Source organism: Myotis daubentonii, chromosome 8 (genome assembly GCF_963259705.1).
Source record: "Myotis daubentonii chromosome 8, mMyoDau2.1, whole genome shotgun sequence".
NCBI classification, from domain to species: domain Eukaryota; kingdom Metazoa; phylum Chordata; class Mammalia; order Chiroptera; family Vespertilionidae; genus Myotis; species Myotis daubentonii.
Window position 1 is genome coordinate 51,237,039 of NC_081847.1, and position 72,089 is coordinate 51,309,127.

General features: G+C 38.5%; 1 pseudogene; it reads right to left on the reverse strand.

The window, feature by feature from the left end:
• Positions 1–15,171: 15,171 nt before the first annotated feature.
• On the reverse strand, positions 15,172–15,916 carry LOC132240301 (peptidyl-prolyl cis-trans isomerase A-like; annotated as a pseudogene).
• Positions 15,917–72,089: the final 56,173 nt, after the last annotated feature.

The window sequence follows — 72,089 nt, forward strand, 5'->3', positions numbered from 1 at the left end:
TAGCAAAAAGTAGGCAAACATTTATGTCTTAGAAGTCCACAGAGTTTGCTCACATATGAGTAGCCACAGAACTCAAGGGAGAAGGCTAATGGGTGACACATTCGAATAAAGGGCACATAAGTCATGTTGCCTAAATAAAGTGTTTTAGAAGAGAAAGAGGCGCTCAAAAAATCAGCAACTGCTATGAGATTCACGTTCTTCCTCTCAAATTTGAGTATATGTTAATTCACTGGAGAAATTTATAATTTGATGTGGATGTTTTATTGTTTGATATTATCTTCCTGTGATTTCAAAAGAGGAGTAAGCTATTTATTACTTTAGCTTATATCTATTGTATAAGAAGTGAATGGTGTGAATTTAGATTAATGTAATTGGGGGCCAAGTAAAAGAGAAAAATCTAAAAATAAAAAAATGCTGAAAAATAAAATGATTCAATTCATTTGCCACTGCTAAGAGAAAGGTAAGCATTTTAGAACAAAGCTCATTTTCTTTCCTCCCCTTCTCCTACATTGCATCTATGTATGTTTTAGTGTAACCATCTGTTTTAGGACCCATTTGAGTCCACATGACACCTATTACTTAGATTTATAAGACAGGTAATATTTAGCCAAATTAGCAATCAGAATGCCTGAATGTTTTAACATCATTTATAATTAACTGCTGGGTGTAATAACAAATAGGAACAGCAGCTGCAACAAAACTCCAATTAGGCTGTCAAAGTGGGAATAATTCTGATTTATGGAAGGCCCCAAACTCATCTCCAAGCCATGGAATCGCAGCTCAGGAACACCTCGCCAGGCCACTGTGCACAAACGTCCCAGAAATTTAGCACAGGTAGAGAAAACTTCCCCAAATGATCCTCTTTCCAGATCCGCCTCCATAATTCTTGGAGCTTCAGGAGGTCATCTCCACCTGGAGTTGAATTCATCCCTAGATTCAGCCAGAATTAATAACACTTACTGTATTCAGTCACTGTGATTTGGAAACTCTCCCAGTTCTCTGGGTTCCCAAACCCCAGTATTTCTAGATCATTAAATAATCATTGATAAAAATCCTGTCCTTTAAAAAAAGCAAAATAGAAAGTTACATGTACTATTGACAGTACCATACAGCTAAAGATTTCCTTCCACCGAGAAGAAAAATGAAACCTGAACATGAAGGTATTTCCCTGTGACATTTTTGGAACTAGTAGCCAAGCTAGGATGCTTTTTACTATACATTGGCTTTTCAGACATAGCTTCCTGCTTTTTAAAACAATAAATCTATGAATATAAAAGTCAAACTGTATGTATAAAAATGGCAAGGTCTTTCAATATTGCAAATAATAAAATCTCAGAGAGGTGGGAAGAGATTAACCAAAGAACTTACGCATAACCCATGGACACAGACAATAGTGCCATGAAGGTGGTGTGGGAGGGTATTGACTGAGGGGTGGCAGGGGTCAGTGGCGGGGAAAAGGGGACATGTGTAATACTTTCAACAATAAAGATAAATTTAGAAAATCAGCCCGCTGGCTTAGCTCAGTGGTTGAGCATTGACCTATGAACCAGGAGGTCATGGTTTGATTCCCAGGCAGGGCACATGCTGGGTTTGTAGGCTTGAACATCAGTTTTTTGTGTGTGTGTGGTTTTTTTTTGGGGGGGAGGGCATGCAAGCATGCAGGAGACAGCAGATCAATGATTCTCTCTCATCACTGCTGTTTCTGTCTCTCCCTATTGCTTCCTCTCTGAAATCAATAAAATATATTTAAAAAAATTTAAATCTCTAGTACTATCAGTAGTAGTAATTAAAATTTATTTTGCATTTAGTTTTCACAAGACATTTTAATAATCATTTAATGCATCATTTAATTCTGATGACAATCTTTTAGGGTGGTATTCTTATGCCACTTTCCTGCATGAGTAACAGATAATTGCAGTCATTAAAAACTGGTCTATAGTCTGGGTCTGAAATTGGAAAGACAAATTGAGGTCCTTTGAAGCAATACCAGCCATGTATTAAAACATACTTTCTTTTCAAATTGCCTTGGAATGGGCTGTTTTTGAGGTCCTGTGAGGACCAATACATTGGCTAAAAGGTGGTAGTTACAGTGTGAGTTTTTATTGACCAGTCTATTTTCCTGTCACCTTCATTAAGTCAGTGGTATACTACTCATACTAATTGGTTCTGATAAAGCTGTCAATCATAGCAACAGATGCTAGTATGACTGTTGAATAAAAGTAACAAAGATCCACTTAAGCCACTAAATAGAAGTATAATTTAGTAATTTACCTTAAAAGAAAACTCCAAGGGTAATGAGGCTTTTAGGTATAGATGTATTGGAATTCAAAAAATACAATGAAGAAAAGTTACTCTATTTTTCCATTGTCTTCACTTACATTTTATTCTAAATGTTATTTCATTATTAATCTGTGGCAAAATGATTGTAAGAGATAAACTTAGTAACAACCAGATTCATGACTAGTGGATAGAAAACACTCTTCTGCTCTCAGAAGTTGCATTAGGTCTCTGTGACTCATGGTTTTGCCTGAACTGTGCTGGACTATTTAGAGTGGTCAAGAATATGGGATCCAGAGGATAATTAGGTCAATCAGGATTGACCCCTGGAATGTCCATTGTGTGCATCACATCCAGTCCACACTACCTGAAAGTGAGTGGACTGATATCTCAAAGTAAATGGGGAGAGACATTATTTTACTACAAGAATTTCATGTGCCCTGGAGGGATCATTATTAACACCTATTGGATGCATTTTAGGAGTAGGCATTGATATAAGAACTTCACATAAAATTATTTACCTATTACAACATTATCAGATGTTTTATTATTTCTCCCCTTTTACAAGTGAGGATGTTCAGACACAGGAAACGTAAGAGTATATTCAAGATGAAATGTCTCATATAAGCTAGAGCTGGGCTTAAAAAGCAAATGTGTGTTTCAAGACTTCATGGTTAAGCACGGCGGTCCACTGCCTTTCTACAATGGACACACATTCTCAGTAAATAAAAGATGCAACAAACTAATTAACTCACTAAATAAAAAATAACTAAGTAAATAATAAACACAGGAAACCAGTGAATACATAAGATATTTTCACAGTCTCAGTAATATTATATAAATAATCTTCATCATATCTGTAAAGAAAATTATGCTTAACATATAAGTTTCAGGAAAAAAGCCAATAATATCAATATAGATCCTACAGTCTTCAAAAAGATACATAAATGCAGCAACTTTAAGTCAACAGGAAAGAAGGAAAGTTTCTGCTGATTTCCGCTTCTAGTCACACTATAGAAGATATCCTAACAGAGTGAGATAAAAGCTATAAATACACATTTAAAGATTTTTAAAAGCACATAGAATTGCCATTTTTAGATGACATAATTTTGTGAATAAAGAGTAATATTAGATAAATAATTATAATTACTAGGTTTATTTACCCATCCTTTCAAATATAAATACACATTAAAATATGTCTACATAAAAAGTGGAAATTTAAATCATGAATCCCCTAGTTAAAACTATAAATAGCATAGCAATACATTTTAAAAATATAAAACATTAAAATAAATATTAAATGATTTCCAACATTAGAGAGGTAAAATAATGTGTGTGTGTGTGTGCGCGCGCGCGTGCGCACATGTGTTCTTAATCAAAAACCCATCCTGTTTTTTCAGGAGGAACATAACAAACTGGCTGTAAAATATATGTAAACATGAAAAAGAACTAAAAGTTATGGAACCAGAAAGTCTTGAAAAAGAAAGCATCATAGAGTCCTCAATGAGATAGTAATTTATTGTAAAGCTATAGAATTTATATAATGTGATATTGACACAGTTTAGCCCAATGAAACAGAACAGTGAGTACAGAAATGTGTCTTAGGACAAGGCCTGACAGCACAGTGGGTAATATGTAGTCACTTTTACAAAGGTGTAGTTCAACTGGTTATACATGTGGATAAATAAATAAATTGTGACTCCTACCTCAGACCTTACAAACTAATTGCAGGTGGATTATAAGTTTAATGAGAAGGTAAAAGAATAAATATTTTAGAAGATCATTAGGAAAATGTCTTCTTGCCTTATATCCCATTTAGTTTATTTTAATAACTAGAGGCCCAGTGCATGAATTTGTGCACAGGTGGGGTCTAGCCGGCCCAGCCCCGACTGGGGCAGATTGGGGCCAGGCCTGTTGGGAGGAGGAGACAGCGGGAGGTTGGCTGGCCAACCCGCCCCCTATTGGCGGGGGCAGGGGGTGGTCAGGGGCAGGGCTGGGGGGAAGGGCCATGGGGGTTTGGCAGGCTTCCCTGCCCTCAATTGGGCTGGTGGTAGGGGCCACAGGAGGTTGGCTGCCAGCCCCACCCTCCTATCAGGCTGGTTCACTGGCTGCAGTGGGTGTCATAGCGACCGGTTGTTACGGCATTCCAGTCACTGGCTTTATGTATGTATAGATATTTTGTAATTTGCTTACTCTGCTACTCAGTGGAAAACTTTGAAGGCACTATCTTTAATTTCACTGTCTTTTTTATACTATATGTTCAAATTTTTTATACTATATGTTAAAATTTATCTAATGGAATTTTATTTTATTTATTTACTTTTGTAGCCTCAGAATTTCTATCTGGTTATTTTAGTAATTTATGTAGCACCAGCCATGTATTGAGAAGGATTCTCTGGAAAACCTAGTGATGGTCAAACATAGTGAATGGTGGAACGAACAAAAAAATTGACTGAGAACATGAGTGAACAAATGTCCCACTAATAACTCATTTAAAGAATCAGGACTGCAGTACACAGCTCAACTATTCAGTCTCTGGCCAGCACTTCACAGTGTTTAGAGACAGGAGTAGAGGACAGTGGTTTTTCATTTTATATTTTAAACCCAAAGTGATCTTATCATACAAAAGGCATATATAATTATATTCCAGAGAGAGAATAGCAGCAGACACAGAAAATATACAGGAATCAAACAGGGATCATTCTCAAGGATAGAGAAATGATATTGCAGCATATCTTATCAATTTCCATTAACTAGTAGAGCTGACCCATCTCATGGGACACACTCTCTAGGGTGTCCTTCAGCTTGGGATGAAAGGACTCTGAGGGTAAAGCCAACCCACATGAGAGCAGCAGTATAGTAACTGCAGAGGTTGTATAAAAAACAGTATGAAAGTATTTGTGTTTGTAACATTATGTTCTGTTGTCTGTTTATTAATAAGTATAAAACTGCATTAATAGACTTCTAGCATATAAGCATGTACTACATGTAATTATAACAATACAGAGGAGGGTGATAGGACATATACTTGAGTAAGCTTCTGTAGAGTATTAAAATTAAGATAATAATAATTCAATATAGGTTGTTTTAACTTGAGATGCATTTTTATTTTTGTAACAATTGGTAAAGGAATGAATTGTCATGTATTAGCTATATATATAAAAGCCTAAGCAACCAAATGACCATTTGACTGGTCGTTATGATGTACACTGACCACCAGGGGGCAGATGCTCAATGCAGGAGCTGACCCCTGGTGGTCAGTGTGCTCCTACAGCAGGAGTGCCACTCAGCTGACTGAGGGGCACTAGACGCCAGGCTCACAGCTGTTGAGTGCAGCTGCGGCGGTGCGAGTCTCTCCCACCTCTGCAGCAGCATGCTACCAAGAGCAGTGGGGCCAGGATGAACAGGAGTGGCGTGTTGCCCGGCCTGGGCTCCTCTCTGGCTGCCTGCTGCTTCGGATTGCAAGAGGGCACAGGCCAGGCTGAGGGACCCCACTGTAGCACAAATTTGTACACTGGGCCTCTAGTATGTTACATATGTATATATTATATATCTATATATAATAGCATATATTATATACTAGAGACCCAGTGCATGAATTCATGCATGGGTAGGGTCTGGCTGGCCCCACCCCTGATGGGTCCCTATCGGGGGTGGGGCCATCTGGAGGGGCAGGGCAATAGGAAGGCACCAGGGCATGTCCAGCCCATCTTGCTCAGTCCCGATCGGCCAGACCCCAGCAGCAAGGGAGGAAGACCCTGGCTGGGGGAAGGAAGGGAGGCCTTGGCTGGCAGCCGGCAGCTGCTAGGGCCCCTACCAGTGCATGAATTTCATGCTGCCACCTCTCCCGCACCGCTGCCTCTCCTGCACCTCTGGGCCTCAGCCCTCACAGCCTCTGCAGCTTTGTCCAGAAGGACATCCGGAAAATGTCTGGTCTATCTGGAAGGAGTGGCCTAAGCTGTCAGTAGACCATCCCCTGAGGGCTCCCGGACTCTGAAAGGGGGCAGGCCGGGCTGAGGGACACCCCCTCCCAGTGCACGAATTTTCATGCACCTGGCCTCTAATTATAATGTGGCAAATACCATGATAGACGTATAAACACAATGCTCTGTGAGTTCTGGGGTGAACCTGGATCATTGTGGAGGAGGTAATGACTAACCAGAATTCTAGACAGATGTGGGCAGAGTATTCCAGGATTATGGGAAAGAATAAGCAATGACAGAGAGGACAGAACTAACAAAAATGACACGCAGTGCAAAGCAGCTGGAAGCTCATTACAAAGTAAGGTGGGGGTATATATGAGTCTGGAGAAGAAAAAGCACTGCAAAATTATTTTAAGAAAAATTAATACTGTCATACTTTGATTGAAATGAATAATTATTTTAATTATCCATTGCTTTGTAAGGAACCACCCTAGAACTCAGTGGCTTACCAATTCACAGTTACCTTTCACAGCTGGAGGGTTGAATGGGCTGTGGTGGACAGTTCTGATTTGATATCTCCCAATAAACTGCCATCACATGGCATCTGGGACAGAGTCAACTGATGGTCTAGACATGAGTCACATAGTATAACATCTGTCACATCTTCCTGTTAAAAAAAGCCAAACCAGAATCAATTCAATGCTGGAAGGGACTGCATTCAAGTGTGGCTTCCATTGTGGTGTCATCACTGAGGAAAAACCTAAAGGATTTCAGTTGTGGTTTTTAGTATAGTCTTATGTTAACCCTCTCAAAGCAGTGTTCAGTTGATGCTATGGGTTGGATGAACTCTACTTTCTATCAGTGTTAAAATTCTCTTTTTTCAAAGGACACAGATGAATAGAAAAATGACTTTAATTCTTTGTTTTAAATGCACTCATGCTGAGAGTATTCAATGTGTAATTAATTTGGAGAAATAACTTAGGAAGAACTCTCAAATAAATGCTTGGTATCTAACTGTTGGATCATTTTATTTTGAATTAAATTAAAAACTATTAGTGCTAAAGTCTCTTTAAAGGTCTAATTCCCTATTATATTTGAAATATACATATTCTTCTATTTTCAGAAAGACAATACAAATAGGAATAAGGTGGTCTAATCAGAAAATCACATTTCATGACTAAAATAGTTTAGCTCAAAAATAGAAACAAATGGTTCTACTACTGAAATTAAACTCACATAAATGCTGCTACATTTTCCAGAGGTAGGTTCCCCTGCTCATCCTATGCTTCATTTAAAAAATTGCAGATAGCCCTGGCTGGGGTGGTTCAATAGGTTGGGCTTTGTCCCATGCACCAAAAGGTTGCTGGTATGACTCCCAGTCAGGGCACATGCCTGGGTTTCAGGCTTGATCCTCTGTAGGGGTTGCACCAGAGGCATCAGATCTATGTTTCACTCTCACATTGATGTTTCTCTCTCTGTGACCCTCTCCCCTCCTTTCTCTCTAAAAAATCAATAACAATTTAAAATTACACAGGCTCAATATGCTTTTATATATGCATATAAATATAATGTATATACATATATATTACATATATATGTGTGTATACTTATGTACATAATAGGGGTCCGGTGCACGAATTTATGCACAGATGGGGTCCTTCGGCCTGGCGAGCGATAAGGGCCGATCGGAGCCATCTTGCCCAGGGCTAGCCAACTGGCAAGGGATCATGGGCGGGCTCCAGGGCATGTTCAGCCCTCTTGCCTAGTCCAGATCAGCTGGACCCTAGCAACAAGCTAACCTACCGGTTGGAGCGTCTACCCCCTGGTGGTCAGTGCACATCATAGTGACTGGTTGAGCAATGGACCGAATGGTCAACCAATCAGACACTTAGCATATTACGCTTTTATTATATAGGAATATATATATATATATATATATATATATATATATATATATATATATATATTTGTACATATATATTTCTAATGAAGCATTGGATGAGCAGGGAAACACTGGGGAATGTAGTGGCATATATGTGAGTAAAGTAGTATTTATTCTAGGCTGGGATATGATGGGGAAATTAACAGCTAGAATAAAGGACACCAGAAGAAGAAAATTTGGAAAGGAAGCGAAGGTAAAAGCCTGAGCTGTAACACTGCAGCCTGACTGAGGAGATGAGAGAGGTGAGTGTGGCTGGAGCACAAGGGAAGGAGGAAAGGTGTTGTACAGACCGCTCACTCGGCTACCATGGAGTTCGCTGTGCGCTGCTCTTACAATGGATTCCTCAGACATTGTATGATGCTCCTGTTTTTTCTGATTAGGATGTGAGCTTCCACATGTTTCTTCTCAATATTTAGACAGATTCAAGATCGGACATAAAGCTGGGATGGAAAAGCAACCATCAGCAATTTTTTAGGGAGTAAATTTTCTTTTTTCTTTTTTTTTTCTTTTTTTGCATCAGATTATTAGTTGTTCTGTTCAAGAAATGGAGATGCCCAGTTGGGCCAGGAATGACTGAGTGTGTGTGTGTGTGTGTGTACGTGCGTGTGTGTGTGTGTGTGTGTAGACTAAATCACTGTGCGTAGCAATTAAGAAAACCTTTGGTGTTTCTAAGGGCAGTTTGTGCTAGAGAGATGAGGAGGTGAGGAGGTGAGGAGAAGGGGAACGGGAAATGACAGCAACTTAAAAGTTTAAGGGCAAAATGGTGCAAGGGTTTTAGAAAGAGACACCTCACTCTCCAGGGTTAAATAACTCAGCTTCAGTGCTTCCTGCTCTTTTCTTCTTTTAAGTCAGAAACAATGAGCCTCATGCATCTAACTGTTTAGGTAGTTTTTGGAGCTATGAATGCATCTGACGTATTTTTCAGTATTATTTGAAAGCATAACAGATAACAGATATAAAATTCAGCAGAAACAGGAAAGCTGAGACAGAAGTGATGAGGAGACAGATAAGATTCACACCAGCCCCATGTCTTCCTCCCAGTTGTCCCTAGAGATATTGTGACAGATAAAAATGGGTTTGCCAGGGAAAGATAAATGGTGTTCCAGCCAATCTTGTTTTAGTTTTATCAGGCAAGGTGATGCCAGCAAAGCAAAAATGCTTGAATAAAGCTGGGTGGTTGAGTTCTGGATACAAAAAAATTATGTCTGTACACCAATTGAATTTTGTCAATTTTTGTAGAAACCAAATTGAGCTTGTCAGTTACTTATGAATTAAAGTCATTCAGTAAATTTGTCTTTAGGAATCCAAATGACTTTTTTGATGTACTAATGCTCTATTACCTATATGGATAACAGTTATATAATAAATGCAATACATTCATTATACATACATGCGTATATATCTATATATATAAAAAGGAGTAATGTGCAAATTAGGTCAGGATGGCGTAAAGGTCACGACCAGCTCAGGAGGAGGGGCCGGGCGGGCGAGCCTGACAGAACAACACGCAGGCGCGGCCCAGAGCTGGAGAGAACAACCATGCAGGGGGATCGGGACCCCAAACCCAGCCCCCCCCCCCCCGTTGCTGGGCTGCTGGGACCCGAGCCAGCAGAGACACAAGCCTCCGGGGTCCGGACCCCAGCCCCAGCCCCAGCCCCAGCCCCATGGCTCTGGGCTGCTGGGACCCGAGCCAGCAGAGACACAAGCCTCCGAGGTCCGGACCCCAGCCCCAGCCCCAGCCCCATGGCGCTGGGCTGCTGGGGCTGGAGCCAGTGGAGACACAAACCTGCGGGGGGTCTGGACCCCTGCCCCAGCCCCATGGCCACGTTGCTGGGCTGCTGGGGCCCGAGCCATTGGAGACACAAACCTGTGGGGAGTCTGGACCCCAGCCCCAGCCCCATGGCCATGGATGGCACTGGGCTCCTGGGGCCCCAGCCAGTGGAGACACAAACCCACAGAAGATGGCCCTGATTGGGCCGGTATCTATGACACCCACTGTAGCCAGCAAATCAGCTGATCAGGGATTGAGGCCTGCGGCCAACCTCGCAGCCCCTCCCCCCTGCTGGCCTGCCCCTGATTGGACTCTCCCATCCTGATCAAGAGCAGGGCGCACAGAGCCTGGACCCTTCCTGGCAGTCCCGAGTCCCTGGGGTTGAGAATTCTGATGGCCCCGCCCAGAGAGCAGAGGCACCTGACGGGCAGGGACAGGAACCACAGGCCTCCAGGGAGCACTGCAGAGATGGCGAGGAGAGGAGAGGGCCTGCGAAGGGGGAGGAGGCGAATCCAGCCTTCCCCTCCAGAGGCAGCAAGACCTACACCCAGAACCCCAGCCCGAATCAGAAGAGCCCGAGGGAGGCTTCAGGAAGCTCTATGCAAAGCTGCACCTTGAAAACTAGAGACTTCGTGAGGCCCTGATCCAGACCACGCTGCAGATCCCACAACTCAAGGTGGAGCTGGAGCGCACCACACAGAGGCAGGAGCGCTTTGCAGAGAGGCCAGCCCTCCTGGAGCTGGGGAGATTTGAGCGCTGGGCCCTGGAGGGCAAGACTGCTAAGCTGAAAGAGGAGCTGAAGGGCCTGTCCAACCTCCGGGCTGACAGCCAGAGCCTCAAAGAGGAGAACACGGCCCTGATCCACGTTATCAGCAAACTGTTCAAGTGACCCCGGAGAACTTGCCCTGCACCCGCATTTATACAGCTGCTTCTGCCACACGCACCCCTTCCTCTATGTGAACACGAGTGACATGGCTGCTGGGGAGTCTCTGAGAAACCATACCCTCCCCTTGGGACCTCCAGGCTAGGAGGGAAGGACAGAGCCCCCAGGAGCCAAGGGGACCATCTGAGGCCAGGAGGGAGACAGGAGGCTGAGCCAGGAAGGGGGACCGGGGCTGCAGGCAGGCCCAGGAAGGAACCAAGAACCAGGAAGTGCCAGGACCAGTAGCCAGGACCAGAGTGGCCACCCAGAGGTCCCCTTTCACGTGTGCTGCCACCAGTCACCCCTCTAGCCCCTGAGCAGGGATCTGAAACTGTGCCAAGCATCTCACCGGCTTGGGCCAGGTGGGTCTGTATATAGGGTCTGTGTACAGTAGGGAGGGACATCTTCTATTTTTTGTTGCTCCCTCCCAACACTGTCCAGGGCAGGGGGAGAAGGTATTTTTGAGACATAGCACAGGCACTGCAAATAAAAGTCGTGAAGTTGCCAAAGAAAAAAAAAGAGCAGGCCAGCCGGTCAAACACCCCCTTCCTTCCCCCCCCATCCCCGCCCCCAAGCCAGCCCCGCCCTTGATCAGCCTGCCCCACCACAATAGGCCTCTCCCTGCAGCTGCCTGCCTCTGATCGCACCCTCCCTCCCTAATACCTCCCTAATAAGGGGTGGGGCTGGGTGGCCAACCACCCATGGCTCCTCCCCCAAGCTGCTGGCCCCTGATTGGCACCCCCACCCCATTTGGGGGCATGGCCAGCCAGCCCACTGACCACAGCCTGTTCCCATGGCCGTCCCCACCCCCAATCGCCCTCCAACCCCAATCAAGCCAGCAGGGGGGGGAGCAATTGGGGGTGATCAGGCCAGCAGTTGGGGGCAATCAGGCTGGCAAGCAGAGTGGTTAGGGGTGATCAGGCAGGCAGGCAGGTGAGTGGTTAGGAGCCAGTGGTCCTGAATTGCGAGAGGAATGTCCGACTGCCAGTGTGGAATCGGGCCTAAACCAGCAGTCTGACATTCCCCGAGGGGTCCCGGATTGAAGAGGGTGCAGGCCGGGCTGAGAGAAATGCCTCCCCATGCACAAATTTCATGCACGGGGCCTCTAGTCCTAGCTAATAAAAGAGTAGTATGCGAATTAACTGCCACTCCCTCACTCCGTCACTCCCTCACTCCGTTACAAAGATGGCAGCAGTCACGGAGCTGGAGCGAGCAGGAGGCTTGGGTTGCCCCCAGCAATGGAGGAAGCCAAGCTTCCCTCCTGCCCTGGCCAGTCCTGGACTCCGCTCAAAGCTACAAAGTTTCAATTATAGAAGTTAAATAAAGCCCAGATACCTGCTTCCAGCCCGCAGGCATGGACAGCCTGTAAAGGGCCCTCAGCCCCTCACCCAGGCTGGCCAGTCACCCCAGTAGGACCCCCACCCCGATCCGGGACATCCTTCAGTGCAAACCAACTGGCCTCCTCCCGTGCACCAGGCCTCTATCCTATATAATAAAAGGGTAATACACAAATTGACCCTAACAGCAGAACGACTGGGAATGACTGGTCACTATGACACTCACTGACCACCGGGGGGCAGACACTCAATGCAGGAGCTGCCCCCTGGTGGTCAGTGCGCTCCCACAGGGGGAGCTCTGCTTAGCCACAAGCCAGGCTGACAGCTGCCAGCACAGCAGTGGTGGCAGGAGCCTCTCCCACCTCCTCAGTAGTGCTAAGGATGTCCGACTGTAGGTTAGGCCTGCTCCCTGCTGGCAAGTGGACATCCCCAGAGGGCTCCCAGGCTGCCAGATGGATGTCTGACTGCCAGCTTAGGCCTGACCCCACGAGGGAGTGGGCCTAATCCAGCAGGTGGACATCCCCAGAGGGATCCCAAGACTGCGAGCCGTCACAGGCCAGGCTGAGGGATCCCCCCGAGTGCACAAATTTTTGTGCACTGGGCCTCGAGTCTATACTAATAAAAGAGTAATATGCTAATTAGACCTGACATCCTTCCAGACAAAGCCACAGTGGTGGGGGCTGAGGCAGAGGCAGTTAAGGGCAATCAGGCCTGCCGGGGAGAGCAGTTAGGGGTGATCAGGTTGGTAGGGGAGGGCAGTTAGGGGAAATCAGGCCAGCAGGAAGAGTGGTTAAGGGCAATCAGGCAGGCCGGCAGGAAAGCGGTTAGGAGCCAGCGGTCCTGGATCGTGAGAGGGATGTCCAACTGCCAGTGTAGGCCTGATCCCAGCAGTCAGACATCTCCTGAGGGATCCCAGATTGGAGAGGGTGCAGGCCAGGCTCAGGGACCTCTTCCCCATCCCGTGCATGAATTTTATGCACTGGGCCTCTAGTATATATACAGTTTGAAGCTTAAGTTGTCTATGCATTAAAATAAATCTGCTTATAATTTTCTCTTGGCATCCTACTGAGAGTGTTGGACAGAGTTTGTCATTCTTGCCATGTACTTGGGAAATGGCGTTTCATGGAGAATTTCAGGAGGCTTATTTGGGACAGTCAAGCTTGTCCTTTGGTGATGAGTATAGGCTCTGCTCCCTAAAGGCAGAGAGGAACACCTCTTTGCCTTTTTCTTACCCTGAAGCATTTCAAGTTCAATAGCCATGAGAATATATCCACATTTAGCAGGTGGGTACACTCAGTTCCTATCTCAAAAATCCTGTAGCTACAACCCTCAGCCTAAGCAAATGGTGGTATTATGTCATGTCGGAGCTCTACAAAGGGCGGCGCAGCTGGGACTCCTCGCAGAGCCAGGCACCTGCATCCCCTACTTTTGTTCTTCTCATAATTTGCTCGCATGTGTTCAGTGAGTATAATGCACTATGTCACAGGAGGCAGGGTTGGCCTAAAAAAATCTCATTAACCAGCACTTGAATTCATAACTAGTGTGCCTGTGGCATAGCACATTTTAAATTGTGTGATTACATTTTCGATTCCACTTAAATTAAATGGAGAACATATTCTCTTTTTGCCCCCAAAAGAGAATAGAAGAAGATGGATTTATTTTGTTGTAATAATGTCAAGGAAACTGTGTGGTGGATTAAATATTTTGATTTTCTAGACTATCCTTTAAATGTTCATGTCCCTTTTCGTTGAATAGACTCACCTTCCTAGTGAAAGGGCAAGGAGCCTGAGTTTGAATGTGTAATTGCCTCAGTGCTTTCTACTATGGAAATCATCCATCAGAAAATTTGGGAGTTGCTTCAGGAAGGGTGAATGGAGAGGTGGAGGGTACAATCCCAAATATATGAAGGTAGTTTTTAATTGTAATCAATTACAATGCAGAATGTCACATCTTTATCATCCTTAGAATAGTAATGTTGACAATGCTTCACTATGAAAATGGCTATAAAAATGTGGATGTGGTCTGGCCAGTGTGGCTCTGTGGTTGAGCATTGACCTGTGAACCAGAAGGTTATAGTTCAATTCCTGGTCAGGGCACATGCCCAGATTGCAGGCTCTATCCCCAGTGTGTGTGCAAGAGGCAGCCAATCAATGATTCTCTCTGATCATTGATGTTTCTGTCTCTCTTTCCCTCTCCCTTTCTTTCTGAAATCAATAAAAATATATTTTTAAAATTTGGATGTGAAAAATCACCTGCAATTTTTTTCACATCTTGCCTACAAAAAATGCATTACCTGACATGAAGGTGAAAGTATGTTTACTTCTTGTGTAGAGAGGTGCTTAACATATTTTCTCACTAACACACAATTATTTTATTGTTTTTAATAACACATTTCAACAAGTATTTTTAATTTGTAGAAAGGAATATCAGAAAGTATTCGACGGGCATGACCTACAGTATAATTACTGTAAAGAATAGGGTATTTACAGTTGATGCTAGGATTATGCCTTTTACTTTCTTATTTTAGATTCATTTACTCAGCTCTAAGGTTGCTATTGATAGGCTCACTGACATTTACTAAGACTTATAAACAGCATTTTTGTAAAAGCACCTCATCTTATCATAATGTTATTTTAATATCAGTGGCGTAATATCTTCCAGAAAATTAAAATGACCATGAACTCTTTTGTGTTATAGTATTTATTAAATAGGAATATTTTAGAATATATTTATTACAAAAATGAAAGAAACTGCCCCATAATCATCGACTGAATATGTTGTTTTCCTAATTTTTAACATTCCACATATTTTTTGACAGACAACTGTTTAATTTTTCGTTCATAATCATAAACTTAACTCTGCAATCCAGCTAGACTGGGAGGGGTAAGGAAATTATGGAACCGAATAAACTGGCAAGAGCACAGAGATTATAAAACATTCCAAGCAAATCAGGGTGAAGGGGTGCTCTCTGGAGCTACAGAAGGAATGGTCTGGTGGTGAAGATAAAACACAAGTCAAATTTATTAGAGTTGTCCACAGTCAGCAATGGTGATCTTCTTGCTGGTCTTGCCATTCCTGGACCCAAAGCGCTCCATGGCTGTCACAATATCCATGCCTTCCTTCAACTGGCGGAAGACCACATGCTTGCCAGCCAACCACTCAGTCTTGCCAGTGCAGATGAGAAACTGGGAATGATTGTGTTGGGTCCAGCATTTGCCATGGACAAGATGCCAGGATCTGTATGTTTCAGAATGAAGTTCTTATCCTCAAATTTCTCCCCATAGATCAGTGGCTCTAAACCTTGGCTGCACATTAGAATCACCTGGGAATCTTTTTAAAACCCTGATTTCTGGGCCACATCCTCCGGAAATTGTTTCTTTGTTATGGGGTGGGACCACAACATTAGTAACAAAGAAACAGAATTTCCGGAGGATGAGGCCCAGAAATCAGGATTTTAAAAAGATTCCCAGGTGATTCTAATGTGCAGCCAAGGTTGAGAACCACTGCCATAGATGGACTTGCCGCCTGTGTCATTATGGCGTGTGAAGTTACCACCCTGGCACATAAATCCCAGAATAATCTGTGAAAGCAGGAGCCTTTATAACCAAATCCTTTCTCCCCAGTGCTCAGAGCGCGGGAGTTTTCTGCTGTCTTTGGAACTTTGTCTACAAACAGCTCAAAGGAGACGCGGTCCAGGGGCTCACCGTCGATGGAGATGTCGAAGAACACAGTGGGGTTCACCATGGTTGGTCATGGGAGGCTTCGAGGTGGCGGCGTCTGCAAAGCCTCAACAAATTTTTTGAAATAATATGAAATTAGTGAAATGTTGAGCAGTCGTCTTAAAATATAAGTTGTCAATTCCCTATGTCTGCTATATTTCATGGAATTGGCTTTATCCTTTCCTTGAACATCAAAGTAGAAATCGAAATTTGATAACATCATTGTCCTCTTGAAGATCAGAAATACTTTAAAATATTCCATAAGAACTGATACCATTTGGAATTATAAAATTGTAGTTTATGCTTAGATAAAAATCTTAAGAATTCACCCAGTGTATGTATGTGTGTATGCATATATGTGTGTATGTATGTATGTGTATATGAATGCATGCATGTATACATGTATGTATATAGGTATGTGTGTATGTACATATGTATATAGTCCTTAAAGTAGCATGAGAAACAGAGAGATGAGAAAAAAAGCAGGTGAATTTAAGCATCCTCTAATCACACCCTCTTGTCAAATTACAAGGCTTCTATTGCAAGCTGACATGTCTATACATCTGCTACAGACCTATGGTTGCTCTTTTTACAAATTAAGAAGCTATGTCCTCAATTCTGTGCATCTATATAAGCAACTGATCTTTCAAAAAACAATAGAATTCTATATAGCAGTCAGATTCACAAAGCCTCCACTGGTTTTCGAATACCAATTTTATTTTCTGCACTAATACATCATGAGGATAAGATAAAAATATCAAATGGCCATCAGTGATAAACATTATAGAGCTTTTGGAAATGCAGTGAATTGCTGTGCCATTCGAGCACACAAAGTTAGGCAATGATAGAACATTCACATAGATGCCATATGGTCACTGGAAGTGGGACAAGGACTGATGCAGTGGCATCAGCAAGAGCATGCATTTTGAAAGAACAAACTGAAATAGTGTGGGATGTGCAGGAATTATTTGAATTAGTCCTATTATTTAAGTTAACCCTTAAATATGCTGGCCTAGCAAATTTTAAGTTCTATATAGGACAATTATAATATACTTGTTACAATAAAAACATCAACAGCACCAATGTTACTTGTACATTTGCAAAAATACAAACATCATTCACAATTTTGAATTGTGATCTAAAAATACAATACCTATTTAAGGCAACAATTGTAATAACTTAGGCTATATACAGTTTTTAAAACCTATGAAACAAGTTTTTGTTCTGCCAACAGTAAACAAAAGTCAACTAGAAATTTTGTCACCAAAAGTGATTTATTTGGCAGAAAGATAATTGCAAACTGGTACATGCAGCAACAGAGAGCCACAGGCACACCCTGACACAAGAAACAGGAAGCCCCTTTTCACTGAGGAAAGACAAGGGGCTGCTCCAACCAGACACCTCTGTTATAAACCTAATTTGTCCTGTAGGGCTTTTCCAGAGACACAGGGTGTGTGAGTCCCTCCCACCAGCCCTCCCCATTCCTAAGTTGAGGTCTCTGTTATAAATTCTGACAGCTCTTAACTATACATGTATGTCCATTGGATTCTGTTGGTTGACTGTGTCATTCAAGTGTTCTATATTTCTGGTGTAGAGAAAGGTTGTAGAAGTTCCAACATTTGTAATTGTGATGTCCTGTTTCTCCTTTTAGCTCTTTCAGTGTTCACAGCACCTACTATGAAGCTCTATTGTTTGATATATACACATTTAGGGTCATTATTTTGTCATTAGTCAATGCCCCTCTTTATTTCTAGTAATATTCCTTGCTCTGAATCTACATTAATGATTTTTAATATAGTCACTCCAGTTTTATTATTGTTGTTTTGATAGCTGTGTGCATGATATTTCTTTTTTCCCGTTTTTCTGTCAATCTCCATGTTGTTGTATTTGAAGTGAGCTCCTTCCAGACAGCATGTAATTGAATCATAGACTGTTTAATCTACTCTGCTAATTTCTGACATAGAATAGACTGATGTCCAAGATGACGAAGTGTGCCAGACATATTTTCATTTTAAGCATCAATCATATGACTTTGTAAGTTTTCATCTTACTAAATCCCAGCCCTCAGTCTATAAGGCAATGCTGAGTAGAACAGAAAGGAGATGCTTTGCCAACTCACCTTCACAAAACTATGAGAAACTAGAAGTGAGTAAAGTTGATTTAAGTCACTAAGTATGGAAGCAGGAGAGGGGGGTTTAATATGTTTATTCAGCAGCAGATAATTTGTTTTGCTACATGAAAAAAGCCTGGAAGAATTTCACTAGCAAATGTTTGAAGTTAAGAAACCAGACACTGAGTTATACATTCAATGTGATTTCATATAGATCAATTTTAGAAAAGATAAAGCTCACCAGTAAAGATAAGTGTTAGAATAGTGGTTAATTTAATTGCTATAATAAAGAAAGGCATGATCAAGGTTATTAAGTAATCCTATATAATAAAAGCCTAATATGCTAAGTGTCTGATTGACTGGTTGGCCATTCAACCAATCAAAGTGTAATATGCTAATGATATGCTAAGGCCACTCAACTGCTCGCTATGACATGCACTGACCACCAGGGGGCAGACACTTCAACCAGTAGGTTAGCTTCTTGCTGGGGTCCGGCAGATTGGGACTGAGCGAGATGGGCCGGACATGCCCTGGAGCCCTTCTGCAGTCCCTCCCCGGCTGGCCAACTTCCTGCATCCCTCCCAGCCCCAATTGTGCACCGGTGGGGTCCCTCGGCCTGGCCTGTGCCATCTCGCAATTTGTGCCTAGGGATACTCCCAACCCAAGCAAAAATTTTGTGCACCGGGCCTCTAGTTTTTCAATATTTGACTTACATTATAGTTAAACTAGAGGCTCAGTGCATGAATTTGGGCACCAGTGGAGTCCCTCAGTCTGGCCTGCGGGATTGGGCCAAAACTGGCTCTCTGACATCCCCCATAGGGTCCAGGATTGTGAGAAGGCACAGGCCAGGCTGAGTGAACCCACTGGTGCACAATGAGGTCCAGGGAGGGAGACAGGAGGTTGGCCAGCCAGGGAGGAACACGGGAGGGCTCCAGAGTTTGTCTGGCCCATCTCGCTCAGTCCTGATCAGCTGGATCCCAGCAGCAAGCTAAGCTAACCTACCGGTTGGAGCGTCTGCCCCTGGTGGTCATTACATCTCATAGCAAGCAGTTGAGTGGCTTTAACATATCATTAGCATATTACGCTTTGATTGGTTGAGCGGCCAACTGGATGACCAGAAATTTAGCATATTAGGCTTTTCTTATATAGGATAGATGTGCTCATATTGTTAAAAAATAATTGCAAACTACATACATTTGGGATTCTCTATGTATTTGTAATAATAAAATAATAAAATTTGCCAAAAATAAACAGATACATGTAAAAAAAATAGATTACCACTTGGTCCCTAAGAAAAATTTTTGTTAATATTCTGCCATTTATGTATTTTAATTTCTATCTAAAAAGGGTTACTAGAACATTTACTGCAGGGGTAGTTTTCTAGCTAGTCAACCTAGGTCTAGAATTCAGTTGCTGTGTCCCTCCTTTTAAAGTTGAGATCACAGGTAAACTCTCAACCTGACATCCTATGTGAAGACTGTCACTAATCTGGAGAGACTCAAAGCACACCAGGCCAAATGTTGAATGGAGGCAAAACATTTTATTTTTGCTTATCTGATTGGCACTTTGCATCTTAGTTGTAATTTTAAAATATCAACCTTCCTCCCAGTAACTGACTACGCATTATCATCAGTTATTAGAAAGTGACCCTGTGTCTTTCTGAATGCTGTGTGCCCTGGCTTGAGTCCCCATTTGGATAATTCCCTAACAGAAATGACAACTAAACATGCAAAACATAATGCTGCTCAAGTAACTAGGCTTCTGGGGACTAAATTGTTTTACACATAATTTATGGCTGCAGAGTGTGCACCAGGCAGCAAGTAAAATAATATCGCAATGAAAGGGAAATATCAGATTATTTTGGCTTTGTTTCTCATTAGTGGGGTTCTGGGATAATCTCACCCCATCCCTTCTTTCCCCAAAGAATTCCTCCAGTGAATTCAATGAAATCCCATTTATTACCTCATATATATGCCAGAAGTATCCCACCATCTCAATCTCCTTCAAATCTATGTATCTGAACATAATGCTCCCAGTTACATAGCATGTCCCTGCCCCTCTCTCTCATTTAGCCTCACTATGAAATTCTGATATATACTGTTTCACATTTATTTTTCCTGCTTGCTATGGAGACACATTTGGATAATTATTTGAGTCAGATGGCCTCAGTTCCTGCAAGGCTGTTTACTGAATGCACTATTACACTGCAGTCCATATTCCAACATATTTCAAGAGAATCCACCAGTGGACAAAGTATCTTTCATCTGCTCCTGTTACACCCTCTGTGGCTTAGGCACTAAATCAGTATTGCTTTGTGCTCTCAATATATATGAAAATGGAACAGCTTGATTTTTTTTTCTCCACTTCCTCTTGTCAGAACTGACAGATCCCCCTTGCAGAACAGTGGGTGAGAATGTATGCGAACATCACATACTCTTCTTTTCTGATCAAAACCACTGGTTCCCTTTGAAACGACCCACTGATTTAAGAGGAAGTGAATACAGCTCTCTTGCCATAGGAGATCCCTTCCTGCCTCTTCATGCCAACATACGCGAGGATGTCTGCTGTAAAATCTGGCAGATCTGCTGACAGAGTGAGTCTTCGGTGAGTAGTGTTCTTGCTGGATCTTGAGAGGCCAAGGGCAAGGTAGAATATAGAGTCCGCAGGTGACAGGAGAAGCATTTCCTCCCAGAGCATTTCAAAGAGGCTCTGATCAGGCACTGGGGCTACCAACTGTTGTTCTGTGGACCTTTCCAAAGTTGTCTGCACTTGTTCCAGTTGACTGTCAATTTCACCTGCCACCTCCCTGTGTCCTTTCTTTGTCATCAAAATGCACCTCCTTCTAATATCTTTAACCATATGTGACTTGTCACGCTGGTGGCAGGGTTCTGGATTCTCCTGCCTCATGGAGCTTTGCTTCAGACCTCTATATATAGAGAGGTCTTCCATGCGCCACTTTTAATAATTAATCAGGGGACGCAATGGTAATTCCAATTATACAACTGAACGCTTGTAGGAATAAATATGTACAATGTGTACAGCCAGGAATATATATGTATACAAACTCTTGGAACCATATGAAAGAAAATTACTGAAAGGAAGTAATAAACATTTAAACATTGTCACCCATATTAGGACTTAGGCTAGCTTATGAAATACCGTGAGATACTAGAAACCCTGTGTAGTCATGGGTTATAAAAGCTGCTTTTATAGAAGACAAATATAAAGGGATGCCCTTGTATAACTTTTCTTTTTTTCTTTCTTCTGCACATTTTAATTATAGCCATTTCCTTTGAAAACGTATTTTTGGATCATGTTACTCTAATCATGTTTTAAAAATGTTTCAGTAAAATTCTTACTGAATGAATTCTGGCTCCACAATAGGAATTTTTTCTGGCCCTGTTCATATCTCAGATGTATTGAATTCCTGCTCCCCTTAATTGACTCCCTTCCTTGCATCACCTCAGGGTGATGCACATGCACGATGCCACATCTGGGGAACTCCAATGACTGATGTCATTTCTCCTCAATTAGCTGCCCTGGGTTTCTCCTCTCTGAAAGGAAAATGCAAAGGAAGCCTGATCAATCACTGTTCCTGAGATGCAAAGGGAAGGCTGTGTCCTCCTTGTCACGGGGGAACTGACAGTGGAATCACATGCTTACACAGCCAGGCCCTAGGCTTCCTGCGTCATAACTGAACTCTGTGCCAATGTCAATGGACTACATTAGAGGTTTAATGAACACCCAGAATGTTCAGGTCTCTTATTCCTCAGAATGTGAAAGGCCTGACTCAAAGTTAGAGTGGCTCTTCCCTAGTTCTAACCATTAACACTGTGATCACTGTCGCCCTTTGTGGTACAATGCCTTTGGAGCTAGATGGGTTTGCCACAGTAACTGTATTTCTATGGTGCTTTCTCCATCAGCACATTTCACAGATGAGCCAAGCAAGGTCTAAAGATGCCATTTGAATGACAACCTGTAAATCCATTGGCCGGCACATTATAAAATGGACTTTTTTATATTGCCTAATATTTCCCTAAAAATTGTAATTTTAAGGATGAGAAGAATCACCACTACTTTAGAATTTCTTTGTATGTGTTAATATTGAGTCTACACCTTTTACTAGTATATGCATCAGAGATAAATTTCCAGTTTATATCAAACAGCAAGCTTTTGTCTACCAATGGGATTTGTGCTGCATTATAGGCTCAGAAAGCACTTTCTTTCACTCCAGCGGTGGCAGTTACATTTAATGATCTCATGAATTCATTTCCAAATTCTTTTCAAAATAAATACATTCAAGGATAATAGAGACAAGGGAAGCACACTAAGTAAGCATAAAGTATTTATAAAATTGTATGTCAATTCAAGTTCTCATATGTCATATAAGAAGTTTTCAATGTGATTAAGATATTTCAAGGAAAGCCAACATTCTTAAGAGATCAAACTCTGTCCCTTAATGATACAGCTCACCGTGCTAAGCTAAACAGGATATTAGAATACATTCAATTTGCACAAAATGTGTTTTCTGAGAGATTATGAAGCAAATCCAATTTCTAACCTTCTAAAAGAAAAGAAGGGGGATCTTGCAGGTGACATTTCTATCCCTTGCTGTTTTTAAACATGACACAAATTTTGATATCAGCATTTTGAACCTGATATTTATTACAGCTTCAAGAATGTGCCCACTGTCTGCCTACTGTCTGGGACTAAGCCAGCTCATGATGAGGTGCTATGCAATTTAAAATAGCCTGAGGAAGCCTCCGGGCAGAGCCTACAGTTCATTCTGTGTTTATATGTGTGTGTGTGTGTGTGTGTGTGTGTGTGTGTGTGTGTGTGTGTTTCTAGTTATATTTTATTTTTGAAAATCTACATTAAAATATAGTTGGAAGAAGTTATAGTTTGGGCTCGTGATAGCTGCACATACTATTTAGAATTGAACACTTTTCAGTGATGAATGATAGTTATTTTCCTGTCAACTGCCATTCTGCAGGAAAATATTAATGTGAGCACTGGCTGTCTTCTTTGTCTTGAAGTGGGTAAAATCGACAAACCTCCACTGTAATTATGCCACCTCAGGAGAAATAGCTTCCGTTTGTGCCTTATGAGGAAAGAAAAAAATATGGAATGAGCACGTATGTGTGGTCGCCTCTTATGTGACAGTCACTGTCTTGCTATATCAGATCTGTCAGCAGAAATGCTATTCACCATTTTATTAAATTGTCTTGTCTCCTTAGTCAAAGCTAGTTGCAAAATAAAAAAAAGCCAAAAAACTTTCAGCTGTTATCAAAACATATCCTGATTAAATCCTTTTTGTTTTCATTCAAGCAAATTTCATTGAGAAATGCTCCAGATAATGATACTGAACACACATGAAACTACAGAAAAATTTAATATTTTCTGAAGAAAATATGGTCTTCAGTACTTGCGCATATGTTTAAAACCCTACACAAATATGTTTACTTAACAAGAATGAAGACACAAACCTAACTCTCTTACCATCCCTCCCTTCCTTCCTCCAAATTTGCTATTTGAATTGAAGTAATAATAACCTGGCTTATAAATTTGCATACGTTAATCTCCTTTAAAGCTTATAATACCATTTGATGGGTGTAAAATATTAGATGAAATAATAATGCACCATCTTCTTCAAGGGAAAAATAGTTTGCGGGAAAACAAGGTATCTGGGTCATGGAAATTGAGTAGACATTAAATGACAAATATTAGCTTAAGAATGCATTTTCACACACTGCCAAAATTACTCTATCCAAATACTCTGACATATGAATTTGTATTTTATCTTTTTCAAAAATAGTCTCCTACCACAAAACTGTTTCTAAGAACAAGCACTCAGGTAGGTAGTTACAGGAACTCAGATAATGACTTCAGTATCTAGTATCTTGATAAGATAGCTGAACACAGTTTCCCTTAAGTAATAATATTACATGGAAAATAGAAACTTTATTTTTCTTTTTATAATCAAACATAGTAAATGTTAGACCTTGCCAAGGTAAGTCACTCAGTAAAATAAGCCTTTAAATAATTAAGCAAATAAAAATCTAAACAATAACCATTCCAGTAAAACTTTTCTATGATCTACCTACCACCGTAATTAAATTTGTTGTTAATTTCTACATTGTATTTGACAAATTACTATCTTAGAAATATTTGTTTTGTTTTACATTTCATGCCAATTATTAACTGAACTCACTGTTGATTAAAAATTAATTTTTTTATTATTTTTAATTGATTATTTAGAGAGAGGAAAGGAGAGGGATAGACACATCAATGAGAGAGAAACATTGATCTGCTGCCTCCTGTATGTCCCCTACTTGGGATTGACCCCTCAACCCTGGCATGTGCCTTCGTCGGAATTGATCCAGTGACCTCTTGGATCATGGGTCGATGTTCAACCACTGAGCCACCAGCTAGGCTAATGTCTTATTATTTTTGCTAATTTAGATGTAGAATAAAATAATTTACTTTTTTTAAAAAAATAATTTTTTGCATCACCTTTATCCCCTCTATGACCTCTTCCACCTCCCTCCAATGCCCTCACCCCTCTGAAATGGACGCTGTTGTCCATGTCCATGAGTTCTCTCTCACACTCCTTTTTTCTTTTTTTGCTCAAATAACTTTCTAACGTTTGAATTAAAAAGTTGTTTATGTTTTGGTATATATTCAGTTCCTCTTGTATTGGTATATATAATGATATGAATATTATAAGGAACTCTAGAGACAAGTATTTTTTTGAAAATAATTTTGTCAGATATAGAAAGAAAAAAGATACAAGACCATACACAAAGTAATCAGAATCATCAGAGTTCTCTGTAGCATCATGGAAACCAAAACACAAGGCAACAGGTCTTTAAATCTTTGAGGGGATCCTTTCCCAACCTAGAGTTTTATTCACAGGTATATTTGTTATTAATGATTCCATCAATTACTGGGAAATCTTACAATTCATTCTAGTGCACATTTTATAGAATTTCAGGAGGTAGTCTGTCATACTCTCTTAGCTAAAGTATTTCATGGCATGTAACAGTATTAGAAAAATGGGTAGGACACTAGCTGGTTTGGCTCAGTGGATAGAATGTAGGCCGGTGGACTAAAGGGTTCTGGGTTTGATTCCAGTCAAGGGCAAATGCCTGGGTTACGGGCTCGATCCCCAGTAGGAGGCATGCAGGAGGCAGCTGATCAATGATTTTTGGCCATCATTGATGTTTCTATCTCTCTCTCCTTTTCCTTCCTCTCTGAAAATCAATATAAAGATATATAGATATATAAAAGAAAGAAAAGAAAGTGGGTAAAACAGTTGTTCTTTTCTTAATGGCCAGTCAGTAGGGTAAATTGTCCCTTAAGTACTTTCATTATAAAGATTGACTGAGAAGAGCCATGGATAGTCACTGCTGAGCAAAGAGTTGCTATTGACTGTAACTAACCATCATTTGCTATGAAAAACTTCTCCTGGAAATTGTAAGTCTTCAACAGACTCCAAAGTTCCAAAATAGTGTCATAAGATAGATTCTACCAGGTAAATTGTTGTGTAGGTAGGGGACAGATTCCTGGGACTTCCTACTCTGCCATCTTCCTATAATTCTCTTTTGAATGTCCATGTATTTTTTGAAGCTTTGGAGTTTTTGTGGTTTTGTATAATTATCTTCTTTTACAGATTTTTTTTTTAATTTTACATTTCCTTTCCTTCAGCTCCCAGTAGGGCATTATAAAATAAACTTTTTTTTTTCTGTCTTTGACCAGCAAAATTAGAGCTCTGTGGAGATTCCTTTGGCTTTCCTTCTGACCATTTTCAGAGAAAGACTGTATGTTGGGGATTCTGTAGATGAAAGAGAAGTGCTTGTATTATATACAAAACTTTGAAATGGAAGAACCTGTCCTTTGTTACACTTGGTTGAAATCATAATCTCTCTCTAAATGTCCAAATTCATACTGGACATCTCTCAAAATATGAGTTTTTACAAGTAGGCATTTATTCAGCTAGGCGATATTGAAGGTTGTGTCCAATATTTTTACTAAATACTCCTTGGACTTGACCAGTGCAAGTAAAAAGTTTTGATTATAGGATCAAATAGTAATTTCTAGACTTATCACAAATTAAAGTTACTATCCATTATATTTTTGACCCATCTTGAACTTCTTTGACTTGCCTGTGTCCACCTTTGTTGTCATTGTTGTGGCTGAGAAATGGGCACTAGCCTCTGAGATGGATTGGACGGATCTATGAGCAGGAGAGGCTAAAAGCTACTACCTAAACTATGTTAAGTCCTTGCCTTTAAATCCAATGTGTGGGGCAATGAGGTGATAAGGACACATTTTACCTTAATCAATAAAGAAAAAAAATAAATTTAGAAAAATCCAATGTGTAGGAAATGCCTTTCAATTATCTTCCCCCTGATTTTGGATTCTTGTTCTTATCTCTTCAACTAGTCCCCTCCCCAACACTTCGTCTTCCTTGATAATGATGTACTGAACTGTAACAAGCAATGAAATCTCATATTTACTTTTTTATTTTCACACCTTTTATTAATTTTTAAATCTGATTCCATAAAAAATTTTCACAAAATAATCAAAAACAGATATATTTCATTTATTTGTTAAGTGTTTTGGGATACTAAGGTTGTGTCACAAGCTGTAGAATAGTGCAAAGGTTGTAACAAATAACCTGGGCCTGATCTCCAGCAGCTAACCCTTTAATGCAAGCATCGCAAACTTGCGGCTCACAGGCCACGTGCCTCATTTATTTGGCCCATGTTCGTCTTTGAGTTTGACATGCTTGCTTTAATGCATGAAATGGATAATTTTGTAAAGATTTATAATTAAGGAATTTTTATAACATAAATATAAAATATGAATTAATTGAGCTCAGGAGAGTATTTGAGGGTGCCATATGCCAGGAATATGGGCAGGAAAGATTGAAGATGATAATGATGGTAATGTGAGTACTAATAATAGCTTTGTATCATGCTTAAAATATGTCTGGCTTTCTAATATCTATACAGACACAGTGAAACACCAAGATAAATAAAATGTGGATATGATACATACTTGCTCTTGTCCTTTATCTTGAACCCATTACCACTGCTAACCCCAGCCATCCTCTCCTCCACCTGCACTATCAAAAACTCCAGATTAAGGTCTTATCTTCTAATGGGAGTGAGTAGGTTACACACAGAGGTAAGGGTTGATAACAATGGGTTGTATGGAGTGAGAACTAGACTGAGTAGAATTCCAAAGTATCTAAGGACCCCAAGTTCTTCCCAAGAATATTATTACATTAACCCAGAGTCGACCATGGTCTCCAGAATGCAGCAAGTCTTACAGGCAAAGTGACAGATTTGGAGGACTCCAGCTCAACCTGGGTCTTATGGGCAGCTGGCTGCACAGATCCCTCCTGGTCATTTCATGAATCTGATAACAATGTCACCCCCCAAATACTGTCTTACAGTGTCATTATATTGTATCATCGCATTGAGTTCTGATAGCAGCCCTCCCAGGTAGATACTCATAGTACCTCTTGCACTTTTACACAGAAAGATAAACTACTTGCTTAAGGTAAAACAGTGATTTTATGAAAGAGCAGGCTTCAAATCCATACTTCTTAACTCTGTGCTCCAGTTACTACTGATGAAAATGCTCACTTAAATTAAAATGTGAAGGAGAAAAGTAGGGGGAGTTAGCTCAGGGGAAAAATAAAATGTAAAATGTTTTTTGAACTCCTATTTATACTGTGGAAGGACCTTTGTCTGGATGTTGATATTGGATGGTTCATTTCAGTGACTTTATTTGGAACCAAACTTCTTGAGTGGCATGTCCTGTCACTGCCTTATGGACCAGTTAGAAGATTGCCGGGGTCCAACCCCAGCAGGTCCAGGGGTTCCCAAAGGCGTAGACGGAGTCGGCAAAGAAGGAAGGACACGGAGACAGTGTTCAGTTGATCAGCAGCCTAGCCAGGATCTCCAGCCAGGATCTCCAGCCAAGTTCTGGTCTGGATCTCCAGAGAGGCTCTGCTTAGGATCTCCAGCCAGGTTCTGTAGCCATGTTCCCTCGCTAGGTTCTCTAGCCAGGTTCTGTCTGAGATCTCCAGCCAGGTTCGGTAACCAGGTTCTAGTCAGGTTCTCTTGCCATATTTCTGTAGTCAGGTTCAGTCCAGGATCTTTTGCCATGTTCTCTCCAGCGAAGTTCTTCTGTCTGTAGGTTCTGTGTAGGTTCTGTCTTCTGAGTTCTGACTTCTAAGTTCTGTGTCTTTCTGTCTTGTTACATCTGTATTTATACCAGTTGATTCAATACTATCAATCTCTATTACAAAGGTTAGGGCGTTTCTTATCTCCATTCCAGGGAGTAAAGAATATGTAGCTTAAGCATGATTGTTCGTAGTTAAAGTGATTAATTACCCGCCTGGCACTTAGTTAAGAGGTTTTATTCCCTCCCTAACTTCAGGGAAAAATCCCTACCTGGGGAAACAACCTTTCTCGGAGAGGTGACCTTGGTTAAAACACACAGTGCTAAGGGGAGCAAACATATTAAGAACAGTATGCTATATACGCCGGGTCCCTTGAAACATATGCTGTGCAGATGTTTCTATCCTGCAGCGACTGTGTCAAGCAGCAAGGATGGACCGGCTTCCGGCAGCAGATCATATTAAGATGTGTGCTAAGTCTGTTGTTCTGGCTGGCTTTTTGGAGGTCATGCTCTGCACTTCATCCTGAAGAAACAGAGATGAAGGGATTCACCTCACAGCATGTGGTGTGTCAGAACTGTAAGAGGTTTCAGACCGGCCTTTCTGACTTCAAGCCCCATTGATCATTTCCAAGCTGCCTCTTCCCATGAATGTGAAGGCCTGGAGATAATACATGGAGTCCAAGCTTCACACATTTATGATATCTGATTGTATCCATTTTATCTATTTATTGACAGTATTTGAAAATAATGAATGACTTATTGACCCATGAGAAAACATATCATAAATGTGTGAAGCTTGGGCTCCATGTACTATCTCCAGGCCTTCACATTAACTAAATACTAAAATGTTACTTATTTGAAATAAAACTTTAGAGAAAAGAAAAAGAAATTAAAAATGTGATTAAACTTTAAATAAATTAGTGTTTCTACAACTTTCAGATTTGACAACACTGCACAAAATAGCATTTGCTCTCTACAGAGGAATAGCTAAAGATGAGTCAAGGTAATGAAAAGTAATAAAACAATTCTATTTTTTGGACCTATCTTATGTGCTCAGCATTTTCTTGAGTGTTTTATTATTTCTATAATTTTTAATATGTTTGAAACTATGGACAACAGACTAATTTTGTCACCAAAGATTGAACAATTGATAATAGATTTTCAATAGGATTCAGAATATATTTGATTAAGATTGCTTAAAAATAGATATTGAAACAAGTAATAGCATTCTTAGGCATAGCATGTGTAAGTTAGAAAATGAAATAAATTGGCTCTTGAGTCACATAGGCGTTTAATTGCACAGAAATGATACCAGAAAGGTGTTCATCAGGTAGAAAATGGCAGAAATTCTGAAACAGTGTTTTTGAGATAATTTACATATAATAACAACCATGTATCACCTTTATTAATATTCATTTATACTCATTCTGAAGGTTTGTTTTGTTTTAACTGCCACACTCTTAGGTAGCCATGACATTGACTAATCTATAGTAACTAGTCAGATGCAGAGAACTATCTGGGAAAGCCTCTAATTTTGAAAAGGAAATATAATTATAATTACAGCCTTCTTACTACATAACCAACAATGCTTGTTTTCAAGCTGAAACGTGTATTTATTGAGTCTTCTGACAGACACAGCCATATCCAATGGTGTTTACTTATAAAAAAAGTATTCAAACAATTCAAGAATAGCTGGAAGACTTCAAATTTTATAAATAGAAGGACCATCTATTTCTAATAGACACCTTACTATGTGTGCAATATTCAAGTTCCCCTACTAACTACACACTTCACGGAGGCACAACCACAGTAGCTGCTCTAACAGACCTTTGGGGCACTCTTAAATATGTAGTAACTAGAGGCCCAGTGCACAAAATTTGTGCAGGGGGGGAGGTGTGTCCCTCAGCCCAACCTGCACCCTCTCCAATCTGGGACCCCTTGAGGGATGTCTGACTGCCCAGTTAGGCCTGATCCTGGTGTGATCGGGCCTAAACGGGCAGTCACACATCCCTCTCACAATCCAGGACTGCTGGCTCCCAACCACTTGCCTGCTTGCATGCCTGATTGCCCCTAACCGCTTCTGCCTGCCAGCCTGATCACCCCCTAACAACTCCCCTGTCAGCCTGATTGACGCCTAACTGCCTTCCTGCTGGCCTGCTTGCCCCTAATTGCCCTCCCTTGCCAGCCTTGCCACCCCTAACTGCCATCCCCTGCAGTCCTGGCCACCCCCAACTGCACTCCCATGCAGGCCTGGTCACCCCGAACTGCCCTCCCCCGCCGGCCTGGTCACCCCTAACTGCCCTCCCCTGCAGGCCTAATCACCCCCAACTGCCTTCCCCTGAAGGCCTGGTCCCTCCCAACTGCCCTTCCTTGCAGGCCAAGTCCCCCCCAACTGCCCTCCCCTGCTGGCCATCTTGTGTCCACATGGGGGCAGTCATCTTTGACCGCATGGGGGTGGCCGTCTTGTGTGTTGGAGTGATGGTCAATTTGCATATTACCTTTTTATTATATAAGATGCTGCCTTGATGATGCTAGCCTTTTTATTTGTCCTTTAAGATATATCCTATGATAAAGGGAAAAATCAGCATAAGAATCTATATCTAACAGCTAGAAAAGGAGGGGGAAACAAAAGATGACCACTTAAGTTTTGTATGTGTTTTTTTTTTCATTTAAAATAAATAAATGTTTTATAAATAGATTAAGAACACTTTCACTGGGAAGAAAAGAAAAAAAGAGTCACAGTTTTTACTTTCATGAGGTTCTGACAATGTCATTCTTGTTCAATGAAATCCTAAGGAAAGTTTGGGTTTGCTCATTTATTTATTTTCACTTGGAAGTGAACAATTCCTTGAAGCAACTTTATCAGAACTGAGAACACTTATACAACCTTTCCTAATTACACATGCTCTATTGTATTTGTTGAGTAAGAACAATATTTATGAATGGTGATGCCCAAAATATCTGTCCACATCCTAATTCCCAGTACCTGCAAATGAGAGGAGATTGTCCTGGATTATCCAGATGAACCCTAAATCAAAGCACAAGTGTCCTTATAATAAGGAGATCTGACACACGGAAGAGAAGGCTGTGAAGACAGTCAGATATTGGAGTCATGTGGCTCTAAACCAAGGAAACCAGCAGCCACCAGACCTTAGAAGAGGCAAGGAACAAATGTCCCCTCGACCCTCTGAAAGGGGTGCAGCACTGTGACACCTTGAATTTGGCTTTCCACCTCTAAAATTAAGCGAGAATAAATTTCTGTCATTTTAAGCCACTGTGTTTTTTTTTTTGGCAGCCCTAAGAAAGTCATACAAAAGTCACAGGAAAGTGCTATAATTTCTACATTAGCAAAAATAGTTGTGAAAATGTTCCAGTGATCGAATGACTTGCAAACCAATATTCAGCCATGTGGTTTCTAATGTAAATACAAACACTGGGATTCTTGAAGACACAATTATGTTCACTTTCCACAAGGTAGAGGACACAGATGAATCATTTTTATACTTTAACATATGGTCTTATATCCATGCTCAGAATTGGGATATGTGATATGCCATCATTCACATCCCTTCCCATAGAACAAAACATTTCCTTCAGATTGTACAGCCTGCTTGGGAGAGTCAGTTGTCAATATGTTTTCTCAGCTTGTGAAATAATTAATGTGACTTGTAGAGAAATATCCTACATGAACCAGATGGGAATACCTTTCCTGCTCATTTCAGTTCTCGGGGAAGTGCAAACCTTCTGTTCAGGCTTGTTTGTTACCTTGTAGGAATTCCACTGGGTTGAACCATTCTAATTCATATTAGATGTAACAACTGAGGGATTGTTTTATTATTAGCTCTAAGAGAAAGTATAGCATGTATTAAGCAAAACCTGCAGTTAGTTTTCTAAGGAAAATACCATATTTCTCAGAGTTTTGAAGACACTAAAAGAACTCACACACACACACATACACACACACACATACACGCCTCATAACCCCCTAAAATACTCCAGTCATTGGATGCACACTTACACTCTAGCTTCTGTCACTCGGCCACTTGCTGTTTACTTCACTGTGTACCTTGTGCATGCCATTTTTTCAGTTCTAAGGGGATGATAATACGCATTAGCATATTATGTAATTTACAGGGAAAGTTAATCCATGTCACTTGTTACTTATAATCCCAATAATAATTTAATTTCTTAATTTGTTGGTTGCTTCCCAACACTGAGTATGACATACAGGCATGAAGATTTCTGTATTTTTTTTTTTTTGGCGCAGAGCATAGTGAATCTCAGGCACTTTAGGGCAGCTCCTGGCTTAATATGTTTAATAATAGATGTCTGTGAAATGTCTGAAAGAACAGTCAACTTGATATGAGATTGTCTAACTGATCAGACTGTCACAATTATATCTGTGTTCAATATAAATCATTGTCGATATGTCTACTAGTTGATACAATTGAATCAAATTGCACTACACATATCAATTTTATAAAGGCAACAGTTAGTAAGGCCCTGTCCTAAAAATATATTGTAGTTAAGAATCTACTTTCCTTTAATATTCAGCAGAGTAAAATATGTTCAATAATGAAATGTAAACTATAATAAACTATAAACTATAGTGTAAACTATAATAACAACTACTAGGAACATGAGATTATATAACTTCAGTGTAACAAAGTTATGTTCTTTATTTGTATTTAGCAGGAAAATTACATGAAGTTTTATGAAAAATACCATGACAGTACAGCTTTTAATGGACGTGCCAATACCATCAACCTATGTAACTCTTCACAGAATATATTCTGATTTTTGTTTGTATTTGACCATGGGTGTTTGTTTGTTTGTTTGTTTGTTCAATAATAGAGAGACAGGGAGATACATTATTATCAAACTTTTGAAAATCTATGCCACCCACATCTGCTGATGTATATTGTGTTCATTTGATTTTAAAAAATGACACAGTTTGCAATTGATGAAAAGCATGGGGTTCTGTATGGGCTCATGTGTTGGCAGACCCTTGAAAAATTATCTTACAATAATGTGTCAATTAAGAGCTCATCATAAAAAAATGTTAACACCAAATGTAACCACAAAAGATGCCTTAGTTCTTACATTACCTTTACATTTGTTTTGTTACTAAATTTGCAGAAAAACAACTACTTCTTAGTCCTAACTGGTTTGGCTCAGTGGATAGAGCATTGGCCTGAGGACTGAAGGGTCCCAGGTTCGATTCCGGTCAAGGGCATGTACCTTGGTTGTGAGCACATCCCCAGTAGGGGTTGTGCAGGAGGCAGCTGATCAATGTTTCTCTCTCATCGATGTTTCTAACTCTCTATCCCTCTCCCTTCCTCTCTGTAAAATATCAATAAAATATATTTTAAAAACCAACTATTTTTTAATAACTTATTGAAAAATAAATTGTAATGGCAACTGAATATTTAAGCAGGAAAAAAAGGTGGGGGGGGAGATGTGTTGAAAGAACTGACTCTTGTTTGTACTTGTGTTGAGTGATTGGGAAGACACTTCTTATACAATTTTTCCCAAACTGTCCAGAACAAATAATATGGAATCACAATGGTGTTCAAACAGTACCCTATTGGTATTTGGTGAGGAATGTCTTCCAGATGTAACCTCATTTGGTATAGGGGGCTAAGTAATTATGTGGGTCTTCTCCTCTAAGACACTAATCCCAACTATCTGGGCCCCACCCTCACAACCAAGTCACCCGAAAGGTCCCACCTTCCAACACCATAACCTTAGGGGAAAGGTCTTCAACATATGAGTTTTGGGAACCCAAACACTCAAACCATTGCAGGCACTAATACCCTCACAAGGGCTGTACCGTTTTGACCTAATTACCTTCCAAAACTCTACCTCCAAATATCATCACATTGGGGTATTAAGGTTTCATATAAAAAACACTATTATAAGAAATTACATTTCTGATGAAGTATTCATTATCCAATTAGGAACATAAATGATCCCACAAGTCTGATATGATAAGTGTGTAAGAGTTTGTAAGTGCTGTGATTGTGACCATAAGTCAAAAAGAAGGGATAAAACAACAAACATCCCAGAGACATGCAACATGAGCTTTACTGATTTTACTTCAGATTGATTTTTTTTCCTGTCCTCTTCACAGTTCAAGTATTTCATTGTAGCATTTTACTGGAAATAAACACTTGCTAGGAAATTGCCATTGGGGCTGACTTAGGCTTCAAAGGAGACTACACTTGAGAACTAAACTATGCAAATACCAATCTTTGTTCATTCTACATAAGACAAGCATTGTGCAAAGATCTCGAGAGGTGAGAATATGCTGTTCCACAATCTGCCATTAGCATTTTAATTTTAATACACCTTTTATAGAGAGCTGTCTATGAATGAAATAAAATATTTCAATGGCATAAACACAAATACAATGAAAGGACATTAAGAATTAATTAATCCAGTATTAGGAAAGACACAATGATATTACTGTAAATATAAGGAACAGAGCATTCTCCCACCAACAGATTAGAAGAAAATATTAATTAGAGCAAGACCAAGTAGGAAGAATTATTTTAATACTTATACTGTATTTTAACTGTAATCTAACTGCCAATTGGTCAGCACGGTTCTATACTTAGCATAAAGACTGTAAATTGAAACTGACAACCCACTTGTGACATAAAATTAAAGTCACAATTGTTGTGTTTTTTTTTTTAAAAAAAACATAACCCTTTTATCTATTTGGCAAGCTTTGTGCTAGAAGGAAGAGATGTTGAGCATTATAAGCTATATATAATGTAATAGCTACTGGATTTTTTAAAAACTTAGTAAAACCAATAACCTGCTCATGGTTGTAAGAGGATACTTTAAATATAGGCATCGTATATGAAAAGACATAGAATAAAATACCTTTCAAGTAATGGTGAGAATTTAGGGTATTTGTAGTATGGGATACATAGGGAAAATAAAAGGTTGTCATGCCATAAACTTAGCCTAAAGTATAACCTAAGTTGCAATAATATTTATTTCACAAGGTCATTGCATTGTAGGACTTCAAATAAGATAAGCCCCCTAAAACCTTAAGCATGGAGCACATCCCTCAGTCCACTTCCGTTCTCCCCACAGCTGTGATGAGCAGTTCCTTGGGTTCTTAGATCCAAGCAGAAAATCTATTCTAAGCACCAAATGCACTTCCATCTTCTTCCTCAGGGAAAGTCCCTACTCTGAACACTACTTCCCAGCAGTTCATGGGGAAGCGTGGGTGAGGTCATGCCCCCAAACTATGGTGCCAGAGCACAGAATAGCAAACTGGATAATGCACCATTCAATTGGTTTTCTCCTTTCCCTCACTCCATCTCCCTCTCCCAAGCTCTCTTCCTCTGAGATCTCCTCTCCAATAAACTACCTGTACCCAGTCCTTGTCTTAGCCTCTGTCTCCAGGGAAACTCAAATGAACATATAGACACAGGACATGTACACAAATAATAGGCTCCCTTTTTTGCTTGTTTTAATGCTTTTAAGCTCTCTCAATTGCCTACCAAAGTATGTGTGATTTTTCCTTTCTGGTAATTAAGGTCATCTTAAGAAATGGCCACTACATTTTTTGTAGAACACTTTAGGATCTGCTATTTCCCCATGGGAAAATGACTCAGCTACTGATGGCTCCTTTAATGCATTTCCTGGCCAGCACAGTTATACTTTTCTACATCATCTTTCAACTGCTTATAATGCTCTTATTCTCATGATAGCACTTCCAGATTTTAAAGAATTGCTACAATTCTCATCAAATACCTTCACAAAGCCTTTCAGATCCCTTCCTACCAAATTTTCCATTTTCTTTGGGGTTCAGTTGAACCCCCAGAGTCCTTTATCTGTGCCCCCTTATTTGCATTTCAGTTCAATAATAAAGTAGGATGTATCTGTTTCCTAAACTCTACTACTAGTAAATTCTAGGCTGCACAGGCACAAGGATAAATGTTCATGTTTTTAATCTCTCCCATGGCTGGACACCCTAACAGAGTGTGTGTGTGCTCTGTAGATGTGTGTATGTACTCATAGATATAATTTATGTGCAGTAACTGAAAACTATGCTAATTGTAGAAAAAAATTAAAAACCAATAAATAGTCCAGCCAGTGTTGCTCAGTTGTTGATCATCCACCTCTGAACCAGGAGGTCATGGTTCAATTCCAAGTTAGGACACATGCCCTGGTTGCAGGCTCCATCCCCATTAGGGGGCATGCCGCCGGCAGCTGATCAATTCTTCTCTCTCATCAATATTTCTATATCTCTCTCCCTCTCCCTGCCTCTCTGAAATCAAGAAGAATATTTTCAAATAATAAACAAAAGAAAAATATATTTCCCTAAATCTCAGTGGCCAGAGAAAACTCCTATTAATAATTTTGCTGTCCTATAGCTTTAAATTATTTAATTAATGACATTATTTTATTCCCAGATATAAAATTTAATAATACCCATTTTATTAATCATCACTTTTAATATTGTACATACACTTTATGACAATAATAAACACATTAATATTTGGTGAATTATAGACATGTAAATATTGAAAAAAACTATTTTTATATAGATATGAAATGCACATTCACCTACATGGATTTTATATTTAAACCTCATTTTTTTATAGTCAGCATATCATTGTGTTGCTTTATTTTCTAATATTTTTACTTCTGCCTGAAATTAGGTGTTTTAACCATTTCTTATTAACTGAGTTATTGATATATTTATATATAAGTATGCCAATCTACTTATGTGTTATTTTCCCAAATATCATGGTGTCAGTCTATATTTTCCAGAATGGAAAGTAAAGTTTATTTCTTCATATGAAGTTGAGGCCCTAGATCTCTAAAGATATTGCTTTCATCATGATTGTTCTAAAAGAAACCTAAGAACAGAAACACATTAATAAAAGTAAGTCAAGGTATAGACATTGTAAATAAAAAAAATGAATTCTCACAACACAGCTTTATTAAATTGACTCAAGACTCTAGGGAATGAAAATGGAAGACAAAGAAAGTGAAAGTTGCAGAAAAGATGTCAAGGATACAAAATTGTATCATGGAATGCCTCCCTTAATGTAATTATAAGAAATGAAACATTTCTTGAAAATGGGAAGCACACAATTTAGAGACTGTAGTATTTCAGTAATCCAAAGAAACATTTTCAGGAGGTATTTAATTTTTTAAGTGGGTATCAAATCAAATCCAATCTGAAAATGAATAATAACCCCAATGAGCTTAAATAGGAAACTTTACAACCATTTTCTAATAGTTAGGGTGGCCTGCCCTGGGCCCTGACAATCCAAACAACTAGCTACTTTAAGTGATAAACCTCAATAGATGTTTCAATACAAATCTTGAATTGATGGAGGATTGCAGGAAAGAGCCTCAAAATGATCTATCTTAAACCCCAGTGCCAGATATCATGGGGTAAAATGCATAGAGTTTCTAGGGAATGTGTGGTCCCAAAATGTCAATACCGATTCAAGTTGTCCTTCAATTGTAAAGGCAGTGGACAAAGAGTAGCCACATGGATTATGAGGGAATACAACATGCATGTGTCCTTCTATAAACTGTTCCGTATCAGGTATAAAGAAAAATGGAGCAATCGGGATCATGTTTTTCAAATTATACTAGGAGTCTATACTTTTAATCACATGAAATCCTATGGTAGAGTTTAGCAATATAAAAGTGACCCAATTAAAATAACTTAGCTTGCTATTTTATACCACCTTAATAAAGTGGGTTTTTATTGTTTGTTTTGTGTGTCTTTTATACAGAACAACTAGCAAGATATTCATCATAGTATTTTCATATCAGGCATATGTTCTATACACTAATTACTGTGCACTTTTGAAGAAAAACAGCGGGGAAAGCCTCTTGGCTCGCTCTGTGGGATATTTGTGTGTTATCCCTCCAAACCCAAGAGAACACATGTAAAAAGAAAGCCACTATCCTCGAAAGTCTAAATCAGGCTTTTTCTAAACTGCCCACTTCACGCTCTATCTGGCTTGAATTTTAATCTTGTCTTCCAAGAAACAAGAAGTGTATCATAGTTCTGGGCTATTTTAAAAATAGTAGCCGCATAGGAACTACAAGATGCTACAGAAAAGTGCTACCCTTAAGAAGAGCTTTTTTCCCCCTCTTCTGAAAATATTTTCTTATTACATCTGCAAAATATTGTGTCTGTGCTGAATTAAATTTGCCTGTAGCCCATATCAAAGTTCAGTGTGGATAGGAGAAAATTTTGAATTCATGCTCATGGTTTGAATGTGAGGCCACCTATGATCAGTGAGATCAATCAAGTTAGATTAAATGGTCTTGAATGGTCACTGAAAATTTTAGCTGTGCCTCTTACATTTACTCATCTCTTCTTATAACAATTAATGATATTTTTTACCCTCAAAAGTTTATAAGCCTAAGTGGAGTTTATAGTTCTATTCTGTGTGATAAACAAAATAGGATTTACTATTAGGCAACATAAACAAAATATGCACTTCTCCATTTGCATTTGTGCTTATATTTCTAATTTTTTAAATTTTTATTAAGTTATTACATATGTGTCCTTATCCCCACATTCCCCCCCATTCCCCCCACTCATGCCCTCACTCCCCTGTTGTCTGTGTCCATTGGTTAGGCCTATATGCTTGCATATAAGTCCTTTGGTTGATCTCTCCCCCTTACCCCCACTCTCCCCTACCTTCCCTCTAACGTTTGATGGTCTGATGGAAGCTTCTATGTCTCTGGATCTGTTTTTGTTCATCAGTTTATGTTATTTCTAATTTTTTCAACAGTAAATAATCAATCCATGTTTTTTGTAGGATTTGAATAAAATATGCCTTTGCTACTATGAAAACATTACGATTTTATTTACAAAAGGAAGTAAATTTTCTATATAAAATTCAATAATTTTCCTTGAGATAGAGTGAATTTAACTGACACACTGAAGGATATTGAAATTAGTAATTGAAACTGATAAGTAGATGAAATAAATAGTAACTTGTCTTTGCTCTATATTGTCTCAAATCCTGTCTTAGTTACTTGGAGATATTGCTTTTATATGTAAGAGGTTAATTTGACAGTGTTAAGTCACTCCAGAGCTGGATATCCTTAACTAAAATGATATTTTACAGTGAAGCAAGATATTTTAAAAAGCTTCAAATATTGTTTCCATAACTACTGCATGCTCAAGATGCAGATCAGCTAAGGCTTGTACTTTGTATAGTACAAGAAATGCCTGATGTTCAAGCTGGATTCAGAAAAGGTAGAGACACTGAAAGTGAATTCTGAGCATTAGCTGAATACTGGAGGGCTCCATAGAATTTCAGAAGGAGAGTCTATGTTTCTAGAATACAGCTTGTGACTGCATGTATCATGCAAATCTATGGGTTACTCTGGAAGAAATAGGCAAGTCCTGGTGAGTAGTCTGTGCTATGAACAGGAAGCCACTATCAAGACACAATAAGGAGAGACAAAAATTTCCAATAGGCAATGGTGTCAGACAAGGGTGCATTTTATCTCCATGTTTGTTTAATCTGTACACAGACATATCTTATGAAAAACTGGGGTAAGCTCAGAGAAAGGAGAAATAAAAATGAGTGAAATAAATATTAACAACAAGATATCCAGATGACACCATCTTCCTGGTAGAAAGTAGCAATGATTTGAAATGACTTCTCATATGAGTGAAAGAAGAAAGCAGCAAAGCAGGACACATTTGAATACCAAGAGGTAAAACATTATGACTACAGAAGACATAACTTCCACATACACAATGAAGACATTGAAATTGTTAAAGATGTTGCTTACCTCGGTTCAGTCATCAATCCAAATGGAGACTGCAACCAGGAAATCAGAAAAGGCTGAGACTGAGAAGGACAACAATAGAAGAATTAGGAAAGATCTCTAAGAACAAAGATGTGTCATTAGAGACCAAGGCTAAGATCATCCACACCCTAGTATTCCTAATTACATTTGACCCTTGACCAACACAGATGAAACTGCCTGGATCCACTTATACATGGATTTTGTTTTTCAATAAATAGCGGGCCCTTTGTATCTGTGGGTTTTGTATCCATAGATTCAACCAACCACAGATTGAAAACAGCATTTTCACATTCCCAGCCCTGCTTTCAAAATTGTAGATTCCCAACCATGGATTGAAAATAACTGCTTTCAATCTGCAGTCAGTTGAAACCATAGATGAGAAGGACTGAAAGTAGAGTCAAAAGTTATACCTGGATGTTCATCTGTGCAGGGTTCAGCACCACTAACCCCCATTGTTCATGAGTCAGTTATGCTACGTACAGATGTACAAGTTGGACAGTGAAGAAGGCTGATAGAAAAAAACGTTAATTTATTTGAACTATGATACTGGAAAAGAGCTCGACCATTACCTAGAACTGCCAGAAAAGACAAACAGGTGGGCCCTAGAGAAAATTAATTCTGAAACAACCCTGGAGGCAAAACAACAAAACTGAAGCTGACCTAATTTGGGCATATCATGAGAAGGCAGGGTTCTTTGAAAAAGACAATAATGTTGGGGGAAACAGAAGACAGCAGGAAAAGAGGAAGACCAAATATGAGATGGATTGGCTCCGTAAAGGAAGCTTAGGTATAACTATATAAGAGCTGCCAAGGCTGTTGAGGACAAGACACTGTGGACATCAGTCATGCATAGGTCACCGGGACTCAATGACATGTAACACACAAGCTATTGCATAAGATTTGAGTAATTGGAAAGTGATACAAATGGAAACCAAATGCATTTACAGTTCTTGTTAGTCATTAAATAGCAATACACGGAATAATACAGGTAAAGGGTTAACTTTTTTTGCAACTTCTAGACTAAGAATTGTGTCTATAGTCATTTTTTTTTTTCCTGAGCCTGAAACTAGAAACTACAGATGTACTGTCCTAGATTTGCTTAAACTTTTCCTTTTTCTTGTAAAATTCAAATATATAGAAAGTACTGTCTGGACTTGCTTATCCTCAGGTCATCCACTTGCCAGAACTGATAATGAAACATTTTTCCTCCTTTGTACATCACAATTCTATTTCTTTGTTCCATTTTTTTTTATTATTTCTGACCAATATGAGTGCCTGTAACATATAAAACCTCTGCCACCTACTTTCCAAACTATTTCTGCTCCTAGCAGTGAATAAAGACTTTCTCTTTGTTGCACTTCTGTGGTCTTTATTTCAGGACCCTTCTCCCTCATATAAGTCCTAAATTGATTCAGTTTTACAGAGTAGACGAGGAAAGCAAGCTGAGTGAACATATTCTGAATCTTATTTTCTTAGTTTAAAAATAATCTTCAACAAGTACTCACTTTTGGCATGTTAGCAAGATATTTCAACATTCTAAGCCTCAGATTTCTCACTGGTAAAATAGTACTTATATTATGGGTTATCAAAGAACCAATTATAAAGATTATAAGTCAATTAGACTCATCTCTGGGACAAGGTGACCACTCCAACCAGAAAACTATTAGCATCTGTAATCTTTAAGAATGAAACCTAGTATTTTATAATTATTATATAAAGGAAGTGGATTTTCTAATGTTAAAATAATATCTGGAACTTTTTAAAAATCATTTTTATTACTTTTTTCCCCTTTATTGAATAAGATATTACAAATGTTTCCTTATCCCCACAATGTCCCCTCATCCCCCCAATCCTGCCCTCACCCCCTGTTGTCCACATTCATCACTTATGCTTATATGCATGCATACAAGTCTTTTATCATTAAAGGCATTTACATTTTACATAGGAGCAGGATGATTGACAGGCACAATTGTGGAGATCTGACATAGGCATAAAGTTAAAATAGCTATTGTGTTTCCTTAGGATCATATTCGCCCAAACATACCCTGTGAGTGGATAGAGAGATTATAAATATACTAGAGGCCCGGTGCACAAAAATTTGTGCACTGGGAGTTGGGGGGCCCCTCAGCCTGGCCTGTGCCCTCTCGCAATCTGGGACCCCTTGGGGAATGACCACCTGCTGGCTTAGGCCCACTCCCCGGGGGATCAGGCCTAAGCTGGCAGTCAGACATCCCTCTGGCAGCCCAGGAGCCCTTGAGGGATGTCCACTTGTCAGCAGGGAGCAGACCTAAGCTGCAGTCGGACATCCTTAGAGCTGCTGAGGAGGCGGGAGAGGCTCCTGCTACCACCGCTCAGCTGGCAGCCATCAGCTTGGCTTGTGGCTGAGCAGAGCTCCCCCTGAGGGAGCGCACTGACCACCAGGGGGCAGCTCCTGCATTGAGTGTCTGCCCCCTGGTGGTCAGTGTGTGTCATGGTGACCAGTCATTCCCAGCCGTTCTGCTGTTAGGGTCAGTTTGCATATTACCCTTTTATTGTATAGGATAGAGTCCTAGTGCACAGGTTGGGGCCGGCTGGTTTACCCTGAAGGGTGTCCCGGATCAGGGTTGGGGTCCTGCTGGGGTGCCTGGCCAGCCTGGGTGAGGGGCTGAGGGCCATTTTCAGGCTGGCCACACCCCCTTCAGGGTGGGGGTCCCCACCGGGGTGCCTGGACAGTCTGGGTGAGGGACTGATGGCTGTTTGCAGGCTGGCCAAGCCCCCCAGTGAGGACCCTCACCCCATGAGAGTGTGGACAGCCTGGGTGAGGGGCTGAGGGCCATTTTCAGGCTGGCCACAGCCCCTTCAGAAAGGGGGGTGGGGTCCCGTTGGGGTGCCTGGACAGCCTGGGTGAGGGGGTGAGGATCATTTTCAGGCTGGCCATGCCCCCCGGCAACCCAAGCTCCCAGCCTCTCTTTTTAATCTTTTTTTTTCAGTGCCTCCTTGAGTGGAGGCCAGGCGGGCTGGAAGCAGGTATCTGGGATTTATTTATCTTCTATAATTGAAACTTTGTAGCCTTGAGCACAGCCCAGGGCCACCCAGGGCAGGTGGGAAGCTTGGCTTCCTCCATCACCGGGGGCAACCCAAGCCTCCTGCTCACTCCAGCTCGGTGGCCACCACCATCTTAGTTGGGTTAATTTGCATACTCACTCCTCATTGGCTGGTGGGCATGGCTGGTGGGTGTAGCAGAGTGATGGTTAATTTGCATGTTTCTCTTTTATTAGTGTAGATGCTGTTTTATATTTCACTGCTCATAAGGCACCTATTACACTAATGATTAAAATAGACTTCCAGCAATAAGCAAGTTCACTTCATTATTTACACGTAAGATTTAAAAATTCTTGTTTTTGAAGCATCATAATATTGAAATGAAATGAGAAAACTATGAAGTATCCAGTAAAATACAATGCTTATAAATAACACACCAAACATTGCCATGGATATTGCATATTTTAAAAATGACAATGTCTAATTCAGCCTCTTTTCTTGTTTGTTAATATTGCAAGTATTGCCAATATCGCTCCTTCTCACTCACTGATGGCCCCCCCTGTCTATTGCTCAAACTACAACTTGTGCAGTCATACTGGATTCCTGTCATTCTCAAAAACACCATATCCAGATTAGATAATGCCTGCAAATTCTCCTATTTTCACTCAGAGCAAAGCCATAATCTATGCAAAGCTGAGTTTATGCATGATCTGCCCCCAAATCCATATATCTCTCACTTCTGCTCCCTGCCCACTTACTCTGCTCCAGCCACCCCACTCATCCTGGTTGTGCCTGCAAAATACATTTCCTCATTTCAAAGTTTGGTGTTTAACACATCTGTTTGATTCATCTTCTATCAGGTATCTCCATGACTCCATACCTCCTATGAGTCACTCTTTGCTCAAATATTACCTATTCAACAAGGTCTTCCTGGTTAGCAATTAAAATCTCAATCTGCTTTCAAGATTCCCAATACCCTCTAGGCTTTATTTTTCTCTGGTCACTTAAGAGCATCCAATTTTAGTTTTAAAAATATTTGTTTATCATATATCTATTGGAACATAAATTTTAAAAGAATGGAATTATTTTCATTCTATTGGCTGTTAGGTACTCTGTTCCTGGAAAAGTTGAAGCTCAGTAAATAGTTGTTCAACGAAGAGATAACTATAATTATTTGAAGACAGGAGGATACAGGTATATATATAATAATAGCAATTATTCCTTTCTGAGAGCCCAGGAAGAAATGGTGGCCTATAAAGTTGACAATTTTAACTGAGACATACAAATATTTCCTACAGGAGTAAGAAGATAAGAGTAATTAAGTTCTCTCTGTCTCTCACTATTTGGCATGGCAAGTTCTAAAGTATGGTTTCATTTAAATTAGATAAGATAGATATCTAGTAATAACTATCACTTATTTCAATAAAAAATGTCTTAATCATTCACTTTAAGGTATCCCAGTATAAAAATCACCAGTGGATTTTCTGACATTTCATACTCAATAATTTTTAAGGTGATAGTATTTTTATAGGCTTTATAAATCACAAAACACAGTTCCAGAAGCATTAAATGATGTGTGTGCTTTCTCTATATCCAACTTTTCTTTCTCTTGAATGGAAGGAAAATCGTAACAAATTGTCTCTTCCTCTCTGCTCTCCCTGTCCCTTCCTCCCTCTCTCCCTCCTTCCATCTCTCCTTCTTCTTCCTTTTTTTCCTTCCTTCCTCCCTTTCTCCATCCCTCTCTTCTCTGATCTAAAAATATTCATTTGAAAACTACTGTTTTTCAAAAGTACAAAAAAAGGTTAAATAATTTTTTATTGTTTTACTGCTTAAAGTATTACAAAGGGTATTACATATGTGTCCTTTTTTTTCCCCCCGCCCTTGACAATCCCCTGGCCTCCCCTACCCCCCAGTGTCTTATGTCCATTGGTTATGCTTATATGCATGCATACAAGTCCTTCAGTTGATCTCTTACCCCCCTGCCTCCTGCCCCCCAACCCTCCCTGGCCTTCCCGCTGCAGTTTGACAATCAATTTGAGGCAGCTCTGCCACTGTATCTATTATTGTTCATAAGTTTATAATGGTCTTTATTATCCATGAATGAGTGAGATCACGTGGTATTTTTCCTTCATTGACTGGCTTATTTCACTTAGCATAATGCTGTCCAGTTCCATCCATGCCATTGCAAATGGTAAGAGTTCCTTCTTTTTTACAGCAGCATAGTATTCCATCATGTAGATGTACCACAGTTTTCTAATCTATTCATCTACTGATGGGCACTTAGGCTGTTTCCAGATCTTAGCTATGGTGAATTGTGCTGTTATGAACATATATAAGGTTAAATAATTTAATGGTAATCTCAACCTCCACACACTTTTCTTGATCTGGATATACAAGTGTTTTAAAAACTGTAATAGTTTGGGTGAAGCTAGGAAACTGTTTAGCAGTGAATAGATGGGGTTCTCCATTTACAACTAATCAAAACCTAAATTAGACTTTTAAATAATTAGAATGAAATTTCATCACCATGACTCAAGATGATATGATATTATGTCTATTCTTCAAAACTGAGAGACCAAGTGTGAGCAAAGAGGTGGTGTGTTCACCTCAAACTCACAGAGAAAGGTGAACTCAAACTATACCACTGGGAGCACACCACAAAGCATCCTGTACCTAAATCGCCCTATGTCCTTTTCATAATTTTCATTGTTTTGACAATAATAATGAATATTTTTATTGTTATAAGGGGAATGTATAACAATTGATAATCCAGTATGTGCATATGACTTCAAGATGGGTCTTTGTGTGCATATTTATTTATAAAGCATGCATTTTCAAAACTTTACTATAAAATGAATTAGATACTAGAGAGAAAAAATATATATTTTATATGTCTATCCTTCAGCATTTTATGTCCAAATTAATAGCTAATAAAAGACTCCCAATTTCTAAGGCCCTCTGGAAAAGAAGATTTAGTTTTTACATATTTGGATGAAGATATATGGTGCTTTTATATTATGCAAGCCACCAGAATTATAAACAGTGGACTCAAAAAAAAATACCTAAACAATTATATAAATTATTAAGAAAAATAAATAACCACGTTTTCTTGAAAGATGACCATACTTTCCTATAATTCACTCACAAGCATGTCTCTTTTATCTGACTGCATATAACACTTCAAGTCTCCATTGACTTGTTAGAAGTAAAAGGGAACTTTTGTATTTCTGCTGAGTAGATGAAATAATTCCTTTCAGAATAAAGCATCATAAAATGAAGATAATAAAATTATTAGAAATTTTACTAATAAAGTAAAGCAATAAAGCTGTGAAAGGCTGGTTCACTTTCCTCAAAAATCATAACTTTACACCTAAACTTACATAAAATTTGCACTGTTTTCCTTGCATAACTAAAATTATATGTATTTATATATAGTTTATTTTTTTTCCTCCTGGGGATAACATTGTAATGCCAACTCTGAAAGCATTTTATCAGTGTTTCACCTGCTGCACCACAACACTTATCAGTGATCCAAAAATGAATAGCATAAACCTTTAGAATAGCTGTCAGTAGAGAGCTAAACAAAGTCACCATTGCCCTACTCAATCATTTTAGCCATTAGCAGATATGTTCTTTGAACAAATTTATTGGTATTATGTATAAAAATAAGCATCCCTCAGTCCAGCTCAGTTGGGAAGAACATTATTCTGTAAATGAACTTAAAATGAATGCTTTAAAAGAAAAAGAAAAAACAGTTTTGTACTAAACTTTCTGAATACAATGTGGAGTGGCTTTCTCAGGTATACTAGTATTAACAGGTATAGAATATTCGCCAGCACCTCCCTTTTTAATAATGTGGGAAAATGGAGGTTGAAATATCAGTTGCTATTTTAGTTATACAATTACTAATGGGATTTAGTTATAGTCATGATTACAAAAATATCTATAAGCACCCTGATATTATTAGTGTTTATTTCTCAGTTCACATGAGTTGTAAACACCAATGCATATTTACACATGTATTATTCATGAAGAATTATGAATGGTCCTCTTTTAAATCTCCAGATGGAGATATATATTTGATTCTAAAATTGTAATTGTAGTTGGATTGAAATTGAAGATATTCCATGCTCATATGCAATGTCCTCTCAATCAGAATAGCATTGTATACTTCTGCGCTGTTTTATGAAGATTAAATATCTGCCTGAGTACATTGTAAAATATAAAGTCTTAAAATAGTTTAATATATGTTTGTTTTAGTCAACACACTTAAGTTTATCTGAAAGCATGCCAGCTTTATCAAAAGCATTTGAGTATGTTCATGTGTACAGCTAGGTAATAAGTGCTATGGAGAAGACACAGATAAGACAGCCCATGACAACCACAGGTTTATAACTTACAAAAGTCATAACTAGGATGAAATCAAATACATTAAATACTCTCTCATCTAAATTTGTTTGGAAAGTCATTTAAAATTTTATACTTTTAAGTTTAATTTATTCTCCGATAGGTTGCTTGTAACTCAGGAAACCAGCACACTCATTAATCTTGGTTGTTGAAGCTCTTCTTTTATGGACATAGAACAGTGTGGCAAAGACTAATGTGAAAATATGTCTAATATTTTAAATTCTGCATTCCTCAAAGCAATTAAATGCCTTTAGTAAATGTATAGTCACACAGATATGTTATATGCACTTATTCATAAAATATATATGTAAGTGCACAATTTTGTTTAATTTTAGTATTAAAAACATCAAATAGGAAATTCTAATTCATTTATATTGTGACACGTTTATTAGGTGAATAGGATTTCAGACAGAGTTTTTCAGTTTAAGGTTAGAGAAAGCTAAAAGAAGGGAAATAATATCTCCCTCAGTGTGATTTTTTTATTGTCTACAGTTTTACATATGTTTCCTTTTTCCTCAATTGAAAGCCCTCTCCCCCGCCCCACCCCCACCCAGTCATTCCAACACCCGGCAAGCCCCCATCACCTCAGTGATTGTGTCCATTGGTTATGCTAATATGCATGCATACAAGTCCTTTGGTTGCTCTCTAACCTCCCCCTCTCCCCTACCATTTGTCTCTGGATCTATTCTTATTCATCAAATTATGTTGATCATTATATCCCATATATGAGTGAGATCATGTGATATTTACCTTTCTCCGACTGGCTTATTTCACTTAGCATAACGCTCTCCAGTTCCATCCATGCTGTTGCAAATGGTAAAAGTTCCTTCTTTTTTGTAGTAGCATAGTATTCCATTGTGTAGATGTACCACAGTTTTTTAATCCACTCATCTGCTGATGGGCACTTAGGCTCTTTCCAAAACTTAGCTATGGTGAATTGTGCTGCTATGAACATAGGGGTGCATATATCCTTTCTCATTGGTGTTTCCGGTTTCTTGGGATATATTCCTAGAAGTGGGAGTTTCCTTCTCAACTTTTTGAGGAAACTCCATACTGTTCTCCACAGTGGCTGCACCAGTCTGCATTCCCACCAGCAGTGCACGAGTGTTCCTTTTTCTCCACATCCTCTCCAGAACTTATTGTTTGTTGATTTGTTGATGATAGCCATTCTACAGGTGTGAGATGGTATCTCATTGTTGTTATGATTTGCATCTCTCAGATGATTAGTGACTTTGAGCATGTTTTCATATGTCTCTGGGCCTTCTGTATATCTTCTTTCGAAAAGTGTCTGTTTAGATCCATTGCCCATTTCTTGATTGGATGGTTTATCTTCCTTTTGTTAAGTTGTATGAGTTCTCTGTAAATTTTGGAGATTCAACCCTTATCGGTGATAACATTGGCAAATATGTTCTCCCATGCTGTGGGCTTTCTTATTGTTTTGTTGATGGTTTCTTTTGTTGTGCAGGAGCTTTTTGTTTTGATGTGGTCCCATTTGTTTATTTTCTTCTTAGTCTCCCTTGCCCTGGGAATCCTCGGTGTGATTTTTAAGGATTAAAGAAACTGGCAAGAAAGAAAGAAAGAAAGAAAGAGAGAGAGAGAGAGAGAGAGAGAGAGAGAGAGAGAGAGAGAGAGAGAGAGAGAGAGAGAGAGAGAGAGAGAGAAAGGAAGGAAGGAAGGAAGGAAGGAAGGAAGGAAGGAAGGAAGGAAGGAAGGAAGGAAGGAAGGAAGGAAGGAAGGAAGGAAGGAGAGAAAGAATTTGAAGTTCCAGTGTTGTCTTTATTCTTTTATGATGGGTCAGTGGCTTTCTATTGCTCCTTCAAGAATCTTACAGCCTAAAAGGAGTTACAGCAGATTTTAATCTCATGTTTATGCCCAGAACAATGAAAAAGGAACTCCAAGTCTCACCTGTCTAAAACAGCAATGTGTCTTAACAGCTTAGCAGTGCCTAGGAGCATGATGAAGCAATGCTACCTGGTAGTTCCTTTTTCACTGGCCGAGATCTGAGCTGGAGTTCTATGCCCAAATACCCTTGCAGTATTTTTTGGTCTTTGCCCCTAAAATTCCTCTCCAGATGTTAATAGACAGAAAAATGTGTCTACTCTATGTGCAAATATTTTAGAAAGCATCACAGTGAGATGGTACTTGTCTCTCTAGAAGATGCACTTGCTATAAAAAGAATTTAACTTTTTACCAGTTTGGAACCATGTGGCCCAATTAGTATATAGCTGGAGGTATTTAGGCTTTTGTATTTAATTTATGACATTTCAAGAAAGACCATTGGGTTTCTTTTCAGAGAAGGTTCCTGAAAGTTTGTAAACAATTGAAGGTCTTTTTCAAGGTCTTCATATATCACTTTAATTGTCTATAATTTTTATGTTGCTTATTATATCTGAGGCTAATTTGCATTACTCTACATTTGTCAACATTAAATTTAATTTGCCACATGTCAGGCTATTTAAGGTGCAAATTCAAAGTGTGTTAAAATGTACTAGATGTAAATTTAAACATCACTATTTAATAATTCTTTCATCCTAATCTCTCAACTGAAGAGGCTAAATGTCTAAATTTTTTAGTTACAACAAAATGAAAAACTGGAAAAAAAAAACTGTAGGAGAATAGTTTTTACTGAGGAATGTTTATATTTTTTGATTTTTGTAAGAGAACAGCACTAGTTGCTAAAATTTCAGTTTAGGGGCATTATTTTCAAAATATTAGTCTGAGAAGAAATTACAAGGAGTTAATATTTACTAATGCCATTAAAAAGACTGATAAAGTAAAATTGAACAGAGTCATTAGTGCACTATAAAATATTTAGCAAATAAATACTTCATTCATTATAGGGTATTTTTCTCATAGAGTATTATCTAGTTAGTTCAAATAAACTCTTTGGCTGTCATTTGCCTCATTATATATTTTTCTCTATCCATAATTCCTTCTTTGCATTTTCTAATTTATTAATTTCATTATGCTTGCATGCACTTAAATTTTTTCTGTCTTCCTTCTCTTTTTTATTCTCTCTTATGATAGGATTTTATTATTATGTCATGGATAATTATTGAGTTATGAGACGAGAAAGTCTATAGATATTTCTACATATAATTTTTCTTCAAACTTTCTCTTTCTATTGGGATTTATATTGGCAGATAGATAGATAGATAGATAGATAGATAGATAGATAGATAGATAAGATAGATACCTTAGTCCCATTTCATCCAGGTATTCACATGTATTTATATAACCTCCTTCAATATACTATTTAATGCCTCTCTTTTTTTTATGATTATTTCCCCCTTGCCAGTTTTTATTTTTTGTATTTATTTTATTATATTTTTGTCCCTCTCTCAACATTTTTTCTTTTGATGTTAGGAGATGATTTTATTAGTTTGTTGATTATTTTTTCAGAAGATCCATTTATTTATTATTAGTTTCAATGATTTTTTCTCTCCTCCTCTTATATTAAGTATGCTAATCATGTATTGAGATAAAACTCAGCTCTCAAAAGAAAAACATATTAAACAAAGGATTACATAGTTCATGAGTTTATAAATTCAATCTGAAATTTCCATTTGAAGTTTAAGATTATATAGTTTTTGTTTTAACTTCCTTAATTTCATAGTACTGTGTATATATATATAAATCTTGGTGTTGTTATAAGTAATATAATTACTTATATGTCTTATATTACATATATAATAATAATTGCAAAGTAATAATAAATATATTGAATGCCTTTTAATGCATAACACTTTTTCCTTGTTTTTTGGGTACTCAGAAACTCACAGGGAATTACAATAAAAATACTATATTGTAAAGTAACTTGAGTAAATTGCTTTCTCTGTGTGTGTTATGTACCGACTTAATATATGGTTAGATTCATTTCTTTCAGCTTATTTTTGAACAATAGGGTATTGACTATTTGATTTTGAAACAGTGAATAAAACAGAATCATATGTTATCACAAGTAAAATCACAATAAATGACTAACATTTGTTAGACCTCATCTATAAAAACCTACTTAGGAAAAGTTCTTTCAAAGATAACAGCCAACCTTAATGGGAACTAATGACATTTCCATTTGTTTTATGGGTATTAAGTAATCCAAAGGCATAAAAATATATTGAAAAAAGGATAAAGAAGAAAAGTAAATTATTTCGTGAGATGGGTGATTAATACATCCATGTTATATGAAATATGTTCCAAATAAGCCATTGTCCAATATTTCTCTTTAGGGTCATATTTGTTGAGTGATATTTCAGATTGCAAAGTGATATTCAGTCATGGATCCCACTGAGTGTACCTGAAACACAGTGCTTCTTCTAGGCAAAGACTTCTCACTTTGGAAGCTAAATGGTGCAATAATGTCACAGACTTGCAGGAGTAGAGAAATCAATCAATGTGTTGGTAATATAGCAGAGGCACCCTGGGGTTTCTCTGACAAGCGAGGAGATCCCAGCCATTTTTCCTGCTGAACCTCTGTAGCACTATTCAAACTTTCCAACAGAAAATCTGGCAAATGCAGCAACAGGAGGCAGAGAAAGAGGAAGAACAAAATAGAAGTCAAATGTTATAAAATAAAAGAAACAATGCAAGTGAACTCTCTGACCTTAAATAAAAAGAAAAGAAATGAACAAAGCATGGTGCTGCACAAAGCCTGGCTGCAAGAAAGGAAAGAAACAATTTGGTTCACTGCCAGTGTAGCTCGATCCATATACCAAATGTAACTGTGGATTCTGTTCAATAAGTTTTTTATTTCACTATGAGCTTGGGTCCAAAATCAACTTCACCAAATACCGTACCAAGTTTCCAAGTCAATTAGATAAACCCAATAATAGTCTCGTCATCTAAATGTCCTACTGTAGTTGAACATTTGGGGAATAGGATAAATCATAAGTTCCAATGAACTCACAAAGAATGAACACTTTTAAGATATTTCACAAAGAAACTGAAGAAAGGAATTGTTAACTCTCAAATTAATTGATTTTTATTTAGCCATTTCTTCCTGATATTATTTGCTTGATTGGGATTGCAACTGATGCTCCAGTATTAGGAGACTTCTCAATCACAAGAATTTCTATTTGGGGTTTGGGGAGCACATGCTCTTCTAGGCCTAACGGAAGCTTCCCAGACCCACCAGCCTCAGGAGCCTCCCTTTTACCACTAGAAAGTTTTCCGCTCCTCTGCTTGCCTCCTGATCTTTGCCAAAATGCAAGCATCAGTGGCTGACTCCCATGCTATAAGAAGCTCAGAATGAACAACCTTTTCTTTTCTCACTTGGTTTGTCTTCGTTTATCTCTGCACTGTATTCAGAGAAAGTCGTAAGTACACAGGATGTCCGTATCAGGATACAGGGACACAGGAACGGGCATCTTAGACGTGTCACCGTGTTCACACAGGCCTTGAATGTGCATTCTCCCAATCTGTCTCTTTGCTGCCATTGATGCTGGTCAGTAGTGTTTCTGAGTGTGGTATTCTATCTTTAGAATGATGTGTTGTTGTTTTTTTAAAAGAAATGACCCAGGTGATTTGATTCATCATGCCACTCAAGGACTCAGTGCTTTTCCTGCTGTGAGATGAGAGGAGAGCTGTGCTGTGACTTCCCTAAGGCGCATTACCCACATCTATTTTACTCCAAGTCCCTTACGTTGATTATGATACCTTGACAAAGTCTCCTAAAAAGCAGGTCTCTCTTTATTTTTTCCTTTTCATCTGTTGTTCACCAAAGGATCTATTTCAAAACTGAAGGCTTTGATCGCTAGGTCTATTTTCAATTTTCTCATGGCATATTGACTTAGGCTCTAACTTAGGGAACATATCCTTCATATGTCAAATATATTTTTCAGTTTGAAAAGTCACACAACAATTATTCATAAAAAGTGTCGCCTTCAAAACAGGAAACAGAGCAAGAGTTTCATGCATTAATATATTTGGACCTTTTTTAATTCTCATCTACTTGCATAGTATCATTATCCACCGAAATACTCATTTCCCTCTCTCTTCATCTTTATACTAGTGTATTAACATTAATATTGCGAATCACTAAATGGTGGTTCCTTGCACATGTCATCTCGCTTTGTGACTGTATTTGATGTAACCAGAGTACAAGTGCCTGTCATTGAAACAAACTCTCCCTGCAAAAAAAGTTTGAGTGTAAGGTACAAAGAGAATACATGTGAAGTGGGGACAGGAAGAATCTAAGTTCTACAAAAATAAAAGTTCTTAAGAAGAATGTGTGACATGGAGAGAAGACTGAGGAAGGCAGTCAGTTTTGTCAGAGGAATAATCTGAGTATGGCACACTTCTACTCGAAGAAGCAATGAAGCAACCGAAGGACGTGTATGCATGCATATAAGCCTAACCAATGGACACAGACACCAGGGGCGTGAGGGCATGAGTGAGTGTTGCGGGGGGTATAGGAGGGTAAGGGGGGTTAAGGACACATATGTAATACCTTAATCAATAAAGAAATTAAAAGAAGAAGAAGCAATGAATGCGGCCTCCCGAAGTGCAAGTATTACAATCGCATGTGATTCATCAGGTTGATTTTAACTACTCGTGTGTCCATATAAACATTTAGTTTCATGAGACATGGACATGTAGCTGCAGAGTCAGGATTATATTTCTCATTTCTTCCCCAAGTGTCATTACAATGAAACATCATCACTCAGAGCCCTCTGAGCATGTTTCTTTCCCTTGAAATTTGCAATAGCCTTACCGAATAGTCAACCAAGGGGGAATAAAAAGGAGCAAGCAATAAAAAAATTGACAAAACTTAGGACCCACACAACCCAATTACCTTTGGCAACAGTTATGGTTGAAAATGCAAATTAGGCAATAGTGATACCATTGTGAATGCTATATCATTGCAGATATATTTTAGGAACTTTAATTATTAAACCTTTCTATGTCATTGAGAATTATGCATTGAGAATTATGCAGCTATTGGTGGAATCTATATATCTATATATTATGGAGTATTTTTTTTCTCCTAGCATATCCTGATGAGAATCTGTTAGAATGAATAATGCTAGGAGGCAAATATGTCCAAAATAAGTCTCTCCAAAACATCTCTACTTTTAATATTATACATAAAATCTCCCACTATATCATTTTTAATTAACTAAATGAATCTCATTTCATGGAAAGAACAAAATTTAACCTTATTGTTGACTGTGAAAGTTAAAAATGAATTTACTACAGTGGCATACTTTTACCAATAAAAATATTTTTTTGTAATTTTATGCATGCATTATATTATTTTCTTTTGGAGAAGTAGATTTATTGGTTAAAAGATAAGTTAAATTTTTAGTTTTTGAGATATACTGGTAAATTACCTACTGTCCAATACTCCAAAATACTTATATTTTTGCTATAGTCATTTCAATTAAATTCTGATTATTATTGGATGTTATAATTTACCCATTTTTACTATTTCATTGGCAACATATTTATCTACTTGTTCATTTATTCTTTATGAATGATTATGTCTTCTAATAATTTTCCTGTGATTTTTTTATCTTTTCTGATTAGTATTTGAGAGATTTTTTAAAAATGTTACAAGAATATGAAACTTATGTCTGCCTCTAATCTTCCTTTCATTATTTTCCATAATACTTTTTCATTTAAATATTTCAATTTGGTATTATAGACAAAGGAAATGTGTGCCTTTAAAATTTTAATACAGTAAAATCTGTCAATCATTGCATATTGGGGGAGGGTGTTGATGATGCTATTGTTTGTCTTCTTTTGCATTTGATGCCATGTTGGCAAAGTCTGCCTAAATGGAGAATATATTATTATCCTTCCAAGTCTATATTTGCCTATATAATCCTATACCAATGTTATGTATGTTTATATAATATTCAGTAGACATTAATGATTAATAACAGAAGTCTTCTTACCTCATTTTTTAGGGCTCAAGTTAACTGCCATTTATCCTTTATATCAGGGACTTCATGTCAATTATAAAAAGTACTGATTTGACCCCTCTCCTGGGATATATTTCCATATATATACCAAATTATTTTTTCTTGGGGATTGATTTCAATGACTCAACAATGTGGAGCTGTAGCCATCCCTGTACCAACAAATGCAGTTTCCTGTATTGGCAAGTCTCACTTATATTATATAGAGTCAGCAAAGGAGGGTGCCCTTACAAAATCAAAACAACAAAATTGCTAGGCAGAATAAAAACACATGTGGACTACACCAGCCACTTTCTCCATTCCTCACCATTACCCTAGTTTAGCTCCGTATGATTTTTTTTTTTTACTTGAAATGTTTTGGCGTCTTCCTGAAAGATCTCACTGCCTCCCTTCATTTCCCCTCTAACTTTTTTCACACACTCATGCCCACATCGTATTTCTAAGAACATAAAAGTAATACTGTTGCTTATGTGGTTAACATTATTTAATACACCACTATTGTTTTTAGAACAAAATGTTAATTATTTTACAGGAAATGGAAGTTTATTTATAAATTCAGTTCATCTTATTTTTCACCTTTCCTGTACTATGCCTCACAATCGAACTATATAAAACTCCCTCGTTTATCAGAGCAGGCTCAAAGGCCTTCCACCTATTGTCATATGCATGTCATTCTCCACAGAAATGCACTTTACATGCAGTTTATTTTTTCTTTCACAACATCCTGAGTTGACTTAATTACAGCATTTCTCCCAATCTACCTTGTTGACTAGTTCATAGCTCACTTTAGAATTTGACTTTCCTTCTCTGACTTGCTTATTTCACTTAGCATAATGCTCTCCAGGTCCATCCATGCTATTGCAAATGGTAAGAACTCCTTTTTTACCACAGTGTAGTATTCCATTGTGTAGATGTACCATAGTTTTTAATCCACTCATCTGCTGATGGACACTTAGACTGTTTCCAAATCTTAGCTATTATAAATCGCTCTGCTATGAATGTAGGGAGTCAGAGAAAGATAAGTATCACATGATCTCACTCATTTATGGAATATAATGAACAACATAAACTGATGAACAAAAACAGATCCAGAGACAGAGAATCATTGATGAGAACATCAAACCTCAGGGGGAAGGTAGGGGAGGGTGAGGGTAAGGGGGAGAGACCAACCAAAGGACTTGTATGCATGCATATAAGCCTAACCAATGGACACAGACAACAGGGGGTGAGGGCATGAGTGTGTGTGGGGGGGATGGGGAGATAAAGACACATATATAATACCTTAATAAAGAAATTAAAAGTTAAAAAAAAAGAATTTGACTTTCCTGCAGGCAGGGGCTATATTGTTCATCTTTGAGATGATTTCTGAATGATCATCATAGAGGAAGGCTCAGGTGCTGTTTTCTAGGTTATGCATGCACTGATGAGTGAAGAGAAGGCACCTGTGATCAGGGGAGAACATCCTGTCCATAGTATCAAGTTCCCATGTTCCCACTTCTTCTAAACCCCAGAGAAGTCAATCCTCCCCTTCATTGCTTACTATTAGGAATAAAAACTTATCTGGGGAGAAAAACTAAAAGATGATAAACCAACTTACATAGTCTTTCTTTAAACCCCCTTTCCCTCTCAGTGCATGATCTAGATGCCAACCCAGAATATATGTTCTCATCTGCTTTCTAAAGCAAAGCAGGAATTTACCTACCTTGCAGGGATAAAGCAGATGTTCTACCAGGTGAATAAAAACTGAATAATCTTGACTGAGCATCTGCTCAGTTTACCAATTAAAGGTATTTGGGGTTTTTTGTTTTTCATTTAATACATGTGCAAGTCTTAAAATTTTTTTGTGAGCTAAATATCAAAAGGAAGGGATTAGTTTATTGAACTCCTGAACCCAAATGCTTTTGTCAAAGTTTTTTTTCTGATTTTGATAAGATTTTTCAAATATTCAAGCAAAACTTCTAGATGTAAGATTGTCTAGAGTTGTATACTTCTACTGGTATGTTTTTATTCCAAAGACAGATAGAAATCAATTAGGGGTAACTGGGAAATAGCTGTAGAAAAGATAACCCACTTATTAGATGAGTCTGAGAGTTATTTAAGTCATCTATCTTATTATCCAGTGTTACAAAGGAAAAAACTAACACACTAAGAAGGAAGTGACAAATTATTATAATGAGTCAAATCGCAAATTCACTTACTTTGCCTTAATTCTCTTGTTTGTAGAGATATTCTCTGAGCTAATTTTCTGCTGATTTCTGTTATATTTGTACCACATGTTTAGCCTCTCACATAATATATAAATTGCACTCTTAATGTAGAAGTATAAAAATTGTGTTGTAATGTTATTTATTTCACAAAATGCTCTATTTTGTGAAAACGGTATAGAAATGACACACTAATACACATTGGAATGAATATTAATCTCAGTCCTTAATTATATTTTTTAACATAAAAAATGTAATTGACTATCCCTGCATATGTTTATACATACGAATAATGAAAAAAATGTTCACAATAGACTATAAATGATAAGCTGGAATATTTTTATGCTTGTGTGTTGTATGGGCACACACCCAACAAGATATGTGAACAAGATATTCAACAAAATGTCAAGAATAGATATATTAGTCAGTTCTCATTGTGTAACAGTCTTAAAATCTTAGTGGTTTATATCAACTTTTTTTTTCCACTCACCAATCTGCAATTGGCTGGAGTTTGGTCAATTTTGTCTGAGCTGGGCTGGGCTTGTCTACCACCATGAGTTGGGATCAGGTCTGCTTCACCTGTGCTCTCTGATAGGGCTAGTGACTCTCCATGTGTTCTGGGAATATTGTTGTAGTCACTAGTAGAAATACAGGAGGGCATAAAATAATGCAAACATATTTAAATGTACTGTTTTGTTCATATCCTGTCTCTTAATATTATACTTGTCGGAAAAAATTCACATGTCCAACCTCTAACTTAAGTGGTAGGTACTACAAAGTTATATGACAATTAAGTCAATAATTAGAAACAAGAATGTAATCTATACATGGGGTATATCCACAGTGGTAGGGGTTCAGGTAATTTTATTCTTTTGTCTTTGTTTAATAAAAGAAGGAAACATTGATTAATAACAATGACAAAGTCTAAATATAGCAAATAGTTGAGTTACACCCCAACACATAGATGTTTCATTCCAAAACTCAGGTTTTCAGTGTTTGTATGTATTTTCTCTTCAAGTAAATCTTTATCTATATTTGATAACATATCTTTGTTTTTCTAATTCCAATATATTTATAACTTAAATGCATTTTACTTTATGATTTTTCTATGGTATTCTTTTGAAATTTTTTAACATTCAATTTTGAATATTTTTTTCTTATTTTTCTATTGCTAATATAAATATTTTGAAAGTATGCTCTCAATTGTACTTAGTACTTTTTAGAATCCAGCCTTTTATCTAAAATCTCAATGTAGGAAGAGACCTGAGGAGATATCTAAGTCCTCTCCTTGAAATCCCTCCACTATAAACCCATCCAGAGCCAATTCAGCTTTTGTTTGAGTGGCTGAAAAGTCCACACATCTATTGTTATGTGGCTCCGAATATGAAGCAATAGGTAATTACATCCACTTCTTCACAGTAGAACAGATGCATCACAATGGTCCTTGTGAACAGGATCAGATGCATGAGAATTCAATACACACCCCCATCTTCACTACACTGCTCAGATGCCTCATGATCTCTGTCCTATGAAACCTACCAGCAAGAATGCTAATGCTTCCTCCAAACCACTTTTGTGAGAATTTTATGAGATTTCTTATGCCAGGTAGCTGACAAACAACACACTTAATTGGTCACTTTAATATTACACTAAAGTTATCTTTGATATTTAGAAAATGCATGAAAGCTTAAATTCAAAATTATCTTGCTCACATAATTATGTGTTTATACAGTTTATTCCACTTGAATCTTAACTGCTGATCATTATAATATACTCCTTACCTAATTCAATGTTCAAAATCAGTGAGAAAGAAACAACAGAGAGCAATCCATCCAGTGCAATAATGACTATACTCAACATAAATTACTAGTTTTAAAAAGTATGAGAGACACTCAACATGCAGTCATTGGATATCCATGTTAAATTGTCATTCAATTATTTACATTTTAAATACACTACACACAGGACAAGTTCAAAATCAAAACATAGAAACAGGAATTTTGAGAGTATTCTATCTATTAATGAAAATGAATCACAATTTTTAACAAAGGAAAAAAGTCTAATTTGAAAATGATTATTGAATTGCTAAAATTATTAGAATAAAAATTCAAACAATGTAACTTCACACCAAAATCAAAACAAAAAAGTCTAGTCTTCTAAATTTGTGTTGTAAATTAAAGTATTAATTTTTCAAGTTATCACTACTGTTTGAAATATTAAAATATATCAATATGCATATGCATCTATGGTTGCTGAATAACTGTAAAGATCCTTTTTTTCAACCCAAGATTTTATGTGTATATAGTCATATATTCTTATAAATGGTTTATAATGCATTATAATTCACACTTTATCATTTATTTCTATCTGGAGTTATTTTTGTCATAATAAAACAATGGGTCAATGATTCCAGCACCATTTTTATTTTTCCACTAATATAAAATTGAACTAAGATACAAAATTTGTGTAATCTTAAATTTGATTTTTTTCTATATGATCTATGCCTTTCATCTATCAGATTCATTACTCCTTTGCTTACATTATTGGAACTTTTAAAAAATTTCTTTATTGATTAAGGTTTTACATATGCATCCTTATCCCCCAAATGCCCCCCCAACCCCCCCACTCATGTCCTCAACAACCTGTTGTCTGTGTCCATTGGTTATGATTATATGCATGCATACAAGTCTTTGGTTGATCTCTCCTCCTTACCCCCACCCTCCCTTACCTTCCTCCTGAGGTTTGATGGTCTGATAGATGCTTCTCTGTCTCTGGATCTGTTTTTATTCATCAGTTTATGTTGTTCATTATATTCCATAAATGAGTGAGAACATGTGATATTTATCTTTCTCTGACTGGCTTATTTCGCTTAGCATAATGCTTCCAGGTCCATCCATGCTGTTGCAAATGGTAAGAATTCCTTCTTTTTAACCACAGCGTAGTATTCCATTGTGTAAATAAACCACAGTTTTCTAATCCATTCATCTGCTGATGGACACTTAGGCTTTTTCCAAATCTTAGCTATTGTAAATTGTGTTGCTATGAACATAGGGGTGCATATATCCTTTCTGATTGGTGTTCCTGGTTTCTTGGGATATATTCCTAGAAGTGGGATCACTGGGTCAATGGGAGTTACATTTTTAGTTTTTGAGGAAACTCCATACTGTTCTCCACAGTGGCTGAACCAGTCTGCATTCCCACTAGCAGTGTATGAGAGTTCCTTTTTATCCGCATCCTCTCCAGCACTTGTTATTTGTTGATTTGTTGATGATAGCTATTCTGACAGGTGTGAGATAGTACCGCATTGTTGTTTTGATATGCATCTCTCAGATAATTAGTGACTTTGAGCATGTTTTCCTAATTCTCTTGGCCTTCCTTCTGTCTTCTTTCAAAAAGTATCTATTTAGGTCCGTTGCCCATTTTTTGATTGGGTTGTTTATCTTCCTTTTGTCAAGTTGTATGAGTTACCTGTAAATGTTGGAGATTAAACCCTTATCAGTGATAACATTGGCAAATATGTTCTCCCATGCAGTGGGCTTTCTTATTGTTTTGTTGATGGTTTCTTTTGCTATGCAAAAGCTTTTCCATTATTGGAATTTTTTAATGTTTTGATACAAGTAGAGTAAGATAGGTCCTACTATATCCTATCGTTCCTAATTACTGCTTTAATTATTCTTCAAAATATCAGTCTTCAACTATTTTTAATTATGTAGTTTTCACTGAGATCCAATTGAAATTAGGACAGTTAACACACTTAAAATGTTGCACCATTCAAAGAAAAACATGTTTTCCTTTTGTGCAATTCTTTCACCCATCAGCACACTTTCACATGATGATGTATATTGAGTATTACTGTGCTAAGTTTATTTTCATCCATATTGTGTTTATTATTGCAAGTAGAATTACTCCCATTGACCTATTTTTTACCATATATGAGAAAGCTATTGATCTAGATTATTTTATAAGTAGGATACTTTCTGAATTCTTTATGTTAATATTACTGTATTGATTTCTCATCATTTTAAAATATACATTTTTATCTTATTTATTTGTCTGATTGAATTGTCTACATATTTCATAACACCATTAAATTTTTAAAAATAAGGAAAGCTTCCTTGTCCTCCTGTTTTCTAATTAGCATGCCCCTGATGTCTCCCCTTTCAGCATTCTGCATTTTAGTCCACACTTTTCATCATGCTGAGGAAATATTCCTGTGTTCACATTGTAGTGGACTATTTCATCAGGGATGCCTTTTCAGCACCAGTAAATATTTTTAGACTTTTCTTATTTTGACCAGTTAATATTATAAAGTATATTTAGTTAGTTTCCTAGTTCTGAATTATTCCTACCTTGCCAAAATAAATTATATTTGAGTATATTATTCATTTGATGCTTATTTGATTCTATGTGTTAATGTTTTATTTATGGCTTGGAATCAATATTTATAAGTCAAATATTCTCTATGAGCCATCTTCGTCAGGATAGCACTGTTTTGTAAATCTATTGAGAAGCTATCCTTTTCCTGCATGCCACTGAATAGTAGAACTAATATCAGAATTATCTATACCAAATTTGCAGTAATTCAAATTTGGAGGGAGATTCTATGTGGAGGATCTATTTGAAAGAGTTCTAATTTTTTCACATATCTTGATATGCTTAGGTTTTCTGTATCTCCTTGATCATTCCCCTCTAATTTAATTTTATCCTGTGCCTGTATTAGAAAGCTAATATGTTGCCATTTGTTCTTGATCAATAAGTGTTTGCTTTTTGCTTTTTTTAAAATCAATACATTTTGGTACTAAAAGAATGCCTGTCACTTTGCTGACTACTGATTTGGAGTGCCCACTAAGAAAAACAAATTCAGTTCTGAGGTCCTGGGACTCCCATGCTAGACCACAAAGGAACATGGAAAAGAGCACACACAGAGCAGGGCTCCGGTAGCAGCAGAGAATAATAGCAGGGCGCTCCATTAGGAGGGGTGGTCAGGAACGCTTCTCCAATGATGGAATATTTGAGCCAATAGGTCAGAGTAGGTGGGAGAAAACAATGCAAGAAAATAAATGATATACACAACCCCATTGAATAAAACAGTTTAAATTTTTGAAAAAGTAGGAAAAAATACACTAATTGATTCATAAATAAATGGTCCATAGTGACTTGACTATAAATATGAATGACCCATCCAATAAGGGACCTCTACTATTTGACCACCTTCTACCTACTGAGCATTCTAGTTTATCTTAACCTTCAATTCCCATCCAGGAGTGGGGCACCTTTTTGCTGCCAAAGGCCACTTGGATATTTATAACATCACTAGAGGCCCAGTGCACAAAATTTTGTGCACTCGGGGGGGAGGGGGTATCCCTCAACCCGGCCTGTGCCCTCTCGCAGTCTGGGACCCCTCGGGAGATAATGACCTGCTGGCTTAGGCCTGCTCCCAGGTGGCAGAGGGCAGGCCCAATCCCTAGGTGCAGCCCCTGGTCGGGCTCAGAGCAGGGCCAATTGGGGAGTTGGGGTGCCTCCCCCTGTCATGCACAGAGCAGGGCAGATTGGGAGGTTGCGATGCCACCCTCAGTCATGCTCAGGGTAGGGCCAATTGGGGGGTTGGGGCACCGCCCCCTGTCACACTCAAGGCAGGGTCAATGGGGAGGTTGTGGCGCCACTCCCTGTCATGCACAGAGCAGGGCCAATCAGGGGGTTGGGGCGCTGCCCCCTGTCACGCACAGAGCAGAGCCCATCAGGGGTTTGGGGCGCTGCCCCCTGTCATGCACAGAGCAGGGCCAATCAGGTGGTTGAGGAGCTCCCCCCTGTCACTCACAGAGTAGGGCCGATAGGGGAGTTGGGGCACGGCCCCCTGTCACACACAGAGCAGGGTAAATCAGGGGGTTGGGGCACCACCACTGTCACACTCAGGGCAGGGCTGATGGGGAGGTTATGGCTCTACCCCGTCACACACAGAGCAGGGCCGATCAGGGGGTTGGGGCACCGCACCCTGTCACACACAGAGCCGCAGGGTGATCAGGGGGTTGGGGAGGTCCCCCATATCAGGCACAGAGCAGGGCTGATCAGGGGGTTGGGGTGCCTTCCCCTGTCACGAACAGAGCAGGGCGGATAGGGAGGTTGTGGCCCCGCCCCCTGTCACACACAGAGCTGCAGGGTGATCAGGGGGTTTGGGCGCTGCCCCCTGTCATGCTGATCCCGGTGCCGGGAGGCATATTACCCTTTTACTATATAGAATAGAGGCCTGGTGCACGGGTGCCGGCTGGTTTGCCCTGAAGGGTGTCCTGGATCAGGGTGGGGGTCCCCACTGGGGTGCCTGGCCAGCCTGGGTGAGGGGATGATGTCTGTTTGCAGCTGGTCACACACCCTTCAGGGTGGGGTTCCCCACTGGGGTGCCTGGCCAGTCTGGGTGAGGGGCTGAGGGCTGTTTTCAGGCTGGGGGTGACTGAAGCTCCCAACCGCTCCCTTTTTTCTTTTTCTTTTTTATCCTGGGCCAGCTTTAGCTCTCAGGCTTGGCTCCAGCTCTTAGGCCTCCGCTGCTGAGGTTTCTGGCCTTTGTTTACCTTCTGTATTTGAAACAATGTTGCGATCCTGCTGGCTGAAGCCCGGCGTACTAAAGCAGGTTTCTGGGGTTTTGTTTAGCTTCTATATTTGTAACATAGTTGCTTAGAGTTGCAGCTCAGAGGCCTGTAGCAGCAGGTGGGGAACGTTGGAGTCCTCCATCATGAAGCAAGCAAGCCTCATGTTAGTTTCAAGCTGCTTGGCTGCCGGCCGCCATCTTGGCTGGCAGTTAATTTGCATATTGCTCTGATTAGCCAATGGGAAGGGTAGTGGTCGTACACTAATTACCATGTTTCTCTTTTATTAGATAGGATTCCCGGGCCATACAAAATTAGCAACTTAAAATATTAGCCTGCTATATTTGGTCAAACATTTAATTCACTCACCCCTAATGCCTCAGCAGGACCAGACCAAATGATTTTGAAGGTCTTATATGGCCCACTGGCCAGACGTTCCCCACCCCTGCTAAGCTCACCTTTTAAACAAGTCCACATCTGTTAGTTACAAAGTAGGTATGCAAGCATTTGACTCCATCAGATGCTCCTGCAGCTGACTTGTGAAAATGCCAACATAATCATTCTTCACCCATTTTGGTTATTGCAAACCAACCATTGCCCTAAATTCCTCCTTTCTCCCTTATCTAACTTAGATGTCTTATGAGTGAATCAGGTCATTCTTGTAAAATATTTAGAGTGGCAATACACTCCAAAATGTTGGGTAAGTCCTTGTTCTCTTGATAATTTCATGGCTTTGCATCATGATACCAATGCCAACTAGTTTATATCTTTGGAGATTTTTATGGTAAGCTCTCTGTAGGCTCTTACATTTTTTTTAAATGCTTAAAATTATTTTTGGACTAAATTTATCCACATACCATATTCAGTGTTCTTCCTTTCTTTTGTATTTGAGACTGTTGAAAGAGCACTTTAATAGAGTATAGTTTTAGGAAGGAATGGAAGAGCCTTCAGCCCACTTTTGAAGGATCAACTATTCTTCAATAGAAATAGATTTAAAATCAATTCAGAACACAGTGAACCATTAGACTTTACATTGTACTTTTTTCTCTGATTTGTATTTGAAGTGATTTTAATGTTATCACTCCTGATAAGCAATAGTTCATTAGTAAAGTCAACAGGATTTTACTGTCATAGTTGACTAAATTAGTGAATTAAATAGTCATTAAGTGTGAGCACATGTTACCACTTCTAATGAAATAGAAAGAGCAATTGCAATCCAATGTAGCAATTACTGGGTGAACTCACTGCCTTTAAGCCTTAGATGTAAATTCTTAAAATACATAAAATGGAAAAAAAAGAGCAGGTGCAAAGAATGGTTTTACCCAATTATTCATTGTATCCAATGCTATTCACACTCTTACTTACTCTATGGAGTTGTTACATGGCTGTTGTACTTGAATGGAAGGAGTGCAGCAGTCAGAGCAGTATTCTCAGGGCAGAGAGTGAGACTCACAGCAGATGGAGGCAGCCAACACCTGTCACACAGGACATTTTCACTGCCAGCAATTTTACCAAATAATTGTTTCTGACCAATTTCTTTTCTAGAGAGACTCTTTTATTAATTATTGTTCCTCTGTCTTGCAATGAAATACAAGTGTTTAAAAATGGCCTTGAGAAGTATTCACAGTTGAAGAAAGTAGACTCGGCTCCTGAATGGGTTTTCTTTTCCCCGTACCTACTCAAGGCCAGATGTTGTTATTAAAGAAACTCACATGAGGAACTGTGTCTGAGACTCAAAATGAATGGAGTCTCTTTTCTTTATTTGGGTAAGAAAAGTAATTGTTTTTCAATAAAGCAGAATTAATGATACTTGGATGCCTTCATGTTTTGAGAAATTTTTAATATTTTTGGCTAAGTCCAGAGCAGTGTTTAAATTCTGAAAGATAGATACTAGTATTTTTAAAGTATGGTTGCATTTATGATATCTGCAAGCCTAATTTTCTTCTTGTCCAGGTAACTGTTTATTAATTTCATTGTCCATGAAAAAGGCATATCTATTATGTGTATATTTTCATATTTGTACTCTAAAGACTGTTAAGTGGAGCAAGGTATATTTGCTCAGAAAGCATGTGATTGTGTAATTTAGGACTCTCCAACATTCTTCATTAAGATTCAAGAAAATTAGCTTTGAGACTCTTAGCTAATCAGTGATTTTTTTTTTGAGTGAGTTCAGGTGATCCCTAATCTCTACTCTCTCATTGTCTGAGCAAAGACTTACCCAACTTAATATTTATAATCAGGGGACATTTTCTCTCTAAATCCTATACAATAAAACTCCTTCATCTAAACAACACTCACTTTTAAAATGGAAAGGAATTGTTAATACTCTAGAACAGCGGTTTGCCGGGGTCCAGCCCCAGCGGGTCCAGGGGTCCCCAAAGGTGTGGACAGAGTCGGCGAAGAAGGAATGACACGGAGACAGCATTCAGTTGATCAGCAGCCTTGCCAGGATCTCTAGCCACAATCTCCAGCCAAGTTCTGTGTCCATGTTCTCTTGCTCGGTTCTCCAGCCAGGTTCTCCAGGTTCTCCAGCCAGGTTCTGTAGCCATGTTCCCTCGCTAGGTTCTCCAGCCAGGTTCTGTCTGAGATCTCCAGCCAGGTTCGGTCACCAGGTTCTAGTCAGGTTCTCTTGCCATATTTCTGTAGTCAGGTTCAGTCCAGGATCTTTTGCCATGTTCTCTCCAGCGAAGTTCTTCTGTCTGTAGGTTCTGTGTAGGTTCTGTCTTCTGTGTTCTGACTTCTAAGTTCTGTGTTCTAAGTTCTGTGTTCTAAGTTCTGTCTTGTTACATCTGTATTTATACCAGTTGATTCAATCCTATCAATCTCTATTACAAAGGTTAGGGCGTTTCTTATCTCCATTCCAGGGAGTAAAGATTATGTAGCTTAAGCATGATTGTTCGTAGTTAAAGTGATTAGTTACCCGCCTGGCACTTAGTTGAGGGGTTTTATTCCCTCCCTAACTTCAGGCGAAAATCCCTACCTGGGGAAACAACCTTTCTCAGAGAGGAGACCTTGGTTAAAACACATAGTGCCAAGAAGGTGAGCAAACATATTAAGAACAGTATGCCATATATGCCAGGTCCTTTGAAATAGCAAGGATGGACCGGCTCCCGGCTGCGGTTCTCAACCTGTGGGTCACGACTCCTTTGGCGGTCGAACGACCCTTTCACAGGAGTAGCCTAAGACCATCCTGCATATCAGATATTTACATTACGATTCATAACAGTGGCAACATTACAGATATGAAGTAGCAACGAAAATAATTTTATGTTTGGGTCACAACATGAGGGACTGTATTTATAGGGCCAGAAGTTTGAAAACCACTGCTCTAGAACAACAGGCATAAAACTAGATTGCCTTGAGCATCCTGGGCTTATGCTTTCCTGCTCCGTGATTACGTTACTTCATACACTTTATTTTCTTTGTGGTTCTTATCTTGTAGCCCACTCTGAGTTACTTCTGTGGAAACCCCAAATCACTCATCAATTCAATTTCCATATGTATGTTAACAATTTCCAAATTTCTCTTCTTATTTAAATCTTCTTACTGAACTACAGGTAAACTTCTCATCGACATGGGCAGCATACCAGGGTTCTCCTATTAATCAATGCTCTCCTGTCATTCTGTTGTTATGCTTATTGTTTGAATATCCTAAAGTAAGTTTTAGAGACTCATGAGGAAATACTTAGGTTGGTTTCACCTTGTGAGCGAAAAGACAAAGCCAAGGTTGGCTGTCTGACAACAGAAGCAAGCATGTGCAGAGAAGTCTCCGCTGCCCAGCATCTGGGGTGGAGAATGAGCCTGTAATCCTCGGGTGATAGGCCTGTGAAACTGCCACTATCAAGATACTGGAAATAGGGATGTGAATTATTTTTTATTTTTTTAAATTTCTTTATTGATTAAGTGAATTGTTTAACCTACTTAGCACGTGAGCAAGTTCAGCTAGTTATTTCTGAAATGATTTTCAAGGCGAATTATTGGGACACGTCCCCATAAACTGTAGACTATGTTTGAAAAGAAGTATATTTACATTTTTTTCCATGGAAAGACTGGAACAATTTCTCTCATATTGATGCATTTCCCTTGCATATGCTGCATCTGTTTTTGGTGTTAACTGCTTTGAAACAATCTCACTCTCTCCAAAACAAAAATAAGCTTCAACAACAACAGCAAAAAAAAAAAAAAAAAAGTGATATCATTTTACTGGCGTTCGGAAAGCACTTATTTACGTAGGAATGTGAATATTGTCAGTGAGTAACAATTATCTTCCAAAGTGGGTAAAAGAAAAGTACTGCATATAAATATATTGCAGCTTAAAATTACATCTCTTGGCTGCTGATAAAAGAGAGAAGTGAAACCAAGGAAACAAATAAGCCAATATTAGATCCTGCCGCAGCCCCCTTAGTGGGTGCAGGATATTTCTTCATGAATAAAGATGGAGTAAACCACATTTGTAGCATAATAAGAAAAGGTAATTAGTGTCATCTATTCAGCACTGTTAGAATTTGACTAGAGCAATTTGATTACGTTTATCACATTTTAAACTTTGAGAAAGTTTTTCAGCTCTGTAATGCGGTTAGTGGTGCAGTGTGGAGAATATAAGTCAGCTTCTCTGTGTGATTGATGAGCGTGAACGCAGAGGGATAGGAATGGAAATAAAAATCTCCAACACCCAGATATTGCAATATATATAGATACTGCCTATCAGCTTTACCGTAAGTGTCTTCTAAATCAGTGTGATCCTGTTACCAGCAGGGCCTCCTCCCAAACAAGTCCCCAATGGAATGCATGTGTGCTGGGAGGTCTCTGTGTGTCCACACAGAGTAAAAGGAAATAATTTTCAGAAAAATAAACTGTTTGGTCTTGTTATAATAGGAAATTAGCTTCTCATTTTTACTTAAAGTCAATGAAGATAATGTTTCAAAATACATTAATCAAAACAAGCCAGAGTCTCTTTTTTTGGCAGCACTGAAGACTCTAAGCAATTGATGATTTCATTCTCAGACAATGACACTTTCTAGTTGAAGAGTCTATTAATTTCAGTGTTTTTTGGTCTTATTTTCTCCACAATTGACACAATCCCTTCCATATTGTTCAGAGATCCTTTGAGAGTCAATTAAAGCAGTTACATGTGGAGACAGTCCCAGGAACAGTCAGCTCAGGGTAATCTGAGAGAATTCAAAGGTAGGAGGACCTGGACAATTTTGAGATTGGAGATGTCTGAAGCCATAAGGGTTCTGGGAGGAGGCCGTGGGAGCATAGGTGAAGTAATCAATAAACAACAGGGAGATGCAAATCCAAACCAATGAGATATCACCCCACACCTGTTAGGAGAGCTGGTACCAAAAAAGACAACAGATAAGTATTGGCCAGATGTGGAGAAAAGGGAACCCTTGTGCACTGCTGGTGGGAATGTACATTGGTGCAGACTCCCTGGAAAACAGCATGGAAGTTCTTCAAAAAGTTAAAGAGCTACCATATGATCCAGTGACCCCATTTATGTGCACATATGCAAAGGAAGTGAAATCAGGGTCTTGAAGAGCCACCTGCATTTCCTGAGCTTTAACTGACAACCATCAGTGACACTAAGATCTCAAGTTGCATAGGTCTCCAGCTTTAGCCAAACGAAAATTATAAAAGAAGTAAGTGCATTTGGTCTTAAAATAATAAATCCAGCTCTACCCAGAACTATACTTGTACTGAGAACAGAGACATAAGGTGCTTTGAAAATCATGGAAAGGCAAATGTGCCAAGTCAATCCTCTTGAGAACATCTAGAAAAATGCAAGTTACAGGTAAAAGCAGTTTCTCTTTTCCTCTCCTGGACCCATCTTTTAAGAGTCAGTTCCTTTCGTCTTGCCAACCACAGAGTAAGAGAAACATTTAGTCTTCTTTTCAGTAATCCCACTCTACTTTCTCAGACAATTTAGGAAATAGCTCTGTGGGGATCTTACGCGATAATGTTCTAGTGCTGGAAGAGACGTTTGCCTGTGAAAGCATTTCTGGGCATGCTATCAAATTGCCTGGTGTTGGTGAGACCTGGAGGCCCTCTGCAGCCAACGGGTAGTAAATCAGGAAGCCTTCCCAGAGAAGTAAATTGTCATAAATATTCTGAACTGCATCAGCTGCTTCTTTGAAACCTTTGTAAAATTACAGTAATGCCAGCACTTAAAATCTGGAGTGTGCGCGTTCACACACACACACACACACACACACACACACACACACACACACCCTTCTATAAATTTTCAGAAAATGACCTGTTTAAAGAGTACACAGGTTTTGTGATGGGACAAATCTATGCCAAAGATTTACAAATTTTTCTTTAAAAAGAAAAAATATGCTATGGCTTTGCTGGTTATTTAAAATGTCTGCATACTAGCCTACCCTCTTTGTTTTCCTGTTCTATAAAAAAACTTGATAATAGAACAAGTAAAGAATTAAATAATCCAGCCACATGTCAAAGATATTTATGGAAAATATGGTCTAGATATATGCACATTTAAACAGAATAAATATGAATTTTCATTTTTTGTCATTGCTTTACTTTTTTCCTATGTATGATTTGCATTGATATTAGCCATTGAACATCTACTAGATGCTAAGTGATCTAGGGAAACAACAAGACATTTGATACTAAGTTTCTTTCCTCAGACATCATAGTGAAGGCACACTTTCACAGAATGAGGGTTTCTAGGAACCTTTATTTGAACTGTTCAGTAAGTAAATCCATAGACACAGAAATTATATTAGGGTTGCTGGAGTCTGGTGTATGGGGAATGAGGACTGACAGTTAAGGGGGTAAGGTTTCTTCTGTGAGAGGCAATAAACATTCTAGAATGAAATAGTGATGATGATCTGTATAACTTTGTGAATGTACTAAAACCACTCAGTTTTACACTTAACAAGGATAAGCTGTGTGGCATATTAATTAGATCTTAATAAAGCTGTTTAAAATATAAAGTGGATGATGCTATCATGTAAATATAAAACACACCTTATTTTACAGTCTATTGTATAAAAAAACAAGTAATTTTGAACAATCTATAAACCTAGGGAACTTATTCAACATATTTCCCTGAATTTTAAACTTATATGATATAAATTTTGGTCAAATATTTTACTTCTACAATTCTTCAATAAAATTTGAAGTTAATTGAAAATTAAACTTATATTTGTTTCCTCTTTTGATAAATAGATATAAATAATAGAAAGTTTATTTTGATAATATACTACGTATTTCTATTGCAAAACTTTTAAATACCCCTCAGTAATTATATGGAGAAAACAGTATATTTTATGAGAGATCAATAATGTTATTTATGTATTTTTTTCACTTATAATGAAAAGGCAAAGAGATAATATATGAAAATATTATGCTGCCCTGGCCAGTGTTCCTCAGTGATTAGTGTCTGCCCACACAGCTAATGGTTTCAGGTTCAATTCCTGGTCAAGGGTACATACCTGGGTTTCAGGTTTGACCCTTGCCTCGCAGATGCAAGAGCAACCAATCAATGTGTAACTCACACATTGGTGTTTCTCTCTTCCCCACCTTCTCTCCCTTTCACTCTTTCTAAAATATCAATGGAAAAAACATCCTCTGGTGAGTATTTAAAAAATATAAGGTATCAGAGTATTCCATTCCATAATAAAATTTCTAAAACATTTATTCTGATTTAAAGTGATTGATAATTCATAATCTCTTTGTGAATTTGAATAAAAATTATTTGTCAAAAATATTATTCTTTGCCAAATATCATTTCCAATATAGAATATTTCAAACAGTAATAATTTTATTTCATTTGCAGAATGATTATATATACTAAATATTCACTCTAAATAGATGGTTACTAATTTATCTATTACTTAACTAAATAGAGTTTAGTGATATAGTTATAAAAATTTGTCACAAAAAATTCTGTCCAAACATATAT